Here is a 60948-nt window from a genome sequence, read left to right on the forward strand (position 1 = left end):
TTAGCATGTGGAAAGACAAAATTTTCAATGAAAATAACAAAATATAGAATGTATAGTGATTTCAACAACATAAAAAGGACTATATACACTTTAGAAAAGTAGCCTGTAAACCCTGAATAATATAAACTTGTCCTTATTTTTACCCTACAATGTGTTTTAATTGAATTAAAATTCAATTCAATTCAAATGAAAAAATATAAATGCTTCTGTTAAAAATAATAAATTTAAAATAAGAGGTGTAGGAATTCTGTATTCAGTTCATATTTTAGCTGGTTTCAGCAGCATAAAGCACTTGAAGGGAAGTGGCAGCAGTGGGGACTGGGGGGCAGGGAGAGGTGCATGGGATTGGGTGCAAATCAACTTCTAGCTGGTTCTCCTGCCTCAGTCTCCACCTACCTGTATCCCTGGACAGCCAGGCTGCCCTGGTTACACCATCACGTGAAGACATAAATCAAGCCATGCTCATATAAAAAGTAGGCAAAAAGGTCTTACTTGACATGGTATGCAGAAGCTCTGGCTTCCTCCAGGTCTTCTACTGGCTGAAGCCTGCAATGCCAGTAGTATAAACTATAAAATCTCCAGTTTCCTTCTTTCTCTGTGAACCTGCAAGAATTTTGAGGAAACATATTTTAAGCTGTCACTTATACCTTATGCAAAGGTTAAAATTCTCATGTTCACTAGGACAGGCAAGGCAAGGAGGGGACTGAAGCAAAAGCTTTACTTAGCTTCTGCCAACTGGAGCCACGCAACATGGGCCTGATGCTACCAAGACTTTCTATTTTTCAAGAGAAGTCAAGAATCCAATTTTTATGGGAAATCTCCCAATTTTTTGAATGTTAGTAACTAACTCTGATTTGTCAAAAATTGTACAGACTAGACCAAACCCACCTGCAGGCCAGTAGTGAAACACATTAGCAAGCTTGCCTCAGTGCAGGGCATGAGAGAAGGGGCACAGCCAGCACCCACCCGGTGGCAAAGCCAGGAAAGGGTCAGGGGGCTTCAGGGAGAAGCCAAAGGTCTGACAGTGAATTGAGCAGCTTTGCCTAAGACGGGCTCTGCAGCCACTTGCCGGGCACCAACCTGCAGAGAGAAGAAGGGGGCCACACCAGGAGCCTCCAGGAGGGCCTCCGAGCAGCAGCTCTGTCCACACCCATCTATGTGTACTTCTGCTCTCCACTCAAGCAGGCATAATGATGTCCCAGGCCACATTTTAAAATATATAAACTATAAATTAAAATTATGCCAGTATAAATACAAATATTATCCAAGCTACATTATATTCATATATTTCTTCTGACTTAAAAAAAATTAAAACATTTTCTTGGGCCCCTAAAAGTATCATGGGCTTTAGGCCCTAGCCTACTATGTACGCCTGAGATAGAGTTGGCCTGCGTCCACCTCAGCAGTGCTTGGCTTAAATGCTGGGTGAAAACACTTGGTGACCAGCTACTAGTGTAAATCACTATAAATATGACCAATCAGTAGTTATGTTGGGAGGTAGGTGTGTTATTATGGACATAAGCCTGGGCCTTAAAAAGACTGCATAGGTTCAAATCCCAGCTCTGTCGATTACAGTCAAAGTGATGTTACGCAAGTTGTTTACCCTCTCTGTGGCTTGATATCCTAATCCATGAAACAGGAATAATGACAGTACCTAAATGAGGATCACTGTGAGGGTTAAATGAGTTAATATATGTGAAAAGCTTATTAAAGTGCCTGACAAAAATAAGAAATAAATGTTAGCTGTTACCATTGCTTTGTTCTGTTGTGTTCCCACAATTGACTGGCTATATGGTTCTGGATATTGTTAAAATTATAGAGTTCACATGTAAGAACTCGTGAAGAACCAAATATTGTCAGTTCAGGAAGACATTAGCTTTATCATGAATCTCTAAAGGTAACTTAACTTCTAAACTTCAAGAGATAGATGGATGTCTATGCAGGCTGGCCTTGACTAATTTTTAGTTACATCTTATTCCTTCGATCAGCTGATGTCCCCTTTTGTCTATAAAAGAATTTCAAAGTGGAGACTGGAGCTCAGAAACACAGAAACTTATCCATGGATTGTGTTTTATATTCTAAAGTTACATGATCTTTCAATAAATATTTCTTGCATTCAAGTGCCTAGAAGCTTTCAGAGCACTGGACCATTACACAATGATAATTACATACATTTGGAACAGCTGAAAACAAGAAAGAATTTAAAACAAGAAAGAACTTTAGATAATTTCATACCACTGGAAGGACCCAGAATGTCAGTCTTTCCTTTTACACTGGGATAATTATCAGCAATAATTTCTCTTGTGATCCTCAGAATTATAGAATGAGAAGGGGCCTCTCATTTCAGAGGATACTGAGGCATAGAGAATTCAGTTGTTTCCCTGAGGTCACATTAATTAGTCTCAAGCTCTCTGTCTGCCACTCTACCTGTCATCATGTTTTGTATATTGTTTATTCTGAGTTCTTTCGGATGAGCCCATATCTCTGATGCTAGAATTGTTGCAGCTAAAAATGGTTATAAACTGCTGTGTAAATTTTAAATTTCTTTCGGTAAAAAAAAAGAAAATAGGCAGTGCTCATAAGAAGTTGTTGAATGAATGAATGAATGAAGTTCTTTAAGCTTTCTTCTCATACTTTCTGGTGATCTCACAGTTAAATTTCTCACCATTTTATAAAGTGAAAGAAGGAAATGGAAGTGCCTATCAGTAGATGAATGGATAAAAAAGCTGTGGTACATTTACACAGTAGAATACTTCATGGCTGTAAAAAAGAAGAAAATCTTACCTTTTACAACAGAAGGAAGTACTACAACCTGGAGCATATTATGCTGAATGAAATAAGCATGTCAGAGAAAGACAAATGTCATATGATCTTCCTTATATGTGGAATCTAATAAGCAAAATAAACTGATGAAAAAAATAGAAACAGAGGCCTGAAAACAAAGAACAAACTGACAGCTGTCAGTGGGAAGTGGGGAGGGAGGGACTGGATGAAAGAAGGTGAAGGGATTAACCACAGAACACATATGCATAGCCCAAGGACACAGACCAACAGTGTGAGACTGCCAGAGAGAAGCAAGGTGGGCAAGGCAGGAAGTGGGAAGAGGTGGGCAGAGGAGGGGAATGGGGACACCTATAACAGTGTCAACAATACAAATAATGTTTAAAAAATGGCCCTGGCTGGCATAGCTCAGTGGATTGAGCGCAGGCTGTGAACCAAAGTGCCGCAGGTTCAATTCCCAGTCAGGGCACATGCCTGGGTTGCAGGCCATGACCCCCAGCAACTGCACATTGATGTTTCTCTCTCTCTCTGTGTGTCCCTCCCTTCCCTCTCTAAAAGTAAATAAATAAATTTTTTTAAAATCTTTAAAAAATGAATATGTGCCATGTAATTCCATTTAGACAAAGTTCAAAACTCAAACAAAAAAACTTGCCCAGAATAGTTTAAATATGCATACACAGGTGGTGCAACCAAGGCTATCGTGAAAGTTGGTCAAATGGTTACTTCCAGGGAACAGGGAGAGGGAAAAGGTTGTGGGGAGAGGGAAATTTGGTGGGCATGGGGTGTGTTTGCCTTCTAGAAAGTTAATGTTCTCTTTCTTGACCTAATGGGTATTTTGTCATAAATATTTTCTCATATTTTATAAATTTTACATGTACATTTTATATATATTTCTGCATATATACTAAATTTTACAATTTAATAAAAACACTATTCGAGTGAGTGAAAAACAAAGAGAAGGAAATGGAGACCCTCATGTATGATCATGTCTTCAGCTTACATATAGTCCATGTGGTTCATGTGACATGAAGACATGAAGTATTTCTACTTCCATATATTTAAATATTATATTAAAATGAGTATTACTTGATTTCAAAAGAGCTGGCAAAGAAGTATCCAAAGCCACATGATTTGGGACTCCTGAAGACAAGAATGAGGGAGGTCACTCGGAACTGTGGGCTAAACTGAGCCAGTACTCCTTGCTCTCTCTACATAATGTACTTTTATGCTCAAAACATATTCTCATCTAATGTGGAGGAAATGGCACAACTTTAAATCCCTTACATCAGCCAAGAACAAATTCATTTTTCAAGACACATTTTTTACTACAGCATAATAGCCACCTCTCCAAAAAATCAATCAGCAAAAAATCTGCACATTTGCAAAATACTTTAAAATCAGTAATTCCTCCCAAGTGCATTTTATAGTAAAAGTGCTAAAGAAAGTTAGAGGCATACTGTGGAATTTTATATAAGTCAAATTCTATTCTGTTGTTGAGTCCAGTGAGCCATGCTGTGTCCCTAATGTTCAAATAGATGTCCAAATCTTTCTTTAGGCAAAAATAAACCAATTGGCTGCATCTAAAATAGCTGCTTTGTTAAAAATCAGAGTCATTTATAGACAGAATGGTTATTTCTTTATAAGCAAAGGAACAAAACCTGTTTCTAACCTACGCTCACGTACGACGTTCAGTTCTCTGGGCCCAAATGCAATTCCTGAATATAAGCTATGTCAGCATTAAGTGCAGAATACAGGTTAATATATCTGCTCTTTTTAACTGGATTGTTAAATCCATTATCATCTAATGAAACCATTTTAACTTTAGCCACAAAAACACTAGCAAGGCCTTTCCATCAACTCCCTAAGGGCAAAACAACATAAATTTAGAAGAAAATCATGAAACTTTGCCAGTGCAGATGATTTCCATAGGACAGATTAAGTCCTGGGTTTCTGTCTCATTGCAGTCTACATTTGATTTTACTACAAAGATAAATCCAAACTGTCAATTACCCATTGTTAGTTAACACTACCAAATAATCTCAGCATGAAAACGCTAGCATATTTCTTACTACAATGTAATCTATAGAATTAACTCACATAATTTCATAGTCTTAGTAATCCATCTCAAAATTATGCCGTGAAACATTATCTTAGAAAACCCCATGTTGCTCTGGCCAGTGTGGCTCAGTTGGCTGGAGCATCATCCCCTAGCTGAAAGGTTGTGGGTTTAGTTCCTAGGTTGCAGGTTCAATCTCTGGTCTGGGCAAGTATGACACCCCAGTGTGGGCACATGCAGTGCCCAGTAGGTCTGGGAACCAATGTGAGGCAATCAATCAATGTTCTCTCGCATCAGTGTTTCTATCTCTCCCTTTCTGTCTCTCTAAAAGCAATGGAAAAATGTTCTGGGGGTAAAGATTTAAAAAAAAAACATTAATTTTCTCTTTACAGTAGCATCAACTCAAATTCTATTGATTTTGGCTTGAATGATTAAGATATAGAAACCAAGTCCCTTAAGAGATCTCACTGTCACACCGCCACTGAGAGCCATGTATGAAACACAAATAAATCAAGTTGCTCATTCAGTTGTGTTTTATTCCCTGTTGCCTTCAACACATACATACACTAGATTAAACTTATGTTTGTTCTGAACCTTAAGTCTGAATATTTTTATATATTTTATATTTTTCCTATCTTGAAAATTCTATGGTAAAGGAAATCAAAATTGACTCCCTTATTAAGCTTTTTAAAAAATAAATTCACTTATTTTTATTCATGTTTCTTAGCATGATGCTCCTATCCGGACAATTCTACCCATTTAACAATTCCATATCCATTCCTCTCAAATTCGATCCCTTTGAAAACAGCTGTGCCTCAATAATTTTTTCAAAAAGCTAAAGACATCCATGACATACAGTTATGTTTTTTATAAACTAATTTAATAATGTAATGATTTTTAAGTCATTTTTAAACACCTGCCTTGAAAGACCTCACGTAGCAGCTTTAGGGATTTGAATACCTCTGAGAAACCTGAACATCTGAAGGGGTGAGTGGGACTTCTGCTGCTGAGGCACGGAACACCTGACTTGGCAGTTGAAGAAGTTGTAAATGTACCACAGTAGGAAGCAGCTTTCCATAGACTTCAAAGCAAACAGCACTTAATTATCTAGCTTTCAGGAACAGCATGGACTTACTGTGACAGCTGTTAGGCAAGGACACATGGGTATCCCCACAAGTGAACATCAGCTTGTGTCATTGTTTAGTTTGGATCTCACTGGAAAAAAAAATGCTTAAGGTCTCAGGCTGTTTCAGTTCAAATTAGTCTTAGAGTTTTCCCAGATGGTTTCTCAGCACAAGCTTATTTCTTACCCCAGAGCCTGTGCATTGCTGTCACCTCATCACTTCAGCACTGCAGTGGACATGCTGTTTGCATATGCTCAAGCACCATTTTTAATGCCATGCATGGGATATATCCATTCGTACTTTCTTTTCCCTGTCATTATTGTGAATTCAACCTGGAGGTCTTATAACTTTGGTGAGAAAAGAAATGTTGCTTCTTGTTAATTCATTCTCTCCATCTCTCTCTCTCTCTCTCTCTCTCTCCCCCCACCCCTCTCTCTCTCTCTCTCCACCTCCCTTCCTCCTCCCCTCCCTCCCTGCTTCCCTCCCACCCATCCCTTTCACTTTTTCTGCCTGGTGCCTAACAGGTGAGATATCTTGAGTGTTCTCCAGGCCTGGCCAAATATAGTGGGTCCAACAATTATTTCACTTGCATGAATCCTTGCACGACTGGCTTGCCCACAGTTTCCCAGAGCACCAGCTTCTATCTATAACCTCAATAAGTTCCAAAATGCTGAGAGCAACTCAGTTCATTTTTGGCCAAGGAGGTATTAGGGGAGACCAAGAATGAACACTTAGGTGGGGGTGTTCATTAACCTTGTATTATCCTGCTCCGTGGGGGTTTTGATCACAAGTATGCACTTTGCTGTACTGGATATCTTTTTTAGATCCAGATCTCATCCTTCTTGAACAATGTCAGGTGGTCCATAAACAAAAGGGATGTCCCCTCTAGGAAAGAAGATAAAAAGGAAGTAAACAAAGTATTCTTCAACTACACCTGCTAGATATGGGAAAGAATAGAATTTGAAGGTGAAAAAAATGGGACAGAGTTATAGGGTTTAGAAAGCTAATTAGAAAACAGTTGAAAGAAAACTTTTTTAAAAAAAGGAAAAAATTAAAGTACTAAATGGTGTTTGAGATGACCTAAAATAACTTCATCTCTTCTAGAAAATGTCTGCCTTAAGTACTTTAAGTTAGTGAGGTCTTGCTCTTAAGATTACAAAGCAAAAAAATAGCACTTGAACAAAACTCTCCTGCATTTGCTGACCTCCCAGTGCTATTCTCTGCAATCAGCCCCACACTGTTCCTTGACATGTCCGAAGTCCCAAATGAGGCCTTGCTGATTTTGAGCAGTTGGTAACTATGTGCAATGTATGCAGAATCATTTTCTGGGGACTTCATAAATCCAGGAATCTGTTCCTCCACCTCCAGGAAATGCTTTTATCTTTCTAGTGTACAAAATGTTTGCAAGCTGCTGGTAAAATGTGTCATGTGAGTGATTTGACAAAAATATTATAAAAATTTATTAATTATCTTTAAACATGTTTCTTTGCTGTTTGCAGTTCATCTTATATTAAGTGCTGAACTGAAACTGGCTTTGTTTCTTGCGGTCAAATTACAAAAGAGGCATAAATCTTTAATGCTCTTGGTTTCCTTTAATGACTTTGCTTTCTTCCAAAAGGGCCTGAATACCTATGAAAAGCATGCCGCATAAATTCCCAAGATGCCAGTCTGCTAGCCCTAATACTCAAAGGTGCTTCCTATTCCTAGGGAAAAGGGTGCAAAGGTGCAGGTTACTAGGTACTTAGCAAATGTGAGCTTGGCAAGTGTTCAGGTTCTGCATCTGAAAGAGACGCAGAGAAGACTATGTTAAACTAAGATGCTTTATGTGGAGAGTGCATAGTTAACCAGACCTAGATTTTCTAGTCTAAGGCAATGTTTATTTATTTTTTCATTTCTATTTAACTTATTGGGGTGACACTGGTTAACAAAATTATAATGACTCATAAAACCTGAAAACTGAAATGTAATTTAAAAATTATAAGGTGCAGAGATCTGATCCAAGAACACCTGCTATAATAGCCCTACCAAGTGATGATATGTTTGAACACCTCTGAGGCAGAGAATCTGCTCTGTGTTAAAATAGCCTACATACGCACACACACACACCTGTAATTCACATCAGACAAATGGATAATCTCCATGATATGTAAGGAGTTACTATACTCCACTAAGAAAAAGACCAATAGTGCAATAGAAAAATGAGCAAAAGATGCAGAAATAAAATATGCCTTTACTCACTATTTCAACTCTTAGGAATTTTTCACACATGCAAAGTATTCTACATGTATGGTAGTCACTGCAACATTATTTTTGCTCACAAACTATGTGGAAATAACCTAAATATCTATCAACAGGGACTGGGTTAAACAAACTGTAGTATAGTATATCCATGCAATAAAGAACTATGCAACTGTAAGGAATAATACTAATAATAATAAAGGCAGCTCTTAATGTTCATAATAGAAAGTTCTCCAAGTAATATGAAGTAAAAAAACAAGGTATCCTCAGCAAACCCAGAATAGAGGAGAACTTCCTTAATTTGATAATGAACCATATAAAAAAAACTGCACCTAACACCATACTTAGCAGTGAAAACTTTAGGTTTCCCCACTAAGATCAGAAACCAGAGAAGGATATCTCCTCTTACCATTACTTTTCAACATCATAGTAAAAGTTCTAGCTAAGGCAATAAGATAATAAAAGGAAATAAGAATGTATACAGATTGTGAAGAAACAAATAAACTGTCTTTGTTTGTAGATGACATGATCACCTATGTAGAAAACTCCCAAAAATGATTTAAAACAATCCAGAATTAATAACCAATTATAATAGGGTTCTAAACACAAGGTTAATTATGTAAAAGTTGAACACTTCACTACATACCATCAATGAACAAACTTAATTTGAAATTAAAAAACACATTACTGTTTACATTAGCACCCCCCAAAAAATGATACATTTAGGTGCAACTCTAACAAAATATGTATAAGATCAATATGTATATGAGGAAAACTACAAAATTCTGATGAAAGATATAAAAGAAAACTACATAAATGGAGAGATAATTCATGTTCATGAGTATATGGAAGACTCAACCTTGTCAAGATGTCAGTTCTTCCCAACACTAACTATAGATTTACCACCTCATCAGAATCCCAGCAAGTTATTTTGTGGAAATTGGTGAACTGAGTATAAAGTTTAGATGGAGAGACAAAAGATCTAAATAGCAAACTGGCATTAAAAGAGAAGAAAAAAGTTGAAGAACTGACACTACCTGACTTCAAGACTTACTATAAAGCTATAATAATCAATACATTGTGGTACTGGCAAGACAGCAAACCAATAGATCCATAGAACAGAATAGAGAGGCCATAAATAGACCCACCTAAATATAGTCAATTATCTTTGACAAAGGGGCAAAGGCATTACAATGCATAAAAAAAAGTATTTCCAAAAAATGGTGCTAAAATGACTAAATATCCACATGCAAAAAATTATTCTAGACACAGATCTTGCACACTTCACAAACATTAACTCAAAATAAATCATGAACTTAAACGTAAAACACAAAACTATAAAATTCTAACATAGGAGAAAATCTGGATGACCTTGGGTTTGGCAATGACTTTTTAGATAAAACACCAAAGGCACAACCCATGAAAAAAAGGATCGATAAGGTGTACTTCATTAAAATTTAATATTTCTGCTCTGTGAAAGATGCTGTCATGAGAATGAAAAGATAGGCCACAGAGTGGGAGAAACTATTTACAAAACACATATTTGGTAAAGGACTGTTAGCCAAAATATATAAAAAACTCTTTAAACTAAACAGTAAGAAAACAAAAAATCCAATTAATAAATGGGCCAAAGACCTTAACAGATACCTCACCAAAGATGATATACAGGCGCTAAATAGAAATATGAAAAGACGTTCTGCATTATATGTCATCAAAGAAAGGCAAATTAGAACAACATGAGATATACACCTATGGCAGTGGCCAACACCTGTAACACACACAACACCAAATACTGGTGAGTATATGGAACAACAGGAAGTCCGATTCATTTCTGGTGGGAAAGCAAAATGGTACACACACTTTGGAATACAGTTTGGCAACTTCTTACAAAAGTAAATATACTCTTACCATATGATCCAGCAATTGCTCACCTTGGTATTTACCCAAAAGAATTAAAAACTTCTGTCTACACAAAAATCAGCACATGAAAGTTTATAGTAGCTTTATTCATAATTGCCAAACTTGGAAGCAAACAAGATGCTTTCAGTAGGTGAATAGATGAACAATCTGTGGTACGTCCAGACAATGAAATATTATTCAGTACTTAAAAGAAATGAGCTTTGAGCCATGAAAAAAGACATAGACGAATATATATTACTAAGTGAAAAAAGCCAATCTGAAAGTCAACATACTGTGTGATTCCAACTGTTTGCATACTGTGTGATATATGATATTCTGGAAACAGCCAAACTATGGAAACAGTAAAAAGATTAGTGGTTGCCACTAATCACTAATTAGGTGGTAGAGTGAAAGGAGGGAAAAATAGAGAGAGTACAGAGGAATTTTGGAGCCATTGAAAAAATTCTGTACAATACTACAGTGATAGATACATTTGTCCACACCCAAAGAGTGAATGTACAATACCAAGGTGGAACCCTAAAGTAAACTATGGACTTTGGGTGATAATGCTTGTGTCAATGTAGGTTCATTGACTGTAACCAAGGTGCCACTGTGGTGAGGGAAGCTAACAGTGGAAAGGTTGTGTCTGGAGGCTGGGGTGGGGAACAGAGAGGATATAAGAGAACTCTTTGTACTTTCTGTTCAATTTGACTGTGTACCTAAAACTACTCTAAAAAAATAAAGTTTATTCATGTTTTAAAAGGCAAAGTACCATATAGCAAGATGTTCAAGATGTTCCATTTGCATAAATGGAGACAGGGATTACATATATATTCTTTTTTTAGAGAGAGGGAGGGGAATATTCATATATGTACACATATGAATATATAATATTCATATATTCTATATTCTATATTCATATGTGTACATATATTATATATTCATATGTGTACATATATTATACACATGATATATATGTCTAAATACATATACATATATGAATATATAATGTATATGTATAAATATATAATTTGTATAAATATATTTATGTATTTATAATATATAATTATATATAACATATAATTATATGTGTGTATATTAGTGCATATAAGAAATATATATAAATATATACATACCTGTAAATATATTTATATGTACATATAAATACACACACATATATATACACACCTGTGAGAAGCAGGACAGGGGTTGGAGATTTTTCACTACAGACCTTTTTATACTTATTTTTGAATCATAAATCCAAAAATTAAGTAAAATAATTAAAAGTGCATGAAAAATATATACCTTATTCTATCCCTTTGTTAAAGTCAATTTTTTAAAGGTTTTATTCATTTATTTTTCGAGAGAGGGGAAGGGAAGGAGAAAGAGAGGTAGAGAAACATTAATGCATGGTTGCCTCTCACGTGTCCCCAACTGGGGACCAGGCCCAAAACATAGGCAAGTGCCCAGACTGGGAATCAAACCATCTACCCTTTGGTTTGCAGCCCACATTCAATCCACTGAGCTACCCCAGCCAAGACTTAAAGTCAATTTTAAAAACCCATTTCAGTATTGAAATATGGCCCCAAATAGTTCATTCTTTTCATACTTTTTAAAATACAATCACACAATGGTCTACATATTCTAATCCTAAAAGTTTAGACTCAACTTTCAATCTTCTTGAAACCAATAAAAGTATATAGAAAATCCTATAAAATCTCCAAAAGAAAAAAAATCAAATCTTAATAAAATGTGGATTCCTGTATTAAGCTCTGCCTTCCATTTTTTCTTATTTAATCTTCACCTTAAACATCAGCCATCAGTCTTGATTATTTATCTGCCATTTAAGCCTTAACTAGTAAGACTCCCACCCAGAAACTGTGCCAGCAGGGAAGATACCCCGCTGCCAGTATCATGCCTTGTCTGCAACACTCAGCTGTCCTTACCAGTGAGCATATTCCCTGGGAACTGCTATCTGCAGGACTCTGGCCCTTTGAAGCATTTTTCTCCTGACCTCAAACAGCACCCAAACACCTTTCTAGACAAATGCTATTTCTTTCAGAACTGATTTATCCAGGAGGTCTGTCAGGCAGATCACTAGAAGCCATATCTTTGTTAAAAGCTATTTTTCTGCTTGTCCCTGGGTGTTGAGGATCTTTCTTACAGACATCCCCTTGTGAGTTTCACATCTGGTTGTCAAACACTTTCTGTATGAATTCAATTCTAGCCTAATATGCCAGAATCATAAATGAGTATCCCTTCAAGGCAGGTGGCAGAGCAGCTTGGCCTCACCTCCCTTGGGAAGAATTCACTTGCCTCCAGAAAGGGCTGTCCTCAGCTGACACCAACAAAACGTGCCAAAGAGTTCACATGCTGATTTTTTGATAGGCCCAGCAGGTTAGATACTATCAAGTCTCCTAAGCTTTTGGCTGGGCCAGACGCTGGGTGCATCCTAACAGTGCAGCATGACAGAGCTGTTTTGGCTGCAGCATCTTCTTGGGCAACAGAACAGTGCAGTATCAATTTCTAGTGACAGCTCTTAGCTCTGTCGTATCTGAGGAAGATCCTGGGCTGCAATAGGGGTTTTCCTGATGCAAACTGGCAAAGAAAAATCATCAGGTTATACATAGCCCACGCTGCATGAAGTCACTCTACCAAAAAAGCCTTTAAACTATGGATTGCAAATCTGTTCCTAAAATACAGGTATTAATAGACTGGAATTCCTAAATCTTGCTGATTAAGGTTAACTTTAGTAAAATTTTTAGCTGTTTAAATCCAAATAAAAAAATTATCTCAATTACCCAACAAAACAAAACCTACTATATTTTGAGAACCCAACATTTATCTGGTCATCACAAGAAAATCCAAAAATAATTAATTTGAAAGTTCATCAGGACAGATCTGGACAAAACTAAGATGGTGGATTAAGTAAACAAGGCTTGCCTCCTTGCACAACCACAACAAAATTACAACTAAACTACAGAATAACCATTATTCAGAACCACCAGAAATCAAGCTGAATGATCCTGCAACTATGGAATTAAAGAAGAAATCACATCAAGGCTAGTAGGAGGGGCGGAGACACAGAACAGGCTAGTACCACACCCATGTGTGTCAGATAAAAATTGGGACGGATATGTCGGACCAAGGGGTTCCAGCCCCACAAAGGATCCCCCAGCCCAGGGTTCCAGTGCGAGGAAGATAAATCCCCATAACTTCTGGCTATAAAAAACAGTGGGGATTGAGGCTGTGGAAGAAACTTCTGGATTCCCAGGCAGGTCCTCTTAGAAGGCCACACATGGACTTACTCAGACTCACGAGCTCCAGCACTGGGGCAGCAGCTTGAACGGCACCGAAGGCATACAGAGAGACCTGAAGTGTCTGCATCAGAGTAAGAGCTGGGGACAGTTTTCTCCCAGATAGAAAGAACTGTTGGCAGAGATCATGGTTCCTTTTCTGAGCCCTCCCTGAACAGAGTGGGCAGGCAGGCACCATATCTGAAACTCCATCAACCTGGTTCACACTGTTTGCCCTCCCATGGTGATTCCATGAGGCTCCACCTCACCCAAATGTTGGGCCCACCCAAGCTGTTTCCAGTGGCTTTTCCACATAAATGGCTTGTCTTAGCTCATGCTTCAGATTTTTCTAAATTCTCTCAAACAAACAGGATCTGGCCTCAGTAAGCCCTGTAGTGCTTGCTAAGTGCCCCACGCCTGGCACTAGCAGCAGCTGGCCCTGGTTCACAGCTTGGCCTCGCTTAGGCACCTCCAAGGCCAGCACAAGTAGCAGCCACCTGCACACTGCTTTGTAGCTTATGCCAGGTGGCCTCGGACAGAACACAGGCAGTGGCTGACCTTGGTCTGCACCTCCTGGAAATCCCAAGAGCCTGCCAATCCAGTGGACAGTTTCAGACCACATTGGAGTACCACCACCCAACCACCTCCACAAGCAACACACTTAAGGGGCAGACTCGGCAGGCACCAGAGCCCTGCTGAAGTAAGTCTTGCTCTGTGGAGTAGGCCCCTATACAGCTCGTCCTCCACAGTGGTCAGAGATTGATGGTCAAAGGTCACAGCCAGTCCCTGAAGGTGACTTGCCTGGGTAAATCCCTCCCATTGGCCTGCCAACAGCAATCAAGGCTCAACTACAAGAGGAAGGTGTACACAGACCACACAGTGGGTGCACCTCAAGTACCCAGCTTGAGTGATAAGGGATGCTATGCCACTGGGCCCTACCAGACACTTACCACATTAGGCAACACTACCACCAGGAAGTTGCAGCAGCTCTACCTAATACATAGAAACAAACACAGGGAGGTCTGTCAAAATAAGAAGACAAAGAAACATGGCCTAAATGAAAGAAAAGAACAAAACTCAAAGGAAGAACTAAACAAATGGAAGCAAGCAATCTACTAGATGCAAAGTTCAAAACACTGGTTATAAGGATGCTCAATGAACTTAGGGGAAGAGCAGAACTCAGAAAGAACTTCAACAGCATAAAAAAGGACACAGAAACCATAAAAAAGAACCAGTCAGAAATGAAGGATATGCAAAATGAAATGAAAAACAATTTACAGGGAATCAATAGTAGAGTGGATGAAGCCAAGAATCAAATCAGCAATTTGGAATATAAGAAAGCAAAAAACACCCTATAGGAAGAGCAAGAAGAAAAAAGAATCCAAAGAAATGAGGATAGTGTAGGAAGCCTCTGGGACAACTACAAGTGTATCAACATTTGCATCATGAAGGTGCCAGAAGGAAAAGAGATAGCAACAAACTGGAAACCTATTTGAAAAAATAATAACAGAAAACTTCCCCAACTTGGTGAAGGAAATAGACATACAAATCTAAGAAGTGCAGAGAATCCCAAACAAGCAACACATCATAATTAAAATGCCAAAAGTTAAAGAGAAAGAGAGAATCTTAAAAGCAGCAGGAGAAAAGCAGTTAGTTGCCTAGAAGAAAGTTCCCATAAGACTGTCAGCCAATTCCTAAAAAAAAAAAAAACTTTGCTGACTATAAGAAATTGGCAAGAAATATTCACTGATGAAAAGCACAGACCTACAACCAAGACTATTCTACCCAGCAAACCTATTATTTATAATCTAAGGACAGATAAAGAGCTTCCTAGAAAAGATAAAGCTAAAGGAGTTCATGATCACCAAACTATTATTATATGAAATGTCAAAGGGACTTATTTAAGAAAAAGATAAAAAATATGATCAATAAAATGGCAATAATATATATCTATCAACAATTGAATCTAAAAAAACAAATTAAGCAAACAAGCAGAACAGAAACAGAATCATAGATACAGAAAATGTTTTGATGATTGCCAGATGGGAAGGGGGATGGAGGGATAGGTGAAAAAGATGAGGGGATTAAGAAGTATATTTTGGTAGTTACAGCATAGTCAAGAGGATGTAAAGTATAGCATAGGGAATAGAGTAGCCAAAGAACATATGTGCATGACCCATGGACATAGACAACAGTGTGGGAATTTCCTGAGGGAGTAGGACTGGGTGAAGAGGGAGCAAAGGGGGAAAATTTGGGACAATTGTAGTGGCACAATCAATAAAATATAATTTTAAAAAAGGAAGTTCATCAGAAGCAAAAATGAAAGCAACCAGAAGCATATGGGGTAGGCAAAAGTAGGTTTACAACTGTGAATATGGAAAACACAGTTTACATTTATTATTATTTATTAATTATTATATCATTTATAGGTATAACAACTTTAAACTTACTTTTGCCCACCACTACATATTTAAGTTATGCCAATCAGAAGTGAGGAAGTATTTCAAAGCTCAAAAACCATATTGATCTGTGTGGAATAATAAAAAAGTCACTCATTCTCACCTTACCTTAAAAATATACTTAAAATATATATGTGGAAAAAATCTTAAATATCCCTTAAAAAGTTTAAGTACAGGACTGAGTAAATTTCTACTTGCATGTAAACACTTCTTCAATTCATAAACAATTACAGCACTGGGTATTCATGGTTCCAAGAATTATATGTTACTATAATTTCGCTATGTGCAAAACAGTGATGCTTCATTCAACACATCATCTGGAAACATGTTGCCTTACTAAGAAATTTTTTCAAACATCTTCAGTAATCATTTCAAGGAATACTATATGTACACATGTATGACAAAAATACCTGCAGACACAGAGGCTATTTACTGGTTCATAATAGGCATATTCACACACTGAACATGCATTGAAGCTTTCAGCTTCATCATTTTTGTGTACAAAACGGAGCTAACAACATCTTTCGCACAGGGCTTTTAGAAGGATTACATGAGACCATCTATATAGTACCTATTCCTGATTGTGCCTGATACTAATTAGCTCTTAAAATAAGTGTCTTTTCTTCTTTAATCAGAACTTATTTTTCTCTCTAATTGTAGGTGAAATATTTTGTACTCTGTAAAAAGGAATTTCAGGCAGGTGGAGCTATTTCAGGAGTTTAGGACATTCCAAAAAATCATTAAATGTTTGTCAGATGACCCCTCCTGGTAGTCAGAAGTAAATGGTAGGACCTATTCTAGGAGCTGCTTAGGGATTACTGGGGGTGAAGTAGCATGTCCTTTGACGACAGATTTTTCAAGCACTTGGAGCTTCCTTTGCTGTATATTTCACTCCCACCCAAACTCCTTCTCTGTCTGGCCATAGGTTAGAAGTCTCTCAGGCTCCTTCTAACATTCATGTGTCTTCTACTTTTTCTCTTCTTAGATATCCTTATTCAAAAATCCAATACCTCACCCTGGCTAAGTGGCTCAGTTGGTTGGAGCATCGTCTCATATGCCAAAAGGTTGTGGGTTCAATTCCTGGTCAAGGCACTTACCTAGGTTGTGGATTCCATCCCCACTTGGGGTGTGTACAGGAGGAAACTGACCCATGTTTCTCTCTTTCTCTCCCCCTTCCTCTCTCTCTAAAATCAATAAACATATTCTCAGGTGAAGAATTAAAAAAATTATGCCACAATAAAGTTGATTTTAAAGAAAAGATAACTGCCAAAGAGATTCTCTTAATTTTTAGTCTTATAACTAGCTAATTTAAATGATTTAACCCACCAACTAAAAGATCATAAATATGGTAACTAACATTTGAAAGGTGAAATATATTTGAAAAGTTGAGAGTTAGTGTCCCTAGACAACTTTATCCTTCTTTTTTGGCCACTATCATGTCGTTATTATATAGAACCAATAATAAAAGATTGAAAGATCAAGCAATTCCTTTGTCTTTTCAAGATTTTTAACTAATTACAAAAGGTTATCCCATGTCTGGATCAGTAACCCTGACTCTCTGATTTTTGAAATCTTCATTTTACTGACAAATCACTACGTAAACCTCTAGTCACCCAAATTAAGCAGAAATTTTATCTTCCATGTTCTACTCCCACTAGAAACCTCTTCTCATTTAATTATTTAATAATTAATTCCACATCCCTTCCCCATTTCCAAAGGAGCTCAAGCAACTTCATCAGTTAAGTCAGGCAAGGGTAATAATGGGTAAAAAGTTAAAGCACTAGTTAAACACAGGGTGGACAGCCTAAATAACAATGGCTGCAAATTTTGCTCTAAGCTTCTAAGTGGCCCCCCAAATGGGGAAACGTGTTGATATACAACTGAAAATGTCTATGAGATAAAGAAAAAATTAAATATTAAGAAGATGCAACCTTTCTGATACCAAAGCCGATACCAAAAATTCCCCATGGATCCTTCCAAAAAGGACATTATGTGACATAGCAAATATCTTCAACAGCACATAGGAAAAACCACAGCAGCAAGTTTTCTATGGCAACCTTAAAATCACAGAAAAAGTCAAAAATATAATGCCACTCTAGGGAGTGGAACACAGTGGCTGGGGAAAAAGGTGGCAGGGAAGAGTTACTTTTCACTGTATACATATCCTTTTGCAGCTTTTGAGTAGTGCACAACCTACACACATTACCAAGCAGTGGTTAGTGAATAGACTGGGGAGGCAAGCTACCTGGTTCAATTCCTAGCTCCACAAAACACTAGCTGTATAATGTTGAACAAACTCTGTGCCTCGCCTCAGAAGTACAGATTAGAGACTATCTGTCTCATGAGATTTATTATGTGTAAGAAGCTTAGCATCAGGTGTTAACTATTATTAGTGACAATGCCAAAGGGCAATTTTGTGAAGTTTGTACCATGATGGGGCAAAACAATGTTGCTCCACGAGTAAAGCTCAATGATAATCAGATTTTAGTCGAGCATATAAATTTAGAGTATCTAGCAGATATGAAAATCAGCTGTCATGCAGGTGGTATTTATTCAGCTAACAGACCTAATTTGTTTGAGTTTTATGTGTTTTAAAAGGTAATGTACTAGTAAACACTGTTGCAAGAAATTAAAGATCTGCATAAATGAGAAGACACCCCATGTTCATGGATCAGAAAGCTTAAGTTGTCAATACTCCCCAAATTGGTACACAAATTCAATGCAGTCCCTATCAAAATTTCAGCTTCTTTTCCTGCAGAAATTAACAAACTGATCCTAAAATTCATATGGAAATGCAAAGGACCCAGAATAGCCAAAACAATCTTGGAAAAACAAAAAACAAAAATAAAAGACTCATGCTTCCCAATTCCAAACTTACTACAAAGTTGCAGAAATCAAGATATTGTGGAACTAGCATTATAGCATTACATCTATTCCATAATGGAACTGTTATGTTTATAACAGAGTCCAGAAGTAGAACTGTTACGTTTATAGTCAAACAATTTTCAGCAAAGGTGCCAAAACAATTCAAAGGGCAAACAATAGTCTTTTCAACAAATGGTGTTAGAACTCAATATTCACATGCAAAAGCAGGAAGCTGGAGCTCTACTTCACACCATACACAAAAATCAAGTCAAAATGTATTGTAGAGTTAAATTTAAAAGCTAAAACTATAAAACTCATAGAATAAAACATAAGAGGAAATCTTCAAGACCATAGTTTAGGCAATGGTTTCTTAGATCTGACACCAAAAGCATGAGCAACAAAAGAAATACAAATAAATCAGGCAATGTAAAAATTTAAAATGTTGGTGCTAAAAAAAAATACTATCAAGAAAGGAAAAAGTCAACCCACAGAATGAGAGGATATATTTTCAAATCACATATATAAGCATGTCATATATATCTGATAAAAAGGATTTATATCCAGAATATATAAAGGACTCTTACAATCCAATAATTTAAAAAAAAAACATTTTAAAAAAAATGAGTAAAGGCTTTGAATAGAAATTTCCTCAAAGAAGATACTCAAATGGCTGATAAATAAGCACATGAAAAGGTGTCCAACATCACTTGTCATTAAGGAAATACAAATCAAAACCATAATAAAACATCACTCCAAACCCTTTAGGATGTCTGTTAAAAAAAAAAACAGCAAGTATTGCCTAAAAGGTAAGGAAATTGGAATGCTCTTAAGAGTGGAAATGCAAAATGATGGACACCTTGAAAACCAGTCTGACAGTTCTTTAAATGTTAAGCATGGGTTAACCAATGACTTAGCAATTCCACTCTTGGTATATATCAGAAGGAAAAAAAGTAAATATCCATACAAAACTTGGACACAAATGTTCACTGCACTATTATTCATGACAGCTAAAAAGTAAAAACTACCCAAATGTCCACTAACATGTTTATCTGTGAAATTAATAACCAAAATGTGGTATATCTGGATAGTGAAATGAAATGTTACTTGGCAATAAAAAGAAATGAAATACTGCTACATGCCACAACATGAAGGAGCATAAAAACATTAGGTTAAGGGAAAAAAGACAATCACAAAAGACCATATACAGGCAAATCTCCACAGACAAATCTCTAGAGACAGAAAGATTAGTAGTTGCTGAGAGCTGAGGGAAAGGACAGAATGAAGAGTGATTGCGAATGGGTATAGGTTTCTTTTCGGGTGATGAAAACGTTAAGTTTAGATTGTGGTGATACACAACTCTGTGAATGTACTATAGACCATTTAATTGTGTACTTTAGGTAGATGAATTTTATGATATGTTAATTATATCTTAATAAATAATTATTAAGGCAATGTAACTGGTCACCAGGCCCCTGCAAGTTGTGAAGTTTGGGACTCCAGCTCTCAACTGAAGAATGAACTACTTTAGGCCTCCAAAGATAATATTTCTTGAAACTAAGCTTCTGATTAGAATTGGACAGGGTTGTATGCCCTGGGAACAAGTATGGGTACAGATTTTGTGTTATTAATTAAGGGTAAGATTTTAAGTCATTAGTTAACTAGTTAGTTCCTGTGGCTGGCCAGATGTGTTTATCTGTTTCATGAACTATCCATGGGAACTGTTTGTGTCTTCGGCCAGCAGGTTGCCCTCTGCTCTGGAATATATTTCCAGGTCAGTTGCTCCCACAATCAATTAGTGTGTGTGCTCAAGGGAAGGCAAACTGTTTTCAGCATTATCTTAAACAAAACATAATTAGGAAGGTAAGTATCATGCCAAAAAATTATGTAATGCATTCCAAAGCCAATTTAAAATGCATTTTGGACCAACCATGCTGCATATACACATTTAGCACAGGTTTAATAGGTTAATGGTTATGCATACTCATGTAGAATACAGCTTTTCTTTTTTAACAAAAATTTTCCTTTTAGATTCAGAAATTCAGGTAGTTCAAATTTCACAGGAAGAAATTAACAAATTAAAGTCTCAAATATTTGACTATAATATGTATGTCCATTCACTACCTTCAGAGCCTTAAAATCCAGAATGCTCAGACACCTCGCTATTCAAAGTTGATCCACTGCCTGGGCATCACCTGAGAGACCCACCACCAAAATCTGCATTTTAACAAAGTCCCCAGGCAATTTGTGTGCACATTAAATTTTCAGAGGCCTTGTTCTCACACCCAATGAAAGCTCAATGTAGAGCAGCTCAGGAAACTGGGAAATTGGGTCACTATTGGTAATGTTGATTAGGACAACTTGATTCCTAGGTATGTCAATAAAGCAACTGGATGGGTGGTGTGCGATTCACTCAGACAAAGAAGATGAAATAAAGATGATGAATAAAAAAGGATAATATGAGAAATGTGGGAGAATATTTGGATTTTAGCTACTTGTATATAATGAGTAATTATTACTTGGGACTATGAAATCAAGACAATTTTCCTAATTTAGAGTAGGATGTTTTTATTTCTATTTCTGAATCCCAAACAATTCAGTTTTAATATGAATCTTTTGTAATATATTTTCATTAGTATACTGGTTCTCTTTTGCACTTACCTGATAGATATCTCATACCTGCCCAACTGGTAGTATTGGTAAATTTTATTTAAAATCCAAGTGAATATAGAGTTTAGCAACAATAACAACAAAAAGTCCTAGTGAAAACAATAAAATGTCTGGCTGTAAAACAGCTCACATGCCAACAATGCATGTATCTGGGTAAGAATATATTACTGAACAGCCTGTAATTACAACTATTTCCTCCTGGTAGGGACTTCTGAACAATATGATTTAAGGTTATTTGAAATTATTTTGTGTTAGAAAGATGTAGATTGCAAGTTTTCATCTTTTTCTAGTTCCCAGACATCCATGATATTTTTTTGTCTGGTTATGGGTTGATGAAAGATAAAGATATTACATGATAATATAAAAATAGAACAAATCTTGTACCTAAGCGATTGCTTATTCACGTGCTCTAATAAGACCACTGTTCATGAATCAGTTCCCACAATTAATTCATGTTCTCCAACCTGATTCTTTGGAAAATAATGCCAGTGTTCTGTTCAATTATTAAGCATGTAACAGAATCACTACACTTTAATTTGGGGTGGCATTTCAATATGTACTTATTTATGATAGTCCAATCTATTTCATAGCCAGCCTGAGTTAACAGTATTATAGGCACACTCCCCTCTCCTGAAAAAAAAAAATGTAAGAGTAGATTGTAGCAACCTCAAAATGTTGTAAAAGCTATAACCTTTCTGTTCCTGTAAATACACATGTCACAGGAAAGAAGGCGGTGTCTAAGGATTTTACTTAAACACTCTGGGGGTGGAAAAGAGAGGACCTTGTTCTAGTTTTCTCTACCTCTTAGTATTGCCCATTTGGCTCCTGCACCACACCCTGTGGAAGTCCAACACTTAGGCTCCAGCAGCAGGTGGGTATGGGTCATTGATGGAAGGAAGGTTGCTGGGTTAAAGACGGAAACCTTACTCTTCCAGGTTCACCTACAGGTATGGAAAGGAGCAATTCAGATCTGGAGGGACCACTCTCAGTTTTCCCTCTCCCCAGGTAGGTACCATTCAAGTATAGCCCTTATATTCCTTAAAGAGCTCCAGCTTTCCTAAGCCTACCAGGCTGAATAAGTGGAAACCCTTTCATTGTACCTTTGTCCCCACATTCCCATTTCCTGCAAAGGTGGTTTATAATTCAAGTAACCCAGAGGTCTTGCCAAGTAAATCAGTGGTTTCCATGCTATAGTGGGGCTATGAGAAAAGGGAAGGAAAGATCAAGAGGGTCTTCTGGAGGGTGATATTTAAAGTATGGATATTTGGGTTCTGCCCAAAATTCAGGAGGTATGAGCTTAGGACCAAATTATCTGCATTTTAGAAAGTGTCCCAGGCAATTCTGATGTAGGAGCCCCAGGCCTATACTTGAGGAAACAGTGATATAATTGGTTTGAGAATAGCAATACCATCTTTGTAAATAAATCACTTTTTCTTAAGCATCTATTTCACGTTTTTAACGGATGTTGTTAACTTCCTCTTTGGAATCCATTTAGCATTTACTGAGCAACTATTGTTTGCAGAGAACAGTACTACTGCTGCTTTCTTAGTGGAAAGGATGGAGAGAGGAGAAGGGTGTGATCACATTAGAGAGCTATTTCTCAACTTCCTAAAAAAATTGACAGATTCACCCTTCCATGATTTATGAAACAGGTTAACCTAAACAAGTATGTTACCCAACCACAGTTACCATAATTTACTAACCTTTTTAGGGCACCAATGTACCAGAGATGTGATGGCCTTGCTAGTGGGAGGGTCAATTTTGTAAGTCAACCTGCCAAGGTTTAAATTCTACCTTCACCACTTACCTTCACCACTACCTTCACCGAGATCTCTGACCATAGATAAGTAGATTTAACTTTTCTGGGCCTCAGTTTCCTCAATTGTAAAAATAGGGATATAACACTATTTCTACAAGTTTTTATGAAGGTTAAATGAAACATTTAAATAAGTTATGCAGAGGGTCTCAAGAATCTACATAAAGTACTTCAAATTCATTCCATTTTTCTGTCAAAGCCACAAAACCAGTGTGAGAACAGTAAGGAAGGCTTCCAGAGGCTAATTTGGAATTCTGAGTGAAAAAAGTGGAATTAAACTATTACTCAGCTCAAGCAGTTCAGATGAATTATTATAACTACAGTGATCTGGGGGGGTTGTTTATTCGTTTGTTTGTTTTCTACTGTTCCCTAGCCCTTGGCATCTTTGGGAGTTTGTCCTGCTGATGACACCCACCTTCCCAAAGTTCTCATCCAAATTCCCAGCTCCCGGGGGCACTGAGGGCGCGCGGTGCTAAACAAGTGTGCCACGAGAGCAAGACTGGAGGTTCCGGAGAGCCGGGCCTGGAACCCAGCGAAAGGGACGCAGGAGCCGGGAAGGAGCCCGGGTCCCGCAGCCGCAAGGCCACCGCCCCCCGCGGGTCGGTGAGTAGGGCTGCAGTCAGCGGGCGCCGGGAGCGTGCGTGGCCACGTGACGGACGCTATAAGAGCTTTCCTGCCGGACGCTCGGCTCCTGCCGCGCCTACCAGCCGGCTGCGCTCCCTCCTAGAGCCCGGCGCCCGGCTTCTCTCAGCCAACAGCCTGCGGCTGCGGCGGCCACGGCCCGGCAGCACCATGGCAGGTACTCGCCGCGCCACCCTCCGCCCAGCGGGTCCAGCCCCGCCGCCCCGGGACCTGCGGCTCTTCGCCCCGCACGGCCCCTCGCAGCCCCACCGCCTCCCCGCTCCTCCCCGCCCCTCCCCGCCCCTCCAACCAGGGGAGTTCCGTGCCCGAGGACCGGCCGCGAAGTTGTAGGCTGATTGCAGCCGGGCGTGGCGTTCCTGCGTCAGCCGCCCCTCCGCTGCTCCACAGCCCCGGGGGCGCAGTGGTGCACAGGCAGGCAGAGCCTGGGCCTCCGCCGGGGCCCAGGTTCCCTTTTCCGTCTCCTTGCCCTTCCTCCTGCTCTCACCGTGAAGGCCGGGAGGTGGAGTAGCTGTGCGGGGCCGAGTGGGGGTGGGGAGCCGGTGCCCCGGGGCTCCAGTCCGGCGCTGGGGGTGCGGTGGCATCGAGGGGCCCCCCGCCGCCCGCGGGCTGGAACTCCCAGGGGCAGCCCAGCTCCTCCGCTGCCGGCCCCCGGCGCTGCGGTCATGCCGAGACTATATTTAGGCCTTTGGGGCCGGTTTCGGGGAGCCGGAGCCGGAGCTGGGCGGTGGGAGGGCGCGGGCCCACTTGTTGCGAGGTGTCCGGGCCGCTAGGCGGATCTGCTCTGGACGGAGGCTCTGAGGTAACTGGTCTTTCCCATCGTGGGGAAACAGATAGCGGGGGATGTTACTTAGAGCAGTGGAACTGCAAAAAGACTGCAGATGTGACCTGTCTGTGGGGAAGTGGAAGTTCTACCGAAGTGTCTGGTCATTCCCGTACCTTATCGTGTTTAGTCGGTCTGGTGTTGCAGCCCAGGGTCTGAAGCATTTGTTCTATCCTTGTGCTTCGTCTTGGAAATCACCTATACCCTTGCTTCCTGAAACCCTTGACTCCTCTACTAAAATTTTCTTCCTGATCCCCTGGAATCTGGACCAGGTTCAGTGAAATATCATCATTCATTATGCCCCACATCAAGTACCTTTGGGGCAGACTGAAACGTCTTTTGAGGAGTTAAAGGAACCAGTGCAGAGGGTGATGGGCTTGTCTAGAGACAGGTGTCCCTCCTGTGCGCTTTCCAGAACGGGGACTGGCTGGGAAGCCGGTGGCCCTCGGGGACGGGGAACACCAGTCTTTCTACTGCGTAGTAGCAGTGGGCTTGCCTGGAAGAGAGGCGGGCACTACGTGTGAAGATGGCCCTCCTTCGGGAGTCGGGGGCGGGTTGCCGACGCAGCTAACCACCTGCACTTCCCTCTCACTTCTCAACGTAATTCCCACGGCCTCCTGCCTCCACGTTGGAAAATGGGCAAAGGGAGAATTAGGAAACCTAAGACAGAGAATGACTTTGTGACAAAATGTTCCAACTCCCTGTTTGGACGACAGTGCCCCCGAGTGACCCCTGCCAGAGATTGATCCCAGGCATCCTGTACACTTGGATGCCCACCAAACTGCTCATGTTAAAATCCCCTCAGAAACAGAGTATGCCCCCGAATCCTCCCAGGGAAAGCCTGGGGAAATCCCAGTGGCTGGGCTGCTAGTCTAGGTGGATGGGGTTTGTTTAGTAGGAAGAATAATCCTTCTCTTGTCTTTGATCCCGGCTGTTAAGTGATTATAGGAAACAATTGTGTGTGTGTTTGTGTGTAAGAGAAAAAGAACGAGAGGAATATGTTGAGGGGAGGGGCCAAGGTCCAGGGTAGAGGGTATCTCTTGTTTCTCCAAGGAAAAGGCACATGTGTTAGACCTTGTGAAGTGATTCCTAAGTCCATTTAACAGCGATTGGCCACTCTTTATAGAGAAGCATTTAGAAGAAAAGTACTCTCTGAGGAGGTTACATTGGAGCAAAGACACGGAAAGTGACACTTGAGGGGTGGTGGGGTGGCCTTTGCTCCAAGTTGAGGAAACAGTATAAAAAGCCCAAGGCCTGGCAGAAATGTAACCATCCAAATGAAGAATATGGCCTCTGCTTTCAGACACTCTCAATTGGGGTTATTTGTTGGATTTGTGCTTGGTTGGAAATATTGTCCATGGTACCTTAAAGGAGAAACAGAAATTGCACTTCTCTGTCTCTTCACTACTACCTGTTAATTGCCTCAGATTCACCCTCTGAGTGTTAAGCTAGTCTAAGAATTTAGCTTGTCTGGATCCTAAATTGGGAGAGGAACTGATTTTTGACAAATTATTTGGTTACAAAGCGTCCTAGAGTAGCTTTTTCTCGAGGGTGGACATTTGTAATAGTAATGAGTGTGGTTTTTTTTTCCCTTTGTATTAAGATCAGGCCTTTGTGACACTGACCACAAACGATTCCTACGCCAAAGGAGCCCTGGTCCTAGGCTCATCTCTGAAACAGCACAAGACCACCAGGAGGCTGGTGGTGCTCACCACCCCACAGGTCTCAGACTCCATGAGGTAAGGACTTTGCTGCCAGTCTGTCGTGGTGCTCTGATGTTCCTCTCCCATTTCTGGCAGGCATCCGTGGGCACTGAGGCCATACCTTTTTCAGGGCTTGAGCATCTGGAAGAAAGATGTGAGTTCCTGAGTAAAGGAGTCCAGAGTCTGAAACCTCTGTCTAGCTTTTGAGAGCCATTCTACCCAAACTCCCTTGCAGAGCTTGATCCGTGATATTGTAGTCTATCCCATGCTCTCACTGATTCTAAAAAGGAGAAAGACTCGCCCTTAACAAGGTTTCCTTCTAGATGTTCCCTTTATGTGGTCACACGTTACCTGCACTCCTTTCCCAAAATGCAGCAAGGGCTACTTGATTTCCTGTCTCAAACCAGGGAAACCTCAGGTGACTTTGAAAGAAAATAGCAGTTTTCTTCACTGCTAGTTGACATTTGTAACTTAAATATCTTTATTCACAAATGAATAGGTCAGTATATTTGCCAACAGACTTTCTGAACTTGGGGTTGCACTCTGACGGGTACAAGCTGCTTGTTGATTGGATTAGATCACTTTGATTTGTTGGAATTAAATTTTGAGGTATCTGAATGAAGTACATAGTTCATAATACTAACAATATTGAAAATATCTAGGCACACTAGCAGCTCTGTATTGTGTTTATTTTTTCATTCTTTTGTCCCTCTTAGAAATTAAAAATATCTTTTTGTGACTTTTTTGAAAATATGTAAGCGCATGCCAAGGACCTCTGAAAAGGAGAATACATATCTATATCTACCTACATACATATATGTACACAAACAACCTTGTTTCTAAAGGGTAATTTTAGAAATGCCAAAAAGTTTACCTCCTAGTGTATATGTCGTAATTTGTAGTCTGTTTGGTGAGGATGTGTGTAAGAAGACAGATGTACACTGGATACAGATAATATGCCAGTTTCGTTCTGCATGTTTGACATTACAAACTTTCGATGATGATCTGTCCTTATATGTTATAACTTGTGCTGAATTTAGTGTCTTACCTAAGTATACCTCCCCTTAATCCACCTCAAGATTGCTTTCTAAAATAAATCTTTAGTTAATTTGGGGCACAGAGAAAAGTTGTACTTCAGAAACTGAAGTGAGTCTCTCATTACGCCACGGGTGCTAAACACATAATAAATGCTGGCTATATTCTATTCTAAAAACATGGCAACTAAATAACTGAGTCCCTTCACTTGTTTTGGAACACACATATTCAAGCAGTTCTCTGTCAACTTCTTCAGCAAAAAAATGATTAGTTAGAGGCTTCATTGCAGACATTATTGTAATTTACTCAGCATGATTTGTAAAAATATATGGTAGTCAGAAAGAATCAGTTCTAATAAGATATCATAGTTAAATACATAGGCTGTTGCAAAGATATACTCTTACCACATGTGAGTCACACTTTTACAGGCTATTTCCACAATTTGCTTGGTAATCAGTAGTACAATTAAAAATAGAAAACTTCTATAGTAAAGTAAGACAAGTGCTTCATGCTCACCATAAGCAGTTCTTATTATTTTAGTGAGGTTAACTATACATGCAAATTAACATAATTTGTCCTGAGGTAAATTAGTATGTATTTAAAAGATTGTACTATTCCAAAGTAACAGATTGCTCTACTAATGCATGGATAGGCTAATAAGGATGCAATCTTATGTTAGATGCCACTTGTTCTAGAAAGATGCTAAGCTCTGTTTTTTAATTTTCTTTTGACAGAAAAGTTTTAGAGACAGTCTTTGATGAAATCATCATAGTAGACGTTTTGGACAGTGGTGATTCTGCTCATCTAACCTTAATGAAGAGGCCTGAGTTGGGTGTTACGTTAACTAAACTCCATTGCTGGTCACTTACACAGTATTCAAAATGTGTGTTCATGGATGCAGATACTCTGGTGAGTGTGGCATTGATGGCTAAAAAGATGTGTGTATACATACACACATGTATATTTAAAAAACAAACTAAGCAAAGAACTAGAACAGGAATAGAATCACAGAAATTGAGATCACATGGAGGGTTATCAGTGGGGAGGGGGAGGGAGGAGAATGGGGGAAAAGGTACAGGGAATAAGAAGAATAAATGGTAGGTACAAAATAGACAGGGGGTGGTTAAGAATAGTTCAGGAAGCCAAAGAACTTATATGTATGACCCATGGACATGAACTGAGGGTGGGTGGGGGGAATGCGGGTGGGAGGGGGTTGCAAGGCGAAGGGGCATAAAAGCAGACGGGGGAATGGAACAACAGTAATAACATAATCAATAAAATATATTTTTAAAAATAAAAAAGTTGTATATAGTAATGAGATGAATTAGGCATTTGGGGAATGCTATCAAGACATGACAGTAAAGTTCAGATTTTAAAAAGGTGTCAAGCGATGAAGCAGAGTAAGCCATGGCTGCCTTACAGCTGTCACCTGAATCGTTAAGACCAACTGTAGATTGCATCTTTTGTGTTGGATAACTTGGGGAGAGCTTAAGAAGGGTGTACTGCAGCAGAACATTTCTGTAATGTTTTCCCTCTTCCCTTTTGAATCAGGTTTTAGCAAATATTGATGATCTTTTTGAGAGAGAAGAATTGTCAGCAGCACCAGATCCAGGGTGGCCTGACTGCTTCAATTCCGGAGTCTTTGTTTATCAGCCTTCAGTGGCAACATACAATCAGCTGTTGCACATGGCTTCTGAGCAAGGTAGTTTTGATGGTATGTATCTATTATGTTTATATCTGTTAAGCTGTTAGTAACTTGCAGGGGCTGCTATTCATGGGGATATTGTTGCAATGGTTCCTTGTGCCTGGAATACAGCATTACATGGGACGTAGCAAGCATGTTATGTTGTGCACTTTTGGAAATACTTTTGTGTTTTTGTGTGTGCACACACATCTTTTTTTATAGGTACATAAGAGTAACCTAACCTAGGACAGGCAGTTTACAGACGTGTCATCCATTGGCTTTCCTGTGTCTAAATTAGAGTATGACAAATGAATTATGATTATTCAAGAATTCAAAAGACCATAACACAAATAAAAAAAACTTTAACTTTAAGGGTTGGGGGCCACCCTGCCTGGTCTCAGGAAGCTGTAACCCCCCGTGACTTAAGCTGAGTGAGAGACCTCCGGACCAGGAGCCACTAAGGAGACAAACCTTATTTCCCTGCCATGAACGCTGCCTGTTCTGTGCCTGACCTCCTAAGCTTGATCAGTTAGCCAATGACGGGTAAGATTTCCCACGGAGGGAATCGCCTAACACAGGCATGATCATGAGGAGGCTTCTGGGAAGAGATTTGGGGCTGTGGAAATGAAGGGGTGATGGACATCAACCCCTGCCCCCTCGGCTTTGTCAAAGCCTAAGTCCTTGTTCTAAGTTGTGAGAAATCCAAGTCTCCTGTCTGCCTTTGTCTCCTCTGTTGACTCAGGCCTGTGGAAATAGGGGCGGTGCACCCCAGACCAGAAACGGCAGACCCCCAGGGTAATCAGGCCTGTGACATAGAATATGCAAGATCCTGTGAGATCTGCTTGCTGGAGGATGTTATTAAATTAGAATATGAAGGCACAAGCAGGAAACGAGACTAGCTTTTAGGTCCTATAGTGATAAAACCCGAAGCTCTGCCCTGAATCACAGCAGGGGTTCTGTCTGCACCTTTGTAAGTCACCTACTTCTTTTGATCTTTTCTGCCAGACTGTGAATCCACAAACTAAGTCTGTATTCTCAATAAAAAATCTGCTTGGGAATGGAAACAGGGCACTCTCCACTAGAGAGAGTGGCCGTTCTGTCTCTGTTTCCCCACAGGACCTGGTTGTCTCTGTGTATGTTTTTCTCGTGTTTCGACGAGCATCCACAGCAGAGATGGATACTGCTGGCCGGTATCCACCACATTTAACAACTGTCTTTAAATCTGAGCGAACTTAGATGTAAGACCTAACAGGACCAAGCATTGTGTCCATGGAACTTGGAGGGGTAAACCTAATAATTTGACTCTGTTCTCTTGGAAAACATTAAAAAAGAAGATAGGAAGTTTATGTGAATAGTCTTTGTCTCCATATTCTTATTCTCTGCATGGCTTTGCATCAGATAGAGTGGTATCTGCAAGGCTGAAGAGTAGATCCTTGGCAAAGTCAGCATCCATTTTCCATAATGGGTAAGTGTATCTGTAACAATAATATATAGAGAGAACAGTTCTGACTACTTGTGATTTAGGACCTCACATCCTTCGGAGAATTTTGATCAAATGAATTAGTAAGTATGCTTTCATTTTAGGACAGTGTCTGAAATAATAAATAATAAGCTATTTTTAACAGCAAAAGCATACACAGCAAGACAAAGTAGCAGTTAGAATGCAAAAGTAGCTTTTTAAAAGTTAATGTTGATGAACCCTTTGAATAAAGGAAAGACCCAGTGTATCTAGAAAGAAGGACATGTTCTAAGAAGAAGCCCTCTCAGCAGTGACTCACTGTCAGATACTTGACATGGTGGCAAAAGCCCAAGCCAGGAACTTGGGGCTAGGGTAGAGCACTGAGCTCTGGCAGCACACTAGGCTCCAGGGGCTTCCTTATCTCCCTCCTCCAAGAGCAGACCTGGATGCTGATGTGAGGATTCACTGTTAACTTGTTATAAATTTAAAAATCAAAATCTGAAATTTAAACCTAATTAAAAGATTAAGTCTAAAAGTCTGTTTGAGGTGAAAACATCTTAAGTTATACTTAACACTGAAATTGGGTTTTTGTTATTGCTGTACACCGAAATTGAATTCTCTTCAGTCATTTGAGGGTTTGGAGTATGCACCTATTTGAACTGTTATTGAAAAAACTGGAGAAGTTTAAGTCTTAATCTTGTTTCACTATTTGACTTCTTTATATTCTGTGCCAGTAGTTCTCAACCTGGGGTGAATTGGCCCCGCAGAGAATGTTTAGCAATGTCTAGAGACATTTTGTTTGTCACAACTAGATGGGGCAGATGCCAGTGGCATCTAGTGAGTAGAGATTAAGGATGCTGCTGAATATTCCACAACACACAGGACAGCCCACAGAGTGAAGAGTTATCTGACCTAAAATGTCAGTAATCCTAAGGTTGATAAACTGCTCTGCCAGGACATTACATGCTCCAAAACAGCAGAAATATCTGGACCATAATAAATGGCAGCATCTGCCATTAATCAGTCTTAAGTAAGAAATAACGTGCTGAGTGTTCATGTGGTCAGGGCCAAATGTAACTTCTTCACTTTACTGACTTATTTTTTAGTTTCCATTATTTTCCTTTCATATAAGGAATGAAAGCAATATTAGCATTTGAATTCAAAACATGTATTCCTTATTTCTACTACTTATACTAAAATAGTTACCTTTGAATAAAAGGAAAGTAAGAGTATTTTTAGCAGAAGTCCACTGTTTATCTTACCCTTCCTGTAAGAGCATAGCTTTCTTCACCTCCTTTCATTGAATTTGAAGGAAGTAGTGTAATCCTGTCAGAAATTATTGTAAATTCTCAGTTTCAGTAAGCAAGTCACATTCTAAAGTAGACCCAGTGGCCTAAAATCCACATGATTGTAAGAGCATAAAGAGAGTTCAATTTCTGATCTAGAAAAGTATTAGATTTCATTGTTGAGAGATAAACAGTTAGATACCAAACAGTAATGTGTCATGACTACAGTTTTCGAATATAAAACTTGTAGAGACCAACCTGGGTTATATACCTTGTTTTAAAATAAAGAGGTACTAGAGGAGTTGATGAATTGTTGTTAAGAAGTAGAGATGCGTAAAAAATGTTCAACAAGAAAGCACTTTCTGCTTTTGCAGCCAGAATGTCAACCCACTGAAAGATTTTTCTCTGTGCCTGCTAGGATACTTCATTATTCAATAGCAGGGTTTCCAGAAGCTGGCCTTTCTGTAAGGTGTTCCATATACTAGTTCTCTGATAGTGAAGGGTTGAATTTTCTCTGTTAGCAGAACTGCTTAATTGACAGAGTTGAAAGTTTAACTCTGCAGTTGGGAACTTGTAATTATTCTCAATATGTTCTTTAAATTCAACAGAAGAATAAAATAGGAGCTCTTAAATGAAAGGTTGATTTCAATTGATGCGTTAAGCTTTACTCATCAAAGAAAGTTTACTCCATACTGTGGAAGTCTACTCTTCCCTGGAGGGGTTTACAGTAGTCCCCCATTATGAACGGTTTTGCTTCTGTGGTTTCAGTTACCTGTGGTCAGCATGGTCTGAAAATATTTAACATTGGAAAATTCATTTAGAAGTTGTAAATTGCACACAATTCTGAGTAGCATTATGAAATCTCATGCTGTCCTGCTCTGTTCTGAGTCATCCCTTTGTCCAGCATCTCCACATTTTATATGCTACCCACCTCTTAGTCACTCGGTAGCTATCTTGGTTATTAGATCAACTGTCCCTGCATCGCTGTGCATGTGTTTTAGTAACCTTTATTTAACTTAAAAATGACCCCAAAGTACAAGAGTAGTGATGCTAGCAATTCAGATATGCCAAAGAGAAGTCATAAAGTGTGTGGGTGTATGTATGTATGTATGAGTGTATGTATGTATGCATAGGAAAAAAACACAGTGTACTCAGGGTTTGGTACTGTTTGTAGATTCAGACATCCACTGGACGTCTTGGAGTGTATCCCCTGCAGATAAGGGGGACTACTGTACTATCTTAGTGAATCTATACCTGTGTGACACAAAGACATACTGGACTTACGCTTAATATTAATAAAAATTTCTTTGTGAGCTACATCCTTTTTAATGGCAATAACCTTGCTGTGCCTCAGGTTTTCCATGCAGTGCCCAGTTTTGTTTAGGTGTTATGCCATAGTTGAGACGAACATTTTCAGATATTACCTTTCACTGTACCATACATCTTCTAATATCCACAGGTATCTGTCCACCCATCCCTCAGTTTTATTGAACGAGGGTTTAAGTCCCAGCATTTTTAGGCTGGTATTAAAGAAAACTGGTTTGCAGATGACTCTCAGTCTGAATATCTTGGAGTTCTGCTTAATTTCTTGCATACATTCAACAAAAACTGATGGGGCCTGGTGTCCATTGACAAGCCACACAGGCTGCTGATGGCTGAGCATTTGCAGCTGCTTTCACAGGTCCTCCACTGGGAAGGAATGTGGCTGTCATACTTCTAATCACTGGTCCTCAGACACTCCCCCCTCCCTGCCACCACCACCTCTAGCCAAGAGAATAATCCTGATATGGAAAATCATGCTAGGTACCTTCTTTCTTCCCAGATATATAGAGTATTAGAATTTGGAGCTAGTAACTACATACCTGATTCATGGCTGGCTGGCATCTAATTTTCCATAATTTCTGGTGTCTAATTTCCCGGAAGTGTCTAAGTTCCTGTACTGTTGTTTGTATTTGCAAACTGTGTTGGCATTTACTTCATAACTGAAGTTACATGCTTCCTGAAAGTTGAACAACAGCTGTTGTGAAATAGATATAAACTAACATTTCATAAAATGTGACAGGATAACGTTAACTTCTGGACTGGATAGCAATGAAAGGGGGAGAGGTCATGATAGCATAGATACTAATCAGAAATTCTGTCTCCACACACTGAGGTGCAATGAAACTGATGCATTTAATGCTTAATTTGGAGAAATCAATGTGAATGCAAGTTGAGGTTTATTTTCTTCTCCCCTGTGACTCTAAAGCATTGGGTTGGCCAAAAAGTTCATTTAGTTTTTTCCATACAATGATTCCAGTAGTGCTTAGTTGTCTTTAACTTCATTTGAAACAATTTTTTTAGATTGGATTGTGGCAGCTGTCATTTTAGCGTGCATTTAAAAAAATATATCAAAATTGGTGAGTTTTTGTGCAGCCATTTTTAATATTGAAGGTGGAAGAAAATATACAATATTTTGGGTATATTATGCTTTATTATTTCAAGAAATGTAAAAATACAACTAAAGTGCAAAAAAAGATTTGTGCAGTATATGGAGAAGGTGCTATGGGGCTGGCTTATGCATTGGAAGATGTTTAGCAGCACCCCTGGCCTCTACCCACTAGAAGCCAATAGCAGGAGGTAGCTGACATACTCAAAATATCCAAATCAATAAAGTTATTGGTGAAAATGAAAAATGTGTCTTTTATTTTACAGAAAAAAAACTAAACAGACTTTTTGGCCAACCCAATATCTAAATTAAGGGTCCTTGTACAGTTAAAGACAAGTTTAGTGTTTGAAAATTACTGTCTGTTAAATTTCATCTGCATGTGTTAGTTTCAAAAACCTAATAAAAGCAATTCATATTTACCAGTTTGATGTTTAAAAAAAAAGTCTTGCCCTGACTGGCATAGCTCAGTGGATTGAGCGCGGGCTGCAAACCAAAGCATCGCAGGTTCGATTCCCAGTCAGGGTACATGCCTGAGTTGCAGGCCATGACCCCCAGCAACCGCACATTGATGTTTCTCCCTCTCTCTCTTTCTCCCTCCCTTCCCTCTCTAAAAAATAAATAAATAAAATCTTTAAAAAAAAGTCTTGAAGTTCATTTTAATTACCATAACCTAAATATCCTGAACTTTTCATTACAGTAACACCATCTATGGTTGCATTTTTAAGAAGTATAGGAGACAATAAATTGGTGAGAGAATATTAGATAAGTTTCACCAGAATCTAAGCTCTGGTATAAGGACCTTACACCTGCATGGTTCATAGTCTAATTCTGAATGGTCACTGAGACTCTTAAACTGTCATATCTGTTTTCTGTGCTTGGAGATGTAGTAAACCAGGAGAGTACAATAAGTTTTTTAAATAATTTTTAACAGAAAAGGTTTGGTACTTAAGTTCTATTAAGCTGAAAATTTATCCCAGTGCCACTTTCCCTAATCTTTGTTGTTAGTTAGGCTTCAGGCTGGACCTGCCCAAAAAAGGAATGAAGTGAAGAGGTATTTCCAGATAGTACTTGTCCAAATCAAATTAGCTAGAAATTCAGGTCCACCTCACTTGGTTTCCTGACTTGATAGATTCCACCTTGAATAGTTGTCTGTGGTTGGCTTGTCCCAGCTGCCCAAACACTAGGCTGCCTGTGGCCCTTAGGGTAGTTCATGAATTGATTTGAAAATTCTCTGTTCTCTTGAACTTTTGTCATTTAATTGATAGTTTGGCTAATAAGTATCTTGAATAAGTAAAAATTAAAAGCAAAAGTTATAATACAATGGCAAAATAAATGAGCACACACGAGTTTTTTTCGTAAGAGCTATTTTTATGACATTGTACCCATAGGTGTTTTTTTTTAACTTTGCCATCTTTTTCTCTCTTGCCTTCTAACCAACAGAAATCGTGAACCCAGTGAGAAATAGAGAAGGATGAAGGGACTGAAGTGTTACATGTGTACAGGCTCTAATGCTCATCATTTTACTTACTTTTTCACTTATTTTTCAACAGGCCTATGAGGTACTCATCCATTCACTCAGTCATTAATGTATTCCTTCAACAGATATTTATTGAGGGCCTGCTATGCAGCTAGTCCTGGGAACCTGCCATCCTTAGAGTTTAGGACAGCAGACTACCCAGTACCCCAGAGCTGGTGATAGAACCAGAGACTTTCTCAACTCTATGGCTGGGTTGTATGTGTAGTTTTTTTTCCTTTTCTCCCAATTATCCCAGACTGTAACATTCACAAAAATATATCTTGCAAATTATACAGAATGGAGGAAAATCGCTATTGCACTGGCCTTCTTAAAGATTAACCACTTAAAATTCACTTCTCTGAGAGAGCAGCTGACATATTGCACATTTTGCAGATGAAGAGTCTGAGGCTTAAATCTTCTATCTCTATAGCCACAATAAATTAAAATCCCTCTGAGCTACAGTATCTAGAAATACTTTGTCTTTTTACATCAGTAGCACAGTTGATAGTCTTTCATTGTTTTATGGATCTGGAAGTATTATTGGAAATATTACTCTTGCCTATATTTCTGTAGTTCATTTATTCAGTGTTTCAAAAATTATTTTAGCTTCTAATCTGAGCAATATGCTAAATTTAAGGGTTAGGAATAGGTTGGCAAAAAATGCAGACTTTAAATCTTATAATCTATGAGATCTTACAGACACTTAACTAATTATGCAATTAATTATGTAGTTATGATTCTGATCAGTTCAGAGTGCCAAGGGAATCTAGACTAGGAACACCTGCCTTAGACTGAGAAAGTGAAAATTAAGCCAAGAATAAAATGTTTTCTTGAATTTATGTAATTAATAGCTTTATTATTAAGGATCTGTTCTTTAAGGTGAAAAAAAAAGCTGGAACATAAAAAGGAAAGTAAATTCATTGTTCTTGGCTTAAATGGGTACAGACCAGTGAGATGCGAGGATTCTGAGTGTCTGGATTTTCTGGATTAACCTTGGGTTAATCTGATGATCCTCCATAAACCTCATAGAAATAGCCCCAAGAATGGGGCCATTTATAGACTGGAACTTAGTCATCCTTGGCATGCTTGCTATAGGCAGGGATGACGCTACCTGCCAAGTGTATTGTGGGAAGTCAGTGTTAAGGAGTGAGTCACATTTTCTTAGCACTTGTGTATGTCTCTATTATAGTAGTAAGCATGTTTACATTGTTTGCTTGATATCTGCCCCTCTACCTCCTTGTTAGAATGAGAACTGTTTGAGAGCTGAAACATATCTTATTCATCGTCTTATCTATAATGTCTATACCTAATTTATATAATTCAGACATCTTCTATTGAATGGCACTTCTGAGAGTTACATTCTCTGACATAAAGTAAAAAAGGAGTCACTCTAAAAAACTCTAGATGATTGCTTTTCAAGTTTTAATATGCCAGCAAACTACCTGGGGATTTAAATGTGGATTCTGCTTCTGTAGTTCTAGGTGGGGCTTAATATTCTGAATTTCTCCTAAGCTCTCAGGTGATGCCCATGCTGCTGGAACCTGCACCACACTTTGAGTAGCATGATTCTCAGAGAACCATTCCTATGGCTGAAACATGGGTTCATGTTTAAGCCAGAATTGGCCCGCCCTCCCTGCTGTCCACAGTAGGCAAGCCAGCCACCAACAAACTGAGAGAGAGCACACAAACTACACAAGCACCGAACAGATGTACAAATTTAAAAGGCAGTACTTGAAGCCATTTCTGTCTTATAAAATAATAGGTCCAGTCTTTGACAAATGCTATAATATGTCAGTGGATACCAGGTTCATGCCTAGGTCAAAAGACTTGGAAAATACCAAGTGGTTTAAGGTATTACTGGCACTTGGGCAACCTGGGGGAAGGATGATACAGAATCTCATACTTGCTTTTGTTTGCATAGTGAGTGCCATGTGTTCCTTATTGCATGTCCTTGTTCTCTCTCACCTGCGTCACCACACCCTGGCCTGCTAGATCACAGCTGCTCCATTCCTGCTAATTACATTTGTCAGTTCTGAGATGATCGAAATTAAGCATATCTGAACCTGTCAGAATAGATAAAGTTGCCTCTGGAAGTTTAACTAGAATACTGGGCAAAAGTCATGGGTATTTTGTAGTGAAGGTTCAGCAGTCTTCAAGGCATCTCGTATGTTTTAAAGCATAGACATGCTCAGATGTGCACTCTGCTTTGAATTGTGCTCTAATTTAGGGACTTCTAAAGAGAGGATATTGAAAATACCACACAGGTTTTTCTGATGAAACTAAAACATTTGCCTGACTTTGAGATGTGAAATTGTGCATTTGGAAAAAGATGACTAGAGTGCTAAATTTAAAATTACTTATGAAGTCACAGACTTCTAGGTCGTGTTTAATCCTATTTTTAACTTCCAATTTTTGGCTAAAAGGTGACCCTTAGTCACATCATGAGGTCAGTGGCCTTGGGAGTTTCATTATTTGTAGTGTACCTTCTTGAAGTGAGGTCTGTGTTGGGTGTCTAAGGGTTTGTGAATCAAATGGGTACCATTGATTCACAAGTCTCCTGCCTGTCCTTTTCTCTTCTTCCTTGTATCTTGTTCCACCAGTGCTCTCAGCCCTGGTGTTACACACAGCTGCTTGTGGGCTCCCTGAGGGTAAGTGGAACTGGACATTGGTGGCCAGAGGCAGCCAGCCACGAGCTCTGACTCCTGTTTCCCAGGATTACCTCATGGGTTTGGGAATTTCTGTTTTACAACTGCTGTTCTGACCTCCATGGAATTAGATGGCTTTCTTCACTGTGCTACATGTAGAAAATAGTTTAAGTGGAATTGCTTAGTTTAGCAAAGGTCTTACAATGTAATATAAGAAAACAAGAGGTCGAAAAAAATTATACCTAATTTTATAAAGTTTACAAACAGCAAATATGTTGTCAGGTTACAAACATATGTGGTAAAATAGAAGAAATCAAGACAATTACAAACAAAATTCATAATTAGTGGTTATTTCTGGGGTAGAGGACAGTGAAATTGGATTGGGGAGCCCCACACAGAGAACTTAAAAAGAACATTGGTAATGTTTCAGTTCTTAAATTGGATATTGGGTGTATAGAGTTTTATTTTTAATAAGCTTTGCTTTATAACCTACATATATTTATTTTTAATAATAACATAATTTATCATAAAAATAAATTAACAAGTACAGAATGCTTAGAAAGAAAGTCTCTTAATACAGTTCTCATTCTTGCCCTAACTATTATTTTAAAATTATAAAAATATAACAATATTAAGAAAAGTCAGGTGGAGGGAGCATCTGTAATACCATTCTTCCTACATTATTATTATTATTTTTCTTCTACCATGGATGTTTATATTCTCAGTTATAATCACTATGTATGTCACAGTATATCCCTATATTACATGGTGGACAACAGTCTTTAGAGCTATTAGTTTTAATGGCTAAATAATATTGCTGTGAATGGTTAGTACCACAATGCACTAACCATTTGTCTGTGGTGGAATAATTAAGTTATTTCCATTTTTGTGCTGTTACAGAACATCTTCAAAGTTATTACATTCATTCCACAAATAATTTACCTATGTGTAAGGCATTCTGCTACATGCTAGAATTTACAGTGCTAAGTAAAAGGAGCTATAACCTCTGTCCTTGTGAAATTTAGAATCTAATGAGTATAACAGTTCTTATTTGTGTTTTGCATTTTAACCACATAATCTTTGCTATAAGGTCTAGATATATATTCCTATAAAATTATTGGAAGTCTATGACTTTAATATGTTGTTTTGTTTTATTTTGTTTTGTTTTCAGGTGGGGACCAGGGTTTACTGAACATGTTTTTTAGCAGCTGGGCAACAACAGATATCAGAAAACACCTGCCATTTATTTATAACCTAAGCAGCATTTCTATATACTCCTACCTCCCAGCATTTAAAGTGTAAGTAGTAGTTTAAATGTTGTTGGGGATGGTGAGGGCAGGGGGGGGATTTAAGATTTGCGGGGTGCATTGTCATTCTGAGGGTAATAACAGGTAGGAAACTTTGAGGGAAGTCTTTCTCTTGCGAGAAACATAACTGTGATTGGGAGAGGCCTTGATGCAATCTATCTCTTTATGCTTAGAGTAACCTTGAGGGCACTTGGCTGCCTTATGGGAGAGGGTCCCATTAGTTCTTGGGGTGCCTGGACCTCTGACAGAACAACCTCTGTACATCATGGTCAAGAACATAGACTGGGTACAGACCCAACATCTGCCTCAGACTAGCAGCTGAGTTTCAGTTTCCTAACCTATAAATGAGGGTGTTAAGAACACTCTCCATGTGGTGGTGGTGGTTAAGCAAGATACTAACAGCAGTGTGGTGGTGTGGTCACGAGTGGGGGCTGTGGAGCTGGACTCCCTCGTTCACATCCTGGAGTAGCCACTTCCTGGATGGTTACTGGTTACTGAACTACAAGTTCAGAAATTGGGACTTCTCTACCTCAGTATCTCACAAAAGTTATTGTGAACGTTAAGAGAGGAGTCATGTGAAGTGGTTAGAATAGGGCCTGGCCTACCCTCAGCACTCAGTAAACATTAAGTTATTAGTCCTTTCGGTTTGAGAGGTGGAATAGCATAAGAGTAATCTCTGAAGCCAGACAGGTGAGGTGCATGGCCTCACTCTGCTGCTCACCTGCCATATGGCTTAGACTCTGTGCCTCAGTTTCCTACTTGCGAAACAAGGAGGCAAAGTATACCTACCTCAAGGGGTTGTCACAAGGATGGAGTTTATACAATACAATAAAGTGCTCAGTGGATGGTGGTTGTTTTTGGCAATGTGCTTGTTTGGCACTGCCCCGGTGCTGTTCTAATTCATCAACAAACACAGCCAAGTTGCTACGCTGTCTCACCGTGAATGCCTGGGCCCTTTCCTTCATCCTCTGGCTCGTTTGTGTTGAACCAAGATGATGATTCAGGTTTCCTGAGCAGAGGCCAAGCTGTCAGGTCGATCCTAAGACACAGCCGTGAGCAGCAAAGCTCTTCATTGAATTGGGCTTGGCTCTCCAGTGTCTTTCCCACGTGGGCATTCCTGAGTGAGCAGAAAACAAAGGGCCTTTCACTCCTCATATTTCATTATCCAAAGTCCTCTCTGTAAGTCTTACACCACAGTAATGAGCATGTCTGGATTTTTGTGGCAGAAATGTTTCCTTTTCTGTTTTTTTTTTCTGGGCAGCGTCTGTCACATCCCCCAGATAAGGATTATAAGTATCTTGTGTTCTTTCCTCTCTGACTATTCTTGGCATATGCCTGCAACATATTATAGCCTCTTGATTCTCTTTCCTTTCCAGCACAAAACAGGCAAGCTCTCAAATACACCAACTGTGGCTTCAGTAAAGCAAACAGAACAGGAGTCACTATCAAGGGATAGAATAGAAGCCGCATTATTTGCCTCTTAGTCCTTGGCCTTATAAAGTACAAACCTGTCTTGCTTGAAAATGTGGGTCTGATTCTTTTTCATCCTTATTGCCTCATAACCATGCAAGTTTGAACTGTAAACCATGATAGCTGACCCTCTAGAACTGAATTTGTATATAATAGGGCAGTTGCCTAATTTGACTAGATTCAGCTGAGCAAGCAAAAACATGAGAGTACAAAGGAGAAAGAATCATTAATAGTCTGAGCAGTTCCACTCAGTTCTGCACAGTGAGCACATGTCCTGGGGTGACTATGTTGGGGACATGTGAATCTGACATCCTCCCTGTTGGTCTCGCTTCTCAAACAGGGCCGTCCCAGCAGTTAAGGATTTGTGTTTTTCATGTAATGTGGCCTCCAGTGCCTAGCAGCTATTTCCCCTATGGTTCATTTGGAGTCCATCTGATTTTCACCTTACTACTAAAATTGAACACACTGTACCTTTCAATGACAGCCTGGTTTGCACAGACACTGCTTGCATTTATTTTCTTTTGACAAAGACAAACAAGAAGCAGGTGGAGCAGAGTTTTTAGGGAGAAGATAGACTTCTTTGCTAGAACCTTGGCCTCTCTCTCTCAGGAACCCAGTTTTTTAAAATATCTTCTTAATGAAATTCTCAGGAAAACGGTTTGAGATCTAAATTACCAAAATGATCAGGATGGTTCCGTCTTTTTGGCTCAACAAAGGAGTGCTAATTTTGGACATCTCCTTAGCTTATTGGCATAGTCGTAGGGTATGTGACACACTGGAGGAATTGGGAGCAACTCCATCCATTAGCCAGACGTCATTTGGCCTGTGGCCTGACAGGAGTTAATGCTGCATCTGTACAGTTCACCCTTGGGGATGTCAGCTCTACATTTCTGTGATAAGTGTTGTCTTCTGTCACCCCGTTGCTGCGTATTTAGGAATGTTGAAACCAGATCAGAAAATTCATTTTCCCTTCCCTTTCCAGAAAATGCTTTTGGTAGGTTTTTTTGTTGTTTGTATGTGTGTGTGCTTGGAGAGATCATCTCTAGATACATTTTTTCAACATTTTTTCTACATTTTTTCTTATTAAGAAGAGCTAAAAAGACAGATCCTTGTATTTCTTTTTTGTTTTGAGTTAACGTAAAATTGTGGTCCAAATCTTTTAAGTTAAAATAGACTATCCTGAGCATTCAGGCCATTATAGATACTCCACAAAGAGCCGTGTGGGCCTCTCAGAGCTCAGCGTGAATTCAAAACCCCACTGCTAAGCTCAGAATAACCTTGGTGGCCTTCAGGACCGAGTGGCTCTGGTTTGGTGGCCTTCCTTTATGACAGCAAGGGTGATGGCAGGTAGAACAACAAAACATGGAGTGGTTTAGAGCATGTGAGCTTCGTGAAGGAAAGAGTGGAAACTTGTCTTACTAACTCTAAGCAACTGTGTACCATGAGATCACCACAGCAGTATTTAGAAGCCCTGGAGTCTTAGAGCTCTGGATATCTGAGAACAGTGTAGCCTTGCTATATATGAAGTTTTTGCTAGAGGATAGCCTAATATGACGTGAACTTAAGTGAATTGGAGCTATGAAAGTAGCATATCTAATACTTTTCTCTACCTACCATTTGGGTGGAACAAAAAATAAAAGAAATACACAATAGTTTTAACACTTCGAGTGACTATTCAAACATCACTTCTAAAAAACAAAATTAGTACTATTTTCTGTAATAGAAGATCCTCTTTAACAGCATAATTTGAGAACAAAATTGCTTGGTTTAGTAATTGTTAAGTTAATTTATAATGGATGCAGTGAGAAACAAGTTCATAAAGGCATTGCTTAGTGAAATAATATTTCTGAAAGTGCCTTGCATAATGTTTGAGAAATAGCAGGGTTTTGGTTAATATTAGTTTCTTTTTCATTATCTCCATCTGGAGGGCCTATTTATTTTATCTGTGTAGCATAGAGTTTGGATTGTGTATAGCACTAGACAGAATCTCACTAGTCTTCTTAAAGTTAGTCATTTAGTTCCATTTTAGTGTTCTATTGTATCTATTGGCTAAAAACCGTGTGTGTCATATTGTGCTATGTAAAAACGGGCCTGCAGCAAAGATAAAGAGTTCTCTGGCATTGCTTCAAACTGCCATACAAATTAATCAGTTAAATAGATTATCTATAAACCTTGATTTACCAAATAATTTCCAAATAAACATTTTACCTTCCTCTTTTACTTGAGTTTAGATGTGATCTGAGTTGTGACCTGGCCTGGCCAAGTCTCAGAAATTAGGCCTAGAAACCTAAAAGATTTCTTTCCATTGTTAACTGCTTTAACCTTCCTGAGGACATTTATAGCCATTATTTCTTTTTCAGGAATGTGACTTGTTCACTAAGATTTTATCTCTTTAAAATCAATATTTTCCAAAAATGAAATTGAGCCATCAGTGTACTAAATTCTCTTGTTCTCTCGTATTTCTGATTCAATTGGGTTTATGATCCCTGAGATGCCCTTGACTCTGATCTCTCCTTATGGCTATTGCTGTTGAAGCCATAGTCTTCTGTGTTCATTTCTTTCCACACTCCTACCCCTTTACCTAAAACCCTGAGGTGCTGTCGTTTGGATCTTGCTTATTTTTTCAGCCATTTGTTGGTCCACACATTCTGCTCACTGGGGCCTGCAAAGATGAACGTGGGAGCGTGTAGTCTAATCACCCTACCAGCTGCTCACGTGTGCAGTTCCCTGTAGGTCACATGGTACCGTTAATCATGGTTTGATTGCTGGAGAAGAATCAAGTGGTGATTGCATGGATGGCCTATTTCTCCTTTCTGAGCATTAATGATGCTTGTTGAGCCCCAGATGTCCCATTTCTCAGCATGGCTATCTGGTCGATCTAACTTCATCTTTAGGTTTTTGTTGCTCTCACACGATCTGTCTTCAGCTCTTACTGCTGCCTATTCTGCTGTCCTATCCTGGTCCTCGTCTGCAAGGGAAGACCTTCCACATCAGACCCAGCCCAGCCTTTAGAGGCTTCTCTGACAACAGGCAAAATGGACACAGGGACTGATACCCACGGGCAGAAGTCTGGTTAAGAAATGCCATCTGTAGGGGAGAGAGCTCATGGGGTTGAATGTAAGATGTACCCTCCTTACAGCTCTCAAACTGGTGAGCTGCAGACTCTTTGTCCCACAGATATATTTTGTCTCTCTTACATAGGGCTTTTTTTTCTGAGTTGTCAGTGCTTAAAAGTTAGGGAATTTCACATGAAACCTAGATTTCTAACTTCTTATGAAAAAGTCAGATATTAAGTAGGATGTAGGAGAAAGATGTCAAAGATGACTGTTACAGGTTCGGGGCCTCAGCAGTTAGAATGAAGGAGTTGCCATTTCTGAAATGGGACAGATTGGGTGAAGTGGGTGGGAGCAGGGATTGTTAGAGATGTATTGAGTGTATTTGGTTTTGGATGTATTTATTTGGAGGTGCATGTTGAACATTCTAGTGAAAGTGCAGAATAAGTAAGTAGATAACAAGCTTTGGGACTTAAAGAAAGGTCTGGTGAGACATAACTATAGGAGTTGTCAGCATAGAAGTGACATTTATAGCCATAAAACAAGGTGATGTAACCAAGAGAGTGATTATGATGGAAGGGGTTCCTGAAGACTGAGCCCTGAGGCAGGAAAGTGAGGAGGAGCAGAAACAAGAATCAGAGCAGCACACCAAGAAGCAGCCCAGCAAAGTGAGCTGTTATACCAGCCAAGCAAAGATAATCTTTGAAGGAGGAGAGAAGTGACCCATCTGTGTCAGATGCTGTGACACGTCAGATAGAATGCAAATTAGAACTGGCATTAGACCCAGAATGTGGTGGTCAATGGTGACTTTGGCAAGAGCACATCTGGTGGAGTGGTGGAGAAGAAAGCCTGATTGAAGCAGGTCCAAGAGAGTGGAGAATTGGAGACCCTGAATAGAGACAACTCTTCTGAAGCATTCTCTTTAAAAGGGAGCAGAGAAATGGTTTGGTAGGTGGATGGGGCTGTGGGATCCAGGGAGGGTGGTAGTGGCTTTGGAATGATGAGAGGTTATAGCACATTTGTGTATTGATGGGAATGATCAAGGAGGGAGAAAGAGGATACTAATATGCAGAAAGCTGAAGGGAGACTTGCAGAGAGTCGTCCCTGCGTAGGTGAAAGGGGACACGTCATTTTGCACAGTGGAGAGGTTGGCTTCAGCTGAGAGCTGGGACATTACTGTGAAGGAAGGTAGAGTGTGTTGTTGAATAAAAGAGTGAACAAATGAATGGTCAAGAAATCATCCAGGAGAGACTAAAAATGACATACTACCCCCAGGAAAGTGTTCCTGGTGTCCTGGCTTTGTGGGGCTTTCCCTGGCCTACTTTGTGAAGAAAGGCCAGCTGCTAGGTGGTGTAGATAACTAGGTCCTAGCATGGGTTTCTAGGTTATAAAGACTGAGTTTGAGTACGGATGTTGTTCTGATTTTTAGGGCATGATTGGGAAGGTTATTTAGCTTGAAAGACAAGGAAAAATTGGGTGTGTCCCTGGTAGCCACAGTTGTTTGCTCAAAAGTAGCTATTTTCTGGTGAAGGGACATGCACCCACTCATGGTCCCCAGTCCTGCCCCACCAGGTCCACTTCTTCTCAACGTGACCAGACCAGCCCTTGGGCACGTGGATTTATGACTCTTGATTCAAATTGAGAGAGTAAGAGGAGGAATTTTTTGATGAGAGAGAAGAGGTGGCTAATTGGTTGTGGAGAAGAGTTTCTGTTAGAGTCAGCCTCAGAAGGCCCAAGAGTCCCTTCACTGCAGTGGGCGCAGGATGGCTTACCCTGCCACCACCCTTCCCAGAGAGGGTCGCACCAGCAGGGCTGTTTCTCTTTCTTGGCACCTAATTGAACGTTGCACACACAGAGCTTCACATAGAATTGCTCCTGTGTGCACTGTCATGGACTAGTTCCCGTTTTGTTCTGAACAGTTCTGTAGTCTGGCCCACATGTTACAAACTACATTTGTCAACTACTAAACTAGTCATAAACATTCTGTCTGGTCTTTTGGTAACATCAGGTCACTAGGATTATTTTAACAGCTAACATAAGCAGTATTATTGCTGGCTTGGGTTCAGACTATGTCTTGTGATCTGGACGTCTCTTTTGAGATCCTGGCTGGTTAAAATTAGAATGCTTATTTTAAGAGATGTATGCAAGCTGAGACAAATCCCCATTACTGCGTCAGAATGAATGGCACTCAGTAATGTAGAGACAATTGTGATATGTTCCCAATTTTTTTTATTGTTCCTGGCTGGTATTTTGGTGGATAAATCAAGCAGTGAGTCAGTGAATTTTCTGGGTATCCTTGTTCTGAGTCGAGGTTAGTTGAGTTTATCTTCTGCCATCAACATTTCCCCTTCTCAATCACCTGTTATTTTGCTTTTAGCCAGGCAACATAAATTTTGACATACCTGATTATTGCCTCTGGTGAGAGAATACCAGAAAAATACCATGGGTTGCCCTTCTATAAGAAACACTCCCAAATTTGCAGTTAGGCTAAAATATTCTTTTCAGTAAAAAGTAATTTCTTCGTATACTTACAATCTGTGCTGTTATTTTATTTTGATATGGTTATTTTGGATTTTCACAAATAACTGAAGAATAAATTGATTAAAATAAGAAAAAACAATTTTTTAAAACATCCCTCAGGCAACATGATTGAGACGTAAAAAGATTACATGTGGGGTGAGTGGAGGTGGAAGAGAGTATAGGGGATAAATGGTAATGGAAAAAAATACAATAAAAAGTAAATATTTAAAAAATTATTACATTCAATTCACATCTAAGTTAATTTAAATTCTGGGTACAAAAACAGCATTTGAGACTTTTCCCCCATCACTTTTGCAAAGTATTTTATTATGGTAGCTGATAGAGCCAGCCCTTTGGGCTCCTTTGCTGTATAAATAAGCACTGTTCTATTTGTACAGTTAATACATAGTTATATAGTTTTAACTGTGTAACCCATAAACCTTCATACAAGGCAGCTAGTGTTAGGCCTAGCAGGACCCCCTACGTTGTACCAGGAGCAGCCCTATATGATTTCCAAGAATGCCCTGTGATGACTGTGTTATGCAAAACTTCACAGACTGTCTCCACCCCCCCCCCCACCCCCACTGCTTCCTGAGCCCATGTTTCCCATTTAGCAGCTGCCTTACTTCTCAGCCTTTCATACTCCTCCCACCCTCAAAGGCCCTGGTTGAAAGTGAAACTTCCACATTCAGTGATTCGCCCAGGCCCTTTTCATTAAAGTCCTTGCTCTCAAACTTCTATTCTTTTGACCCCTGTTTATTTCTACAGATCTGCCAGGTGTGTGGCAGTAATACCTCCATTCCTGAAAAGGGAGTTCCCATCTCTTACTGTACAGAAATAGGGCTGACATAGGCTGAAACCAGAACACCTGAAGCTGGCCTGTGATTTCTGTATGACCCAGCACCTTTCTTCCTCTCTCATGCACCTCTGTGCCATCACACTCCTGAATCTTCGTGAGCTCTTTCTGGCCTGCCCCTATATACCCTGGCCCCAATCAGTTTTTTCAGAAAACACACTAACATCATGCATTTTGTGATCCATTGTGTTGCTGAAGTTTGTGCAGCTGTTGGGAGGGTACATCACACTGTGCAGCCTTTCACAGTCCTGCTCACCTCTTGTCCCTCCCACACTCCCCCATCTTACTAGCTGCCACAGAATTTTAGGACCCCTTAGGATCTTAGTTTCTACATCAAACAGGCTTAACAAGAACTTTATTAAAACCAAGACTGCCCTGTCTATGAAAGGATTATCCAGTGTCTGCAGTTTTTTGTGTTGTTAGGGTAGATGGGTAAAGAAGGTAATTTTGAGGAAGAAGGATCCTCCCTGTGGCCACAGAGGGTAATGCTGACTTAGCATTAAAGAGGCACTTGAAATCCTTGGACTCATGAAAGTGGAGCCCAGGCTTGAGCCACAGTAAAATGCAGGGTGTGGACTGTCCCCAGATGGCGTTCCTGTTGACATGCAAGTGGGAGACTGGGCCACATGAGGAAGTATCTAATCAGCATGCAACTGGTATTCAGGGAGGTGGCACAAACTCCTAAGCCACCTGGTAGTACCAGTGGAGCCAGAGGCTGCAGTGTACAGTCCCACCTTCAGCAGAGGCTGGGCAGTCTTGCTGTGCAGGCATTGGCAGTATTGGTGGTCTGGGTGCTGGGGGGGAGGGGAGGAGGGGAGTTTGGATTGTTGTGCCTTCTTCTGCCTGAGCTCTGAAGGCCCGATTCACAGAGTGAGGCGTTGGAGAGGCCCTTAGACACAGTCCTGCACAGTCCACTTAAGGGCCACATGCTGGTCCTGAGAGGCACCATCCAGTTCTTATTCTTTCCCCCCTTTTCTCTAAACTTGATACAAATTGCACCCTTCTGAGAACTGTCTTTTTTCAGACAGTGCTAAGTTGATTTCTTGTAGCTTCCTTTCCTCTTGGTTATTCTGCATTGCTGTGTCCAATGACTACACTTTAGGGTATTTGCAGGAGTCCTTGGGCATACTTTTTCCACCTTGCACATTGACTATGTATAGGAAGGGAGTTAATTCATGGAGTAGCAAATGTCACTCTCAGACATCCCTTCCAATTCTGAGAGTGTATTATAATAATAGTCTAGTTGTAGTTAAGAACCTTTGGAGCCAGACAGCCGGGGCCGGATCTCAGCTCTGTCATTCACCAGCCATGTGATCCCAGACAAGTTATTTAACCTCTTCATGCTTTGGTTTCCTCACATACTTGTTCTGGAGATTCACTGAGATAGTCATACAGATGTTAACCAATGCCTGGCACATGTAAATATTCAGTATACAGAGTAGGGCAAAAGTAGGTTTACAGGCGTGAGTACATGAAACTGTTTTATCATGTATTATTATTAATTAATGATGCAGACCCTGGCTAGTGGGGTCCACATCATTATGGATGAAATATGAGACAGATTCTTACGGACTACCGAGTCCTGTGGAGGGAGAGGGACAACATGGCTTTTCTCTCAAGGGGAGCAAAAGCCTTGGCCTTCGCTCCAGTGAACTTTTATTGTCTTACTGGGCACATTACAAGAAGGTCCTCATTAACTATGTGCAGGCTCGCTTTAGGTGGTTACCTTATACAGAAAACAAAGGAGAGGATGCTGGTAATCACATCACAGAAGAGGGATATTTGCAAATGAAAAGACAAAAGTAGTTGAACCAGTTATACTCATCCTTGAAAGGTTTAGCATGGATTTTAGGAGGTTGCTTTGCAGTAAAAGTCCTCAATTCAGGGTGAGGGAGTTTTAGCAAAAAGCAAGACTCATAGCAGCCTAGGTACGTTGCAGGCCTGATTCCCCACAGGAGAACCTATCTGTGGGCATGGGTCCTGTGCATCGGTCCTGTGCATCTCCCAATGGGAACTGGGCCCACACCACGCAGAGTGGCCTCCCACAATTATTACATTATTTTTCATACAAACACTGTAAGCCTACTTTTGCACCACCCTGTATGCAAGCTATTACTCTTATTACTGTCTAAGTATTTGCAAAGTGTCAGGAGAGCATGTTAGAAAGGAACAGATTTTATATTCGTGTTTTAACTTAATTAGTATTTCTACCTCTCATGTAATGACTGTGTATGATATTTATGTAGGTCTAAGAAAATCATGGGTCTAGACTTACTGATCAGTTTAGATAAGAGAAGCAGACAAAGGCTCTCTTTCTAGGCAAGGAGATGAGTTGGGGAGTGAATGTCTGAGAAGGTGGAGAGGGCACTTTTCTTTCACCTTTGTTGGAATGGGCTTCCCCCATCATCATTGGAACATTGGTTGAGGGCAGTTACCACAACCCTACCCACCTTTTCTAGGCCTTGTCCAGGTCCCACTTCCTGTACAAAGCCCCTTGTGCAAATCCCCACCTGCACTAACTGCTTTTGAATTTCCATAGTCCATAATGTCAGCACTACCCTGGTAGCCCTGAGTTGTTACCTCACTTGTGCTATTGTTTATTATTTTTATTGTGTGACTCATCTCCCTATTTGAACAAAAGCCTCCTGGGACCACACACTGAGCCTAGTGCCTTACACATAACAGATTTAAGCATTGTCATTTGTATTCTTTTAAGGATAAAATTGCAAGTACTTGTGTGAACGTCTGTGAGTGAGTGTGTGTGTGTGTGTGTGTGTGTGTGTGTGTGTGTGAGAAATATACTGTGTATAAAATAGTTAGCTTGGGGATATCAGGTATCCACTTCATTTTCAGAAGAATGCACAATGCACTTAAAAATCACCCTTAGAAGAAAATTTACAATAGGCTCTATGTTTCTTGCATAGTTTTGGAAAAGCATCATGGTAGGATAGTAAGAGCTCAGGCCTAAAAGAGGAAAAACTGTGCCAAATGCCATCTCTGCCACTTAATTAGCTGTATGGTTCTGGGCAACTCAGCCTCTAGGAGCCTCCATTTAACACATTAGTAAAATCTACCTTGCAGAACTGTTATTCCCAGTCATGTCCATAAAGAATTTCAGCCCCAAACATAGTCAAGTCTCAGATAACGATAGCTATTTAACAGGTCTCTGACATTTTTTTAAGCCTTTAGAAGATAGGAAAGGTTACATGAAGAGAGTTTACATTATTTTGACCAAATCCTTTGGTTTTCTGTAGGATAAATCCACTAAAATCTGACACTTGAGCCCAGCACTCAAGGATCTGTCCCATTTTACCTTTCACTGTCAAAGCTTCCTCCTTGGCTGTAGTTGGAAGACACTTGGTCTGGCACATCCACACACCTCAGAGCTGCTGTCTCTCACTACAATTCCCTGTATTATCACCCAGCTACTACCTGCTGGACAAACCTTAAGTCGTGTCCACTCTCTCAGTACCTCCTGCCCTACTGCATCTGGCCTGCAATGACCTCCCTGCCTCTGAATTCCTGGCGCCCTCACTGTTCTCTCTTCCTTTTGTACTGGTCATATTCACTATTATTATTACTTGGTTCTGTGCGCCTAGATTTCCTCCAAACCTGAACAAGACTACTCTTAACTCTTACTCTTTTTTAAGATATTATTGTAAAATAATAATGTTTCTACCAAAAAGAAATATACAAAAAATGTGCAGTGTTTAAAAATATCCACCACCCAAGATAAGAATGGAACACAAGCAGTACCAGCTCCCTTTTGTCCCTTCCCCATCCCAACCTCCCTCTCTGCCAGAGAGAAATTTGTATCATGAAATTTACATTGATTGTAGGTTTCTAGTCTTTTAACAGTGCTTTTTATGTTTTGTGCTTATGTAATTGGATCTATATGTATTCCTATTTGAATTTGTATGTATTTCTTTTTTTTTAATATTTTATTTATTTATTTTTTAGAGAGGGAAGGGAGGGAGATAGAGAGAGAGACACACACACACATCAATGTGCGGTTGCTGGGGGTTATGGCCTGCAACCCAGGAATGTACCCTGGCTGGGAATCAAACCTGGGACACTTTGGTTCCCAGCCCGCACTCAATCCACTGAGCTATGCCAGCCAGGGCATGTATTTCTTTTTATCAGCATAATTTAAAAATCCATTTATTTGCTATATAATATGTATAGCTATATAGTTTATTCATTTTCACTACTATATTGTATTCTATGATATGAATATACCAGAAGTTGTCCTTTAGAAAAAATAGAATGGGAAGGACCAGGTCATGTAATTTGGACTTTACTACATAGGACAGGTACAGAGAGCCATTTAAAGTTTTAAAGTGAAAGAATGCTTTTGAAATTGCATGAGAGAAAATATCTCTGCCTAATTTTTTTCCAGAGAGCGAAAGGGAAATGCAGAGACACGTGATCCTCCCCCGCTCAGTCCTTCCCTTTCAATCAACTGAGAATGTGGTGTATTTCTAGGAGGGGAAGTGATGGAAACCTAAAAAGTCAAAAGAGCAGTTATAAATTGGGAACGCTTAATGAAATGATAATCAATACATCTTTTCTGAATAAAAACAAAATGGATAAATAACCATAAACGTCAGTGACATTCAACAAGCAGGTATTTCTTGCTCATGTGTTGGCAGGTAGGCTTGGACAGCCCTGACCGTCTCACCTGGGTTTGGAGCCAGCCCACAGGTTTGGCCCACCTCTGTTCACGTATTTTGTTCCTCTGGAACAAGCAGGTGGCCCAGGCTGTGTTCTTCTGCTGGCAGAGCTTGAAGCTTCTCAGAGAGGGTGAACAAAAACAAACTGCTCTTCTTAAGATACACTGTCACTTCTACCCACGTGCAGTTGGCCAAAGCAAGTTTTGTGAGCATGCTCCACATTGGTGAGGCAGGAGAACATACTCACTCATGGAGACTGAGAAAGGAATGGACACTTGATCAGCAGCAGTCTCACCTTAACATATGGTCATTGAGTTGTTTCCAGTTCACACCCATTTCCAACAGTGCTGCTGCTGTGAACACTTTGACTATGTCATCTCCTACACATATGTGAGAGTTTCTCTAAGGTACATGCCCAGGAGCTGAGTTTCCAGGATGTAGAATGTGAGCATCTTCAACTTGAGTAGGTAATGTCAAGTGGTTTTCTAAGTGGCTGTACCTTTCCTTTCTGCCGTGAATCAGTGTTTTGGTTGTTGTACTGATCCCAAACTTTTGAATTTTTATGTATATTTAATATACACTTTAATAATTTATTTTTTTAAATTCTCATCCAAGGATGTGTTTTTTTATTTTTAGAGAGAGAGAGAGAAAAGGAGAGAGAAAAAGAAACATCGATGTGAGAGAGAAACATCGATCGGTTGCTTCCTATATGTGCCCTGACTAGGGATTGAACCTACAACCTTTTGGTGCATGGGACAACACTCCAACCGAGCCACTCAAGCCAGGGCACAATTGAATAATTTAAAAAGCATGCCTAAAAATTTTTCAGGGAACTCAGTTTCCTTTCCAGCCAGGATGGAAAGTGCACTGTTAAGTCTACAGAACAAAGTGTTGCTTATGTTCTTGTTAGCATTCAGAATCTACTAACCATTTCAACTTGTGTTCATTTGGCAGGTTTGGTGCAAATGCCAAAGTTGTGCATTTCCTGGGACAAATCAAACCGTGGAATTATACTTACGATGCTAAAACAAAAAGTGTCAAAAGTGAGTCCCAGGATCCCACCATGACTCACCCAGAGTTCCTCAGCCTGTGGTGGGACATCTTCACCACCAATGTGCTACCTCTGCTCCAGCAGTTTGGCCTTGTCAAAGATACCCAGTCACACCTAAACGCGGTAGGTTCTGTTTTGTTCTTTCAAGTAATTTAATGTATGCCGGTAGACATGGAGTATTTGGTGGTATTTCAAACAAAGAAATAAGATTTTGTGGTTAGAAAACAGTGTCCGTAGAAGGGAGAAATGGAACCAGCAAAGACTAAAGTGGAAGTAAAGTTTGTGGCAGATTTTCTTAGATCTGAGAGCATAAGAAAGGGTTTTAGAAGATTTACTATATCCACATATTGTAACTAAGAAATTCTTAACCCATTGTCCTGAGATAAACTCTAAAATAGTGATTGTAAAAATGAAGAATGCAACATTTTATGTTTTAGAAACTGCAAACATTTAAATATACCTATTTTGTCTTTCCTATGTGCTCAGAAAAAATGAGTTTTCAGTGAAAATTACAACATGAACATATAAGCAAATATTTTTCTAGGATTATCTTGATTTGCCGTGTTTGTACTCCTATATGGTTATGTAGGATCTTTGAAAAAGAAATCTTGACATATTAACATTTATAACAACAAACTGCTTAGCCCCATTTCTGACTTTAAAAGTCTTCCTCTGAAGTTTGTCCTTTTGTAAGAATTGGAAAAGAATAAGAAATTAAACTTTTGGGAGTTAGAAGAGGGTAAAGGGAGGGTAAGTGGTGACAGAAGGATACTTAACTTCAGGTGGTGAACACACAATAAAATATACAGATGATGTGTTATAGAATTGTACACCTGAGACTTATATACTTACATTAACCGATGTCACTCCAATAAATTCAATTTTTTTAATGAAATTAAACCTATATGTTACATATTAAGCTATAAAGAATACAACTGAATGGGTGAATTATAATCATGTCTAACTGATCTGTTAATTGCCTTGCTATAAGAGACTATAAGGTTATAAGAGATACTTCTCTTTGCTCTCATATAAATTTTAGCCATTTCACTTATTAGCACTTGTACCAAAATATGAAAAGGAGAAAGGGAAAAGTAACTCACACTTACATTCTTACTCAGTTGCTTTATATGGATCATGAAATAACATCTGCACAGTACTTGGAACATTGTGTGACAATAGTAAGTGCTAAAAAAAGTTAGCCCTTTTTATTTAAACCTTAAACTAGTCTATCAAGTATTATTGTTAATATCCCCTTTTTAGATATTAAAATAAACCGTGGCTTAAAGAATTACATAACTTCTCTTAGTTATGTAACTGACTAGTCAGTAGCAGAACTGGAACTCAAATCCAGGTCTGAGAGACTTATCCTTATGAAAAATATGGTGAGCAGAAAACTCTGGAAGAGCCTCTTTATATCATCCCCACTGCAAGTTGGAGGCAAAGCCAGGGCTAATCCAGGGGAAGGACTTATGTTGCCTTAGCTGTAATACAGTCCCATGGAATCCACCCCAGTACCTTGGAGTTCTAGTATATGTAAATGCACACACACACACACACACACACACACATCAACACAGGTAATTGGCAATACAGGCAATATTTATATGTATTCATCTGCATTTTTATCTGCTAAGATTTCCAGTACCTTCTCACCTCAGATCTTTTTGAAAGGTAGCTTTGATATTCCTCTATGGTACAGTTGAAGTTAATTGTGTACCTATATGTAATGGGAATCAAACGTAGAGTAGGTTTGCTCCATTTCCTGCACATTCACTTTGTTCCTTCCGCAACCCAAGGACTGAGAGTTATGAACCAAGAAAGGTGAAGATGAGAATTGAAACAGTTCAAAACTAAGCTGATTAAATTAGCAGAAGCTGCAAGAATAGATGCTGCGTGGTAATACGCTTGAACAGGCAGATGAGTTTGGTGCATGGTCTCAAACCATTTAGCTCTCGCTTTCATAACGTGACAACTTATGTAAGTGGTGTGGCTCTCTGGTTAGGTTCTTTCTGAAGTTTAGCCTCTAAGGTATCATTTTGTTTAAGTTCTCAACCTTTCTGAGCCCACACAGATCGAGAATTTATCATGAGACTTGTGTTCCCTTGTCCATCTGTCTTACACTTTCTAATGAACTGTTTGCAGCTTTCAGACTTGGTCTATACACTGGCTTTCTCTTGTGGCTTCTGTAGAAAGGTATGCAGAACTTAAACATTAACCCTGATTACTTTGTTCTCCCAATGTTTTCACTCAGTCAAGAAGTCTTCATTTCGTTAGGAAAAAAATCATATGACCCTTGTATTTCTGTCTTTTTTGTTGTTGTTGTTTCATGTAATACTTTTCAGTTTTTGCTACTTTGCATGATAATTCACCCTGGCTTTCTCACCTTCTTCAACTTACTGCATTCTTTGAAACAGTCTGATTTTCAGCTCTCAAGGAGTCTCTGATTATGCTCTCCTTTCTAGGAAGATGTCTCAGGAGCCATATCACATCTGTCCCTTGGGGAGATCCCGGCTGCGGCACAGCCTTCTGTATCCTCAGAAGAACGGAAGGAGAGGTGGGAACAAGGCCAGGCTGATTACATGGGAGCAGATTCCTTTGACAACATCAAGAGGAAACTTGACACTTACCTCCAGTAGCAACACTGCCATTTTTCCGTGGACACACACACACTTCACAGGCACTTTTTTCTGATACTTAGTATCTAGAGCTAGGTCTGTTACGGTTGCTAGAGGGTTTTACTAAAATTATTCATCACGTAAGGGATTTTTGTAGGACAACAGATAAGAACTGGACAGAAGTTATGAAGTAGCTATGTTGTTAAATGGACAGTATTCTGGCTTTTTTTTAACCCTAGGCTTATTCAGCTAATGTTTCAGAAATTCCCAGTTAAGCCAATTGCCAACTTATGTGGTGAGGGAAACTCAATCTTAAACTATTGACATGGCTATTATCAGCTCTTAAAATGTGTTGAGCCAGGTGCCAAATCGTCTCTCTTCAAATGAGACACAGTATCTGCCTCATGCCTGCTTGTTGTACCTTCACTAGACCTGCACTCGAGAATTGTCCAGGGGTTGCAGAGTGACTGTAATTCTGCTTTGAGGTGAAGATAGCCTGTAATAACATTGCTGAGTGATTCATACACATTTCAACAAATGACATTAACCCATTTCTTTCCTAGTCTTAGTATCTGAAGATGTTCACCAATTTTCCATGTACAGTGAGGCAGCATGCTAACATGCTTTTGTTCAGTTCTGTATATCTGAAAACAGCAGTGTGTTCCTTAATGGTACCTGCAGTGGCACCTTGTATGAAAAATAAAGATTTATCGCCATCTTGGTTGTCTGATTTAATTAAGAATTCTCACTCCCCTTGAAAAAAATGTATTGGAGAATTTTTCATAATTTGTAGCATTTGTCAGTATTTTTAAAACCAGTATAAAACTTGATACTGGAGTATATGTTTTAAAATGTGGTGTCCAGATAGCTAAATAATTAAATCCAGTGTTCTCCGGTGATGGGGATGGATCTGAGAGATAAAAGTGAAATCAAATTTATCTAATCTGCCACCCACATTGCATCTCCATATCAAAAGGGTATTCAGATTTATAATGTTGTAACCTGAAAGTCATCATAGGTTCATTGTCAGTCTGAAGAGGCATAGTAATCTTTCAGGACTGTTAGAATCAATACTGGACCCCACTGTCTTCTAGTGTTTTTATCCATGACTTACAAATGATAGAAGTTTAAAGCTTCTTGTACATATTCATTAAATGTACAAGTGATTCTAGGTGGCAAGGATGGCAAGCTAGGGAACAGTAGGATGCAAAATGACATTTTAAAACTGAAGTGAGTATTCAGAAGTTACTCTGTTGAAGAAAAGAGGAGAGAACACCATTGCAAAAATAAACTTTGGAGGTTTAATTGGGCAGAAACTTGCAATGGCTTTTATGACTTAGCCTTCAAGGTCACCCTTCTTTATTTCCATGATGTCCTGTTGGTTAAACAGGTCACCCCTATTCAATATGGGTATAGATGACTACACAGCAATATGGAATACTGGAGACAAGAATGACAAGACCACTTTGGGGTCTGTCTACCACAAGAGTGCAAGAAGAATCTATGGACTTACCTAAAATTGTAAAATACTGAATTATTTCTGAAGAAAAAATAAGCTATAATTATTTGGACTGGTGGAGAGTGAGTTGCTATGATCTTCAAGGACATGAAGCATTGCCAAAGATTTCAGTGCATCCATGTGTCAGGTGCTGTACTCCAACGACCTCTGCTCTTCCAGTGAGAATCCAATGCATAGAGAAATATGGCTAAACAGAAATTAATTTCATTACAGTGTAATTTGCAAGTCATATAAAAACAAATGAGCCTTCATTTCTAGACAATCTGGGTATAATTTCAAAGTTCATTTTAGTTCTGTTGCTTTCACAATACCAATGGTCAAAGAACTGGTTTCAAGGAAACACATGGACTTATTCTAGAAATAACATCTACTGAAGTATTTTATTCAGTCCCCTTAATTTTTATATCAAACACAATTTGAGCTGACATACATGTTTAAGACAGACATCGCAGAATAATTCATTCAACAAGCACAAAGCATCTACCATATCACACATGTGACAGGCATCAGAAATAGAGGACTGTACAAGATGGAATTCCTTCTAGTAGGAAACACAAACCAAAAAACAATCACAAATTATGCTGAAGTGTACTGACAGCATTGAAACAGGCAAAAATCCAATCTTGGGGTGGTCAGGAAAGACCTGTAAGATAATGATTAAGCCAGAAAGGTGCTGAGGTAACCAGAGAAGAGGGGAGAATATTCCCTATAAAGGGATCCAACATGATGGAGAGGTAGGAAGTGGTTTCACAGGCCAAGGTAGGGCTTTGACTTCCATTCTAAATTCAACAGCAGTTGATTGACATTTCAACCATTTAATTTATATATATATTTTTTTATTAAATAGAAATTACAGATGCACACAAAAGAAGCAGAGTATAAAGAACCCTCCACCCAGCCTCAGTTGTTTCATCTATATCCCCACCAACTCTCCCTGCCCCCAGCCAGACTATTTGGAAACAAATCCAATATAGGAAATAATCACATGAAAATTTTCCATATATATCTTTAAGACACAAGAACTTCAGGACATTATCACAGCAAAAAAAAAAAAAGCAAAAGTCAATTCCAAAGTCTCCATTATTTTTTGTTCTATTTCCACTTTATTTTTATCAGGATCCAAGTAAGCCCCATCCAGTACAATTAGTTGATACATCTGGTAAAATCTGTTTCTTACCCTCCCTTTTTGTTTGTTTCTTTGCAATTTTTTATAGGAACCAGATTATTTGTCCTGTAGTCTCCCACATTCTGCATTTTGCCCATTGCAGTCTGACATGTTTTCCTGTATTAAGGTGTAGTTTTTTAGCAGTGCTTTAAAAAAAAGATTTTGAGACTTCCAGCAAGATGGAGGCATAGGTGGATGCACCATACCTCCACACACAACCAAGATTAGAACAACAACAATTAAGAGGCAGAATAACACCCAGAACTGATAGAGAATTTATCTGAATGGAAGTCAGACAGCCAAGAAGTTGAAGTAGACCCATTCATCCAGACCGGTAGGAGGGGCGGAGAGGAGCAGCCAGGCACGGGTCACAGCGCACCGAGAACAGGGAGAACTGGGTGCATAAGGCAACCAGGAGCGCATAAGGCATCTGGGACGCGCAAGATCGCAGCAGGTGGACCCAGTGAGGCGGCGATTGTGGACCAGGGCAGATCACACAACCCAGGATTCCAGAGAAGGGACTGAGGTCCCAGGGGAATGGAGCTACTGCCATTGTTCCCTCCCGCCCCTGCCCCCACATACAACATCACAATCTAGCGACTAGGGTGCCCAGCCCCAGTGAACACCTAAGGCTCTGCCCCTCACCATAACAGGAGCGACCAGACCAAAAACAAAAAAAAAGACATGTCTCAAACAGAAGAACAGATCAATGCCCCAGGACTCATCCTTTTGAGCGACCAAGAGATAGCCAATCTATCCGATGCACAGTTCAAAACACTGGTGATCAGGAAGCTCACAGAATTGGTTGATTTTGGGTGCAAATTAGATGAAAAAATGCAGGTTACCATAAAAGAGATGAAGGAAGATGCACGGAGAACCAATAGTGATGGGAAGAAAACTGGGACTCAAAACAACAGAGTGGACCAGAAGGAAGAAAAAAACAACCAAACAGGAAAGAATGGAGAAATAAGAATTCAAAAAAACGAGGAGAAGCTTAGGAACCTCCAGGACATCTTTAAATGCTCCAACATCCAAATTATAGGGGTACCAGAAGGAGAAGAGGAAAAGCAACAGATTGAGCACGTATTTGAACAAATAATAAAGGAGAACTTCCCCATTCTGGCAAAGGAAATAGACTTCCAGGAAACCCAGGAAGCTCAGAGAGCCCCAAAGAAGTTGGACCCAAGAAGAAACACACCAAGGCACATCATAATTAAATTAGCCAAAGTAAAAATGAAGGAGAGAATCCTAGAAGCAGCAAGAGATAAGGGGACAGTCACCTACAAAGGAGTTCCCATCAGATGGTCAGCTGATTTCTCAAAAGGGACCTTATAGGCAAGAAGGGGCTGGAAAGAAGTATTCCAAGTCATAAAAGACAAGGACCTATATCCCAGATTACTCTATCCAGCAAAGCTTTCATTTAGAATGAAAGGACAGATAAAGTGCTTCTCAGATAAGGTCAAATTAAAGGAGTTCAACATCACCAAGCCCTTATTTTATGAAATGTTAAAGGGACTTATCTAAGAAAAGAAGATAAAGAAAAAACATGTATAGTAAAAGGACAGCAAACTCTCAATTATTAACAACCACACCTAAAGCAAAACCAAAAGAAACTAAGCAAACAACTAGAACAGGAGCAGAACCACAGAAATGGAGATCACATGGAGGGTTAGCAACAGGGGAGTGGGAGGAGGAGAGAGGGGGAAAAGGTACAGAGACTAAGCAGCATAGATGGTAGGTTGAAAATAGATAGGGGGAGGGTAAGAATAGTATGGGAAATGTAGAAGCTAAAGAACTTGTAAGTATGACACATGGACATGACTAAAGGTGGGGATATGGGTGGGAGAGGGTGTACAGGGTGGAGGGGAGTGAAGGGGGGAAAATGGGACAACTGTAATAGCATAATCAATAATATATATTTAAAAAAATACAAAAAAAGATTTTATTAGGGGAGAGGGGAAAGCAGGGAGAAAGAATCATTGCCTCTTGCACACATCCCTACCAGGGACCAGGCCCACACCCAAGCATGTGTCCTGACTGGGGATCTAACAGCAACCTTACATATATATATATATATATATATATATATATATATATATATATATATATATATATATATATATATATATATAAATTCTTGATTCTTTCCCTTCATTTCCAAATATGTAAAATGAGGAATTGGTTTCCTAGCATCCTCCAAATGTAACCATGATGATTTTGAGAGGGTTTTGTTATAGTACCATTATGAATTAATAAATTTTAATATGGTTTAATTTTTAGGTTTTTTTAAAAGATTA

General features: G+C 39.5%; 1 protein-coding gene across 2 annotated transcripts; it reads left to right on the top strand.

Annotated features, from left to right (window-relative positions):
• Nucleotides 1-23819: 23819 nt before the first annotated feature.
• Nucleotides 23820-56683, top strand: GYG1 (glycogenin 1). 2 transcript variants are annotated; one of them, XM_045851299.1, is made up of 7 exons: nucleotides 23820-24000; nucleotides 26267-26402; nucleotides 28136-28310; nucleotides 28953-29115; nucleotides 39591-39717; nucleotides 53253-53472; nucleotides 55815-56683. In XM_045851299.1, exons 1-7 carry the CDS (start codon nucleotides 23994-23996, stop codon nucleotides 55986-55988), a joined length of 1002 nt encoding a protein of 333 aa, XP_045707255.1. In that variant the 5' UTR covers nucleotides 23820-23993; the 3' UTR covers nucleotides 55989-56683. The 2 variants fall into 2 exon arrangements, with proteins under 2 accessions (XP_045707255.1, XP_045707257.1); XM_045851301.1 differs by lacking the exon at nucleotides 23820-24000 and adding an exon at nucleotides 24486-24642.
• Nucleotides 56684-60948: the final 4265 nt, after the last annotated feature.

The sequence above is a fragment of the Phyllostomus hastatus genome, unplaced genomic scaffold (genome assembly GCF_019186645.2).
Source record: "Phyllostomus hastatus isolate PE091 unplaced genomic scaffold, TTU_PhHast_1.1 phas_contig_86, whole genome shotgun sequence".
Classification (NCBI taxonomy): domain Eukaryota; kingdom Metazoa; phylum Chordata; class Mammalia; order Chiroptera; family Phyllostomidae; genus Phyllostomus; species Phyllostomus hastatus.

Bases quoted from the DNA above. Each gene is read 5' to 3' on its own strand.
- GYG1 (XM_045851299.1), top strand. The intron at 29,116-39,590 runs GTATGTATCTAT...TTTTGTTTTCAG, and splicing joins TGAGCAAGGTAGTTTTGATG to GTGGGGACCAGGGTTTACTG. The intron at 39,718-53,252 runs GTAAGTAGTAGT...TTCATTTGGCAG, and splicing joins TACCTCCCAGCATTTAAAGT to GTTTGGTGCAAATGCCAAAG.